Source organism: Coregonus lavaretus (assembly GCF_964263955.1).
Source record: "Coregonus lavaretus genome assembly, contig: HAP1_SCAFFOLD_1887, whole genome shotgun sequence".
Classification (NCBI taxonomy): Eukaryota; Metazoa; Chordata; class Actinopteri; order Salmoniformes; family Salmonidae; genus Coregonus; species Coregonus lavaretus.
In genome coordinates, this window is record NW_028160284.1 from 31,452 (window position 1) to 93,861 (window position 62,410).

Sequence of the window (62,410 nt, forward strand, 5' to 3'; positions counted from 1 at the left end):
ACCCTCTGTAGTATCCTCCACCCTCTGTAGTATCCTGAAACTCTGTAGTATCCTGAACCCTCTGTAGTATCCTGAACCCTCTGTAGTATCCTGAACCCTCTGTAGTATCCTGAACCCTCTGTAGTATCCTGAACCCTCTGTAGTATCCTCCACCCTCTGTAGTATCCTCCACCCTCTGTAGTATCCTCCACCCTCTGTAGTATCCTCCACCCTCTGTAGTATCCTCCACCCTCTGTAGTATCCTGAACCCTCTGTAGTATCCTGAACCCTCTGTAGTATCCTGAACCCTCTGTAGTATCCTCCACCCTCTGTAGTATCCTGAACCCTCTGTAGTATCCTCCACCCTCTGTAGTATCCTGAACCCTCTGTAGTATCCTGAACCCTCTGTAGTATCCTGAACCCTCTGTAGTATCCTCCACCCTCTGTAGTATCCTCCACCCTCTGTAGTATCCTGAACCCTCTGTAGTATCCTGAACCCTCTGTAGTATCCTCCACCCTCTGTAGTATCCTGAACCCTCTGTAGTATCCTGAACCCTCTGTAGTATCCTCCACCCTCTGTAGTATCCTGAACCCTCTGTAGTATCCTGAACCCTCTGTAGTATCCTCCACCCTCTGTAGTATCCTGAACCCTCTGTAGTATCCTCCACCCTCTGTAGTATCCTGAACCCTCTGCAGTATCCTGAACCCTCTGCAGTATCCTCAACCCTCTGCAGTATCCTCCACCCTCTGTAGTATCCTCCACCCTCTGTAGTATCCTCCACCCTCTGTAGTATCCTGAACCCTCTGTAGTATCCTGAACCCTCTGTAGTATCCTGAACCCTCTGTAGTATCCTCCACCCTCTGTAGTATCCTCCACCCTCTGTAGTATCCTGAACCCTCTGTAGTATCCTGAACCCTCTGTAGTATCCTGAACCCTCTGTAGTATCCTCCACCCTCTGTAGTATCCTCCACCCTCTGTAGTATCCTCCACCCTCTGTAGTATCCTGAACCCTCTGTAGTATCCTGAACCCTCTGTAGTATTCTAACCTTGAGCTTCATCTGACAGAATGTGTTATTCATAAATCAAGCGGCTGTCTCAAGTCAAGGTCACACCAAGTTAATCAAAGATTAAATAATCATAAGATATTCAGTCTAGCTCAACATTACACATTATATTCTAGATTTGATTGAAATTATGTGTATTTCATTAAGCGCTCTTAAAATCCATCCTTTTACCCTCGGGATAAAAGTATCTGCTAAATGGCAAATGGCAAAACCAATGCATACCAAGTTTGGCAGTGGCAAGTGCCTCTCCTATTTCCCCTATATGTTGGCATACACATTGACGTCAACTACGTCTTTCCCAGAGGTCATGTTTTAGCGGTTTCCGTTTTTTTATGACGCCGATGACAGGAAAATATTGCTCAATCAGAACTTCCTTAAATGATATATTACGATTGGGCTTAAAACCAAAGAAGTCAAACCACTGAGGTTTGTGTGCTGCCTGCCTGCAAGTGTGTGTGCTGATTATTTAACATTTGGAAGTAAACTAATGGCGTCTATATTTCCAGAGTCCCCATTCATCACACTCCAACCTGTTTGACCCGGAGCAGAAAAAACAGAAAGACCGGTAAGCTCATCAACGTGCCTGGGCATTGCATTCCAATGGTAATCCAAAGTCAACACTGATGTCACACAGATATACCTAAATATCCTCATCACTTCATTGGTATTCAGTAACTGTTTTTAGTAATCTTGTGCTCCATACATTTCCTCCGCTGTGGGATATAGCCTGGGGACAAGGTTTTTTTCTAAGAGGAAGATGTTGTCTAAGGCAGAGTCCCAGGCCAAATGCCACCCGATTCCCTACGTAGCCCAAATGGCTCTTGTCGAAATTAGTGCACTATATAGGGAATAGGATGTAATTTCCCTGGTCAAAAGTAATGCACAACACAAGGAATAGGGTGCCATTTGGGACGTACCCTAAGAACCCCAAATGTTCAGTTTGATAGGATGCCACAACAAAAGAATACCCATCTGGACGTCATCCACCCTTGAGGTTGTAATGATACTGAGCCAACCAGTTGTCGAAATGAGGGTTGTGTCATCATGAAATCAGATCCAACCACACCAAAACGTACTTGTCATCTCCCTTTCTCCCTTTCCCTGTCTCTGCTCTCTCCTTACCCCTCCTCTCTCTTCGTCTCTCTCTCTCTCCCTGTCTCTCTCTCCCTCTCTCTCTATCCCTGTCTCTCTCTCTCTCTCCCTGTCTCTCTCTCTCTCCATGTCTCTCTCTCTCTACCTCTCTCTCTCTCCCTGTCTCTCTCTCCCTGTCTCCACTCTCTCCTTACCCCCCCCCTCTCTCTCTCTCTCTCTCTCTCTCTCCCTGTCTCTCTCTCCCTCTCTTTCTCTTCGTCTCTCTCTCTCTCTCTCTCTCTCTCTCTCTGTCTCTCTCTCTCTCTCTGTCTCTCTCTCTCTCTCTTTCTCTTCGTCTCTCTCTCTCTCTCCCTCTCTGTCTCTCCCTCTCTCCCTTCCTCTCCTCCCTAACAGTGCTAAAGAGCAGCAGTCTCGCCTCCTGTTCCTTCGCCAATGGAGTCAGGTGGGCCACATCAAGGCCAAGTTCAGCCGGGAGGAACTGGAGAAGTGGGCTGAGTCGCTGGACGCCCTCCTGGTTAGTCGGAGTAAGTAGACTAGGAAACCCTCCTGGCCAGTAGACTAGGAAACCCTCCTGGCCAGTAGACTAGGACACCCTCCTGGCCAGTAGACTAGGAAACCCTCCTGGCCAGTAGACTAGGAAACCCTCCTGGCCAGTAGACTAGGAAACCCTCCTGGCCAGTAGACTAGGACACCCTCCTGACCAGTAGACTAGGAAACCCTCCTGGCCAGTAGACTAGGAAACCCTCCTGGCCAGTAGACTAGGAAACCCTCCTGGCCAGTAGACTAGGAAACCCTCCTGGCCAGTAGACTAGGAAACCCTCCTGGCCAGTAGACTAGGAAACCCTCCTGGCCAGTAGACTAGGACACCCTCCTGGCCAGTAGACTAGGACACCCTCCTGGCCAGTAGACTAGGAAACCCTCCTGGCCAGTAGACTAGGAAACCCTCCTGGCCAGTAGACTAGGAAACCCTCCTGGCCAGTAGACTAGGAAACCCTCCTGGCCAGTAGACTAGGAAACCCTCCTGGCCAGTAGACTAGGACACCCTCCTGGCCAGTAGACTAGGACACCCTCCTGGCCAGTAGACTAGGAAACCCTCCTGGCCAGTAGACTAGGACACCCTCCTGGCCAGTAGACTAGGACACCCTCCTGGCCAGTAGACTAGGACACCCTCCTGGCCAGTAGACTAGGACACCCTCCTGGCCAGTAGACTAGGACACCCTCCTGGCCAGTAGACTAGGAAACCCTCCTGGCCAGTAGACTAGGACACCCTCCTGGCCAGTAGACTAGGACACCCTCCTGGCCAGTAGACTAGGAAACCCTCCTGGCCAGTAGACTAGGACACCCTCCTGGCCAGTAGACTAGGACACCCTCCTGGCCAGTAGACTAGGACACCCTACTGGCCAGTAGACTAGGACACCCTCCTGACCAGTAGACTAGGACACCCTACTGGCCAGTAGACTAGGACACCCTCCTGGCCAGTCGGAATAAGTAGACTAGGGCCCTATTCATTACTAAACACCGTAGCAAATGTTTTTTCGACGGAAAACTAAAACAAGTATTATAGTCAGACTGAGTAGTACAGCCAGTCCCAAACCGCTCCCTACCCTTCCTCCTTGGCCCTTACCCTTCCTCCTTGGCCCTTACCCTTCCATGTTTGATGATCTGAAGGGCTTTATTCAGGTATAATCAGAGTAGTGGTGAAGTTTCCACCATAATGCTTCCACCGTACAGATCTACAAACATGGAAGGGTTATGGCAAAGGTAATCTCGGCATCCCAGAAGGAAACTCTGGCGCCAGCTACTTGATTGGGTTGTAGGGGGGGAGAGGTATGAGAAAAGATACTGGAATGAGGAGAGGAAGCAGGGAGGTAGCTCCACCCCCCCCTCTCTCTGCAAGTTTTGGTCAAGTCTATGAGCCAAATGTCTCCTTCCCCAATTTAAAACATGTGCACACCTGCCAAATTGTAATTTCTCCAAATGACCAGTGCCCCCCCCAAAAAAAAAAGATTTGACGGTATTTTATGTTTTTAAATAATAAATGTTCTAAATGTTCTTTATGAGTTGTGCATGACCGTAGCTAGGGTGCCAACACATACGCTACCAGTCAAAAGTTTGGAAACACCTACTCATTCAAGGGTTTTCTTTATTTTTACTATTTTTTACATTGTAGAATAATAGAGAAGACCTAAACTATGAAATAACACATATGGAATCATGTAGTAACCAAAAAAGTGTTAAACAAATCAAAATCTATTTTATATTTGAGAATCTTCAAATAGCCACCCTTTGCCTTGATGACAGCTTTGCACACTCTTGGCATTTTCTCAACCAGCTTCACCTGGAATGCTTTTTCAACAGTCTTGAAGGAGTTCCCACATATTCTGAGCACTTGTTGGCTGCTTTTCCTTCACTCTGCGGTCCGACTCATCCCAAACTATCTCAATTGGGTTGAGGTCGGGGGATTGTGGAGGCCTGGTCATCTAATGCAGCACTCAATCACTCTCCTTCTTGGTAAAATAGCCCTTACACAGCCTGGAGGTGTTTTGGGTCATTGTCCTGTTGAAAAACAAATGATAGTCCCACTAAGCTGAAATTAGCTCGCCCAACTACCTCATCCCTATATTGTTATTTATTTTGATCATTTGTACCCCAGTATCTCTATTTGCACATCATCTCTTGCACATCTATCATTCCAGTGTTAATACTAATTGTAATTATTTTGCACTATAGCCTATTTTATTGCCTTACCTCCATAACTTGCTAAATTTGCACACACTGTATATATATGTATTTCTGTTGTATTTTTTGACTTTGTTTTGTTTTACCCCATATGTAACTCTGTGTTGTTGTTTTTATCGCACTGCTTTGCTTTATCTTGGCCAGGTCGCAGTTGTAAATGAGAACTTGTTCTCAACTGGTTTACCTGGTTAAATAAAGGTGAAATAAAAAATTAAAAAATAAAAATAAATAAGCCCAAACCAGATGTGATGGCGTATCGCTGCAGAAAGCTGTGGTAGCTATGCTGGTTAAGTGTGCCTTGAATTCTAAATAAATCACAGACAGTGTCACCAGCAAAGCACCCCCACACCATAACATCTCCTCCTCCATGCTTTACGGTGGGAAATACATATGCAGAGATCATCCGTTCACCCACACCGTGTCTAACAAAGACACAGCGGTTGGAACCAAAAATCTCCAATTTGGACTCATCAGACCAAAGGACACATTTCCACCGGTCTAATGTCCATTGCTCGTGTTTCTTGGCCCAAGCAGGTCTCTTCTTCTTATTGGTGTCCTTTAGCAGTGGTTTCTTTTCAGCAATTCGACCATGAAGGCCTGATTCACACAGTCCCCTCTGAACAGTTGATGTTGAGATGTGTCTGTTACTTGAACTGTGTGAAGCATTTATTTGGGCTGCAATTTCTGAGGCTGGTAACTCTAATGAACTTATCCTCTGCAGCAGAGTTAACTCTGGGTCTTCCATTCCTGTCTCAGTCCTCATGAGAGCCAGTTTCATCATAGAGCTTGATGGTTTTTGCGACTGCACTTGAACAAACTTTCAAAGTTCTTGAAATGTTCCGTATTGACTGACCTTCATGTCTTAAAGTAATGATGGACTGTCGTTTCTGTTTGCTTATTTGAGCTGTTCTTGCCATAATATGGATTTGGTATTTTACCAAATAGGGCTATCTTCTGTATACCCCTCCTACCTTGTCACAACACAACTGATTGGCTCAAACGCATTAAGAAGGAAATAAATTCCACAAATTAACTTTTAAGAAGGCACACCTGTTAATTGAAATACATTCCAGGTGACTACCTCAAGAAGCTGGTTGAGAGAATTCCAAGAGTGTGCAAAGCTGTCATCAAGGCAAAGGGTGGCTATTTGAAGAATCTCAAATATAAAATATATTTTGATTTATTTAACACTTTTTTTGGTTACTACATGATTCCATATGTGTTATTTCATAGTTTTGATGTCTTCACTATTATTCTACAATGTCGAAAATTGTAAAAAAAATAAAGAAAAACCCGGGAATGAGTAGGTGTGTCCAAACTTTTGACTGGTACTGTACATTCTAAGTGATTTCAATTAGGCTTTTTTCCATTCTGATTTGTTTAGTACTGTTCAATCAAAATTAAACCGAAAGTTGATCTCATAAATTTCCACACTGCCACGTAGGGCTGCACGATATTTTTAACCAAATGTTGCAGCCTTGCGAGGGTTAACACGCTTAACTGTCTTACTCCCGTCAGCCACGGAGGACGAGAGCCCACTGTCCTTGGTAGCGGGCCGCGTCAGTGGCACTGTGTTATCCTCAAAGCGGGCGAAGAAGGTGTTTAGCTTGTCTGGAAGTGAGACGTCGGTGTCGGCGACGTGGCTGGTTTTCTTTTTGTAGTCCGTGATTGTCTGTAGACCCTGCCACATACGTCTCGTGTCTGAGCCGTTTGATTGCGACTCCACTTTGTCACTATACTGACGTTTTGCCTGTTTGATTGCCTTACGCAGAGAATAACTACACCGTTTGTATTCGGCCATATTCCCAATCACCTTGCCATGGATAAATGCAGTGGTTCGTGCTGCACTGTTGGAGCTAGAAACACAAGCATTTCGCTATAACCCGCAATAACATCTGCTAAACACGTGTATGTGACAAATAACGCTTTGATTTGATTTAAATGTCATATAGATCCATTTCTCTCACTGAAGGTAGTTTCGGTTTTATTATTCGATTTACAAACTAATATAATCTGGATACATGATCCGAGTACACAATCTTGAATACATGGAGTGTATACACATTGCTCAAACACTTAGTTAAAGGTCAATAGCTAGAGCTTTTGGAAAGCATGCAGTGACTGTGGTAGCCAAGCTTAGTCTGATAGTCTGCACAACTTGAACACATACAGGCTGTTTACAAGGATAACTTTAACACGACATACAGGCTGTTTACAAGGTATTGTTGATATGCTGCAGTGTCCACACTTGTTCTCTTTGTGTGTGTCACATACAAATGTACATACGTATTAATGTGTTTCACAATGTTGTAACCACTGTGTCCGCTATCTGCTGCCCTCCTTCCTTTCCCCACCCAGTCAGTCTCTTTGCACAAACATATGTTGCAACCCAGTGTCTAAGCAAAAAACAGAAGTGTATGAGAGAAGGGGGAGAGAGAGAGAAGGGGGAGAGGGAGAGAAGGGGGAGAGGGAGAGAAGGGGGAGAGGGAGAGAAGGGGGAGAGGGAGGGAGGGGGAGAGGGAGAGAAGGGGGAGAGGGAGAGAAGGGGGAGAGGGAGAGAAGGGAGAGAAGGGGGAGAGGGAGGGAGGGGGAGAGGGAGAGAAGGGGGAGAGGGAGGGAGCGAGACAGTATGGAGGGTGTGACTGATTTAGAAAGCAATAAAGTTAGATGGCAATAATGAAAATGCACTGGAAAAAAATCCTAGGATTGATTTTAGTACTTTTACAGTCTGTGTGTATGTCCTGTATCTGTGCAAATGTGTGTACATGTGTGTTTGCATGTCACTGTATTGGCCAGTGGTGTGTACGTGTGTGTATGTGTACGTGTGTGTTTGCATGTCAGCGTATTGGCCAGTGGTGTGTAAGTGTGTGTATGTGTACGTGTGTGTTTGCATGTCACTGTATTGGCCAGTGTGTCTTTGAACCCATCTGTCTCCCCTTCCTAATCTTCCCCTCTAGTGACATCCTAAATGTGGTGTACTTTTATAAAGCCTAATACTCTTCCCCCCCTCTCTCTTCCTCCTCCCTCTCCCCATCACTCTCTCTAATCCCCCCTCCCCCCTTCCTCCTCCCTCTCCCCATCACTCTCTCTCATCCCCCCTCCCCCCTTCCTCCTCCCTCTCCCCATCACTCTCTCTCATCCCCCCTCCCCCCTTCCTCCTCCCTCTCCTCATCACTCTCTCTCATCCCCCCTTCCTCCTCCCTCTCCCCATCACTCTCTCTAACCCCCCCCCCCTCTCCAGCGGGCTTGTCTGTGTTTGGAGCATTCCTTCGCTCAGAGTTTAGTGAGGAGAATCTGCAGTTCTATCTGGCTTGTGAGCAGTACAGAAACTCCTCCAACAACTTCAGCCTGCACAGACGGGCCAAGGAGATCACGGTCACCTATATCGAGGCGGGAGCACCACGAGAGGTATACAGACTTTGTCTATACATTGACCGGGCTGGCTTGTTTCTGATTGTCTGTCTATGGTCCTCCCTGCCTGTCCGGCTGTCTGTCTGTCTATCTGTGGTCCGGCTGGCCTTTCTATCTATCATCTACCATCTACCATCTATCATCTATCATCTATATCTATCATCTATTATCTACCATCTACCATCTATCATCTATCATCTATCATCTATTATCTACCATCTATCATCTATCATCTACCATCTATTATCTACCATCTATCATCTACCATCTACCATCTATCATCTATAAATACCATCTATATCTACCATCTATCATCTATCATCTACCATCTATCATCTATCATCTACCATCTACATTTACATTACATTTTAGTCATTTAGCAGACGCTCTTATCCAGAGCGACTTACAGTTAGCACATACATTATTTTATCAAACCCACAACCCTGGCGTTGCAAACGCCATGCTCTACCAACTGAGCTACATCCCCTGCCGGCCATTCCCTCCCCTACCCTGGACGACGCTGGGCCAATTGTGTGCCGCCCCATGGGTCTCCCGGTCGCGGCCGGCTATGACAGAGCCTGGATTCGAACCAGGATCTCTAGTGGCACAGCTAGCACTGCGATGCAGTGCCTTAGACCACTGTGCCATCTATCATATACCATCTATCATCTATATCTACCATCTATCATCTATTATCTACCATCTATCATCTACCATCTATCATCTACCATCTATCATCTATATCTACCATCTACCATCTATTATCTACCATCTATTATCTACCATCTATTATCTACCATCTATCATCTATCATCTATCATCTACCATCTATCATCTACCATCTATCATCTACCATCTATCATCTACCATCTATCATCTATATCTACCATCTATCATCTATATCTATCATCTATTATCTATCATCTATCATCTATTATCTACCATCTACCATCTACCATCTATCATCTATCATCTATTATCTACCATCTATCATCTACCATCTACCATCTATCATCTATATCTACCATCTATCATCTATTATCTACCATCTATCATCTATATCTACCATCTATTATCTACCATCTATCATCTACCATCTATCATCTATATCTACCATCTATCATCTACCATCTATCATCTACCATCTATCATCTATCATCTATCATCTATATCTACCATCTACCATCTATCATCTACCATCTATCTATTATCATCTACCATCTACCATCTATCATCTATATCTGCCATCTACCATCTACCATCTATCGTCTATATCTACCATCTATCATCTATATCTATCATCTATCATCTACCATCTATCATCTACCATCTATCATATATCATCTACCATCTACCATCTACCATCTATCATCTATATCTATCATCTATATCTACCATCTACCATCTATCATCTATATCTACCATCTATCATCTACCATCTACCATCTATCATCTATCATCTACCATCTATCATCTATATCTATCATCTATTATCTACCATCTATTATCTACCATCTATCATCTACCATCTACCATCTATCATCTACCATCTATCATCTATCATCTATATCTACCATCTATCATCTACCATCTATCATCTACCATCTATCATCTATCATCTATATCTACCATCTATCATCTATCATCTACCATCTATCATCTACCATCTATTATCTACCATCTATTATCTACCATATATTATCTATCATCTATATCTACCATCTATCATCTATCATCTACCATCTATCATCTACCATCTACCATCTATCATCTATATCTACCATCTATCATCTATATCTACCATCTATCATCTACAATCTATCATCTATCATCTACCATCTATCATCTACCATCTATCTATTATCATCTATTATCTACCATCTATTATCTACCATCTACCATCTATCATCTACCATCTATCATCTATATCTACCATCTACCATCTATCTATTATATTGCTCTGGTTATCTTTCTTATCTTCTTTGACCTGGAAGTGTACCTGGAAGTGTACCTGGAAGTGTGTTTATTAAACAGTGTCTTCTTAACTGATCTGGAACCACTTCATTCACCCATATTCTCTCTCTTTCCCTCTCAGGTGAACTTGGACAGTAAGACCAGAGAACTAACCACACAGCTCCTACAGGCCCCGTCACGCACCTCCCTGTCCCACGCCCAGAAATGCATCTACTCCCTCCTGGATACAGACTGCTACCCCCGCTTCCTCCAGTCCACCATCTACCTCAGCCTGCTAGGCCAGGCTGACTAGAGACGAAGGGCTCCATTCAATCCATATCGCCGAAGTTCAGCACTATAGCACAAATTGAAATGTAAAGGCAATGTTCCCCGCGTTCACGGAGACTGCATTTCACGTTAAACGCTACTGCATATTTTGGCTCAATACCAATTGAATGGAGGCATTATTCTCCAATCTCCACCCTTTTCCCAAAGTGTACAGTCTCTTGCGTGGATTCAACAATGGTGGAAAGGAAACTCTTTCCATCCAACACTTACACCAATCCAGTGCTTTTGAAATCCATGACAGGGAGGGAGTGTGCAAGTGCACACTTTTTTGAAAAAGGGTGGAGAACTGTTGTAGATATGGGGCAGAAGTGGGGACAGTTGCAGGAGATGCAGTTACAATGTAGAGTTAAATAGGGTTTAGGGGGGGCAGGGTTTTGGGTTTAGTCATTTCAGTAGAGGTGATGAGCAGGCTTGTGTTCATTAGGGCATGGAACAGAAAAAAACGTTTTAAAATGTTTTGCAACGGAAAACAAAATTGAGTGTTTCTTATTGGACAAGTCCAGATAGTCCCTCCCTGTTTCAGTCAGGGTTTTTTCTTTCTTAATTTGATGCCTAATGAACATGACCCAAGTTATGTTCTTCTTTGGGTGTGAAGGGGCTTAGGGAAGTAAAAGCAGAGAAAAGCCATGGGGTTTGGATGAAACCCGAGCGATAAACGGGGGTGACGAGACAGGGGCCTGTTTTTTTTCCTCCATGACTTAGAGGGTGCGACCCGAGGCGGCGGCGTGAAACTATGCAGATCTCATTGTTTGTAATCATTAAACATCCTCTTTTTCACTCGTAGCAGAGCAGCTAAGTAGCCGAATGGTCCCCCATGGTCCAATGAGCACAATTCCACATTTTGTTGTTACAACAATTGACTTCAAAATGGATTAAATAATATTTTCTCATCCATGTACACACAATATCCCACAATCACAAAGTGAAAACACGTTTTTAGATTTTCGTTACACATTTATTGAAAATGAAATACAAAAATATGACATTTACACACCCCTGAGTCAATACTTTGTAGAAGCACCTTTTAGCAGCAGCGATTACAGCTGTGAGTCTTTCTGGGTAAGTTTCTAAGAACTTTCCACACCTGGATTGTGCAACATTTGCCAATTTTATTATTTTCAGAAATTCTTCAAGCTCTGTCAAATTGGTTGTTGATCATTGCTAGACAGCCATTTCCAAGTCTTGCCATAGAGTTTCAAGTAGATTTAAGTCAAAACTGTAACTCGGCCACTCGGGAACATCCACGGTCTTCTTGGTAAGCAACTCCAGTGTAGATTTGGCCTTGTGTTTTAGGTTATTGTCCTGCTGAAAGGTGAATTCATCTCCCAGTGTCTGAACCAGGTTTTCCTCTAGGATTTTGCCTGTGCTTAGCTCGATTCTGTTTCTTTTTTTAATCCTGAGAAACTCCCCAATCCTTAACGATTACAAACATACCCATAACATGATGCAGCCACCACTATGCTTGAAAATATGGAGAGTGGTACTCAGTAATGTGTTGTGTTGGATTTGCCCCAAACATAACACTTTGTATTCAGGACAAAAAGTTATTTTCACTCTGTCAATTAGGTTAGCATTGTGGAGTAACTACAATGTTGTTGATCCATCCTCAGTTTTCTCCTATCACAGCCATTAAACTCTGTAACTGTTTTAAAGTCCCCATTGGCCTCATGGTGAAATCCCTGACCAGTTTCCTTCCTCTCCAGCAACTGAGTAAGGAAGGACACCTGTATCTTTGTAGTGACTGGGTGTATTGATACACCATCCAAAGTGTAATTAATAACTTCACCATGCTCAAAGGGATATTCAATGTCTGAGGTTTTTTATTTTTACACATCTACCAATAGGTGCCGTTTGTGAGGCATTGAAAAACCTCCCTCGTCTTTGTGGTTGAATCTGTGTTTGAAATTCACTGCTCGACTGAGGGACCTGACAGATAATTGTATGTGTGGGGTACAGAGATGAAGTAGTCATTTAAAAATAATGTTAAACAATATTATTGCACACAGTGAGTCAAAATAAATCTTTTAATTTAATCTATTTTTTATTTCAGGCTGTAACACAACAAAATGTGGAAAAAGTCAAGAGGTGTGAATACTTTCTGCAGGTGCTGTTTGCAGTGTAGTGCAGGTGAAGCCCAAAGCCGTTCACACTGGTAGAGGAAGTAACCTTTTTAAAAGATTGCCTCCGGGAACTCTTTCTGAAAAAGCAATTCCCTTCAAAGACGTCACGTTAAAATCCCTCAGATCAGATGGACGGTTTTATTAACACATCAAGACAGATCATTTGTTGCTAGATCATAAATAATTTGGCACTAGATAATTCTAAACCTGTATTGCTTCCATGTAGGCCATCTCATAGTAACTGTGTACCCAAGTAGGGAAATGCCCCATCAGGCCTCGGCAACCAAAGTCATTGTTGGTTTGTTGCTGTTCTTATGTGACTGCAGTGTTCTAAACAGCGTATGAAAACAGCCTCCATTTAACTGGGGGGAAACCGAGAGAGAAACCCTTTTACTTCATGCTCCATTGTAAATATTTTAAACAGAAATCTGAAGAGAATCCAACAGATAAACAAAGGATATATGATTTATTTCAAGTGTATCGTTTGTTTGTTACTGAACCTCATGTTGAATGTTGGTTGTCAGACTATTTTAAAGAAAAATAAATCTAGATTTTTGTACGTGTGACTGTAGTCCTTGGACATTAAGCATGGTAAGGTTGCTCAGTAATGCTTAGGTTGCTCAGTGAGAGCAATAACCTATGGCATAACACGCTGCTCAAATGCCATGTGTTCAATCCAAGGCTGTGTGATCCATTTAGAAATATAATCTTTAGAATGGGACCTCCCCATTCAAGTCAATGGTGGCATAATGGGATGGAGGTTCCTAGCCCTTTCTATGGATTATATTTCTATGGTGTGACCCCCTTTGGCTTGTCGAGGTGTTGCCGGGATACTGAGCCTGTCGTGTACAGTACGTGTCATAAATAGGGGACAGAGCCAGATGGACGGGACGTGCGGTACGCATCATCATGGACCACCACTCCAAGACAAACAAACAGCAAGACAAAAGCCTTGGAAGCTCTGTGTTGTTCTTTCTGTCTGACTGGTTAATGATACAGTCCATCGTGAGCGGTCTGTTGTGCTTTCTGTCTGACTGGTTAATGATACAGTCCATCGTGAGCGGTCTGTTGTGCTTTCTGTCTGACTGGTTAATGATACACGTTGATATACACTGAGTGTACAAAACATTAAGAACACCTGCTCTTTCCATGACATAGACTGACTAGGTGAATCCAGGTGAAAGCTATGATCCCTTATTGATGTCAATTGATTGATGTCACTTATTGATGTCACTTGATTGATGTCACTTGATTGATGTCACTTGTTAAATCCACTTCAATCAGTGTAGATGAAGGGGAGGAGACAGGTTAAAGAAGGATTTTAAACCTTGAGACAATTGGGACATGGATTGTGTATGTGTGCCATTCAGAGTGAGAAAGGGCAAGACAATGCATTATCAGGAAGGTGTTCCTAATGTTTTGTCCATTCAGTGTACGTCTATACCCTCTTCTGTACATTAATGAGTAATGGTCATAATTCTGTCAACCACTCCCACATACATGTACAGTTCATTCGGAATGTATTCAGACCCCTTGGCTTTTTCCACATTTTGTTACGCTACAGCTTTACTCTAAAATTGATTACATTGTTTTATTCCCCCCTCGTCAATCTACACACAATACCCCATAATGACAAAGCAAAAACAGGCTCTCAAGCTCTGTCAGGTTGGATGGGGAGCGTCGTTGCACAGCTATTTTCAGGTCTCTCCAGAGATGTTAGGTCGGCTTCAAGTCCGGTCTCTGGCTGAGCCACTCAAGGACATTCAGAGACTTGTCCCGAAGCCACTCCTGCGTTGTCTTGGCTGTGTGCTTAGGGTCGTTGTACTGTTGGAAGGTGAACCTTCAGCCCAGTCTGAGGTCCTGAGCACTTTGGAGCAGGTTTTCATCAAGGATCTCTTTGTTCATCTTTCCCTCGAGCCTGACTAGTCTCCCTGTCCCTGCCGCTGAAAAGCATCCCCACAGCATGATGCTGCCACCACCATGCTTCAACGTAGGAATTGCGCCATTTAAGAATGATTGAGGCCACTGTGTTCTTGGGGACCTTCAATGCTGCAGACATTTTTTGGTACCCTTCCCCAGATCTGTGCCTCGACACAATCCTGTCTCGGCGCTCTACGGACATTTCCTTCGACCTCATGGCTTGGTTTTTGCTCTGATATGCACTGTAAACTGTTGGACCTTATATAGACAGGTGTGTGCCTTTCCAAATCATGTCCAATCAATTGAAATTACCATAGGTGGACTCCAAGTTGTAGAAACATCTCAAGGATGATCAATGGAAACAGGATGCACCTGAGCTCAATTTCGAGTCTCATAGCAAAGGGTCTGAATACTTAGATTGATGAGGGAAAACACGTAACAGTACTATCTTGTATGGGTATGAAAAAAAAAAAAAATATGTATGCACTCACTAACTGTAAGTCGCTCTGGATAAGAGCGTCTGCTAAATTACTAAATAAAATAAAATAATAAATAAATACATTTGGGAGTGATGAAGTGATACTATATCTCCAAGGCCTGTGTTGACCGGGGTACTGAGTAGTTGATGTTGAACATGTCATCAGGGAGGAGTGCCTGTGTTGACCGGGGTACTGACTAGTTGATGTTGAACATGTCATCAGGGAGGAGTGCCTGTGTTGACCGGGGTACTGACTAGTTGATGTTGAACATGTCATCAGGGAGGAGTGCCTGTGTTGACCGGGGTACTGACTAGTTGATGTTGAACATGTAATCAGGGAGGAGTGCCTGTGTTGACCGGGGTACTGAGTAGTTCATGTTGAACATGTAATCAGGGAGGAGTGCCTGTGTTGACCGGGGTACTGAGTAGTTCATGTTGAACATGTAATCAGGGCACTGATGTTTTGGTGATGATAGTAATCAGTTTACTGTTTGTGTGGAGGAAATAACCGAAGCAGGGTTGTGTTCATTAGGGCACACTGTAGCAAAATATTTGTAAAACAAAACAAAAATTGCCATTTCTTATTGGTCAAATCCAAGTAGTTCTTCCATTTGGTGCCTAATGAACACAACCCTGTATAGCACTGACTGTCTGGTGAGGTTTCGTGGTAGTACTGGACCCAGCCAGTAGAGATCAGTGCAGCTGGTTCAACAGAATATTATCGTAGACGGGATTTGATTTAACATTTTTCATTGATTATGATTTGTACTACATTGGTACATGGCACAGGGCTAACGTTAGTCAGTTTCAGTGTAGGCAATTTATTTCTAGAAAAAAACATAGCATAATACTTTCTCCTCAGATAAAAAAAAAAAAATACATTTGAATGAAATAGTTACAACCAAATTAATTAAAGTGGCATACAATGTGCATAAGATATGTCTGGTAAACTCAAGTCTAATGGAAATTTCGAGCATGGCTCCATTGCCTTTGCTTCAAGCAAATAATAGCTGCTTGTAGAGCAGATTTAGGTCTCTAAAGCTTCAGTTCTCATGACAACACACAAGCCTACTGACTACTATTCAGTATTCACTACTACATGTCTACGCCCCAAATGGCACACTATGCCCTACATACATACTGCATTACCTTTGACCTGGGCACTGGTTAAAAAATAAATAAAGTGCACTAGATAGGGAACAGGGGTTCTGGTCTAAAGTAGTGCACTATATAGGGAATAGGGCTCTGGTCTAAAGTAGTGCACTATATAGGGAATAGGGCTCTGGTCTAAAGTAGTGCACTAGATAGGGAATAGGGTGCCATTTGGGACGTCTGGCTGACTATTGTTGCATACCAACCAAACCCCTCACTTATTCTGTCTTGTAACCATAGCAGCACTAATCAGTGATCAGGAGAGAGGGAGGAAGGGAGAACGGGAGAAAGGGAGGAAGGGAAGTGGGTGAGAATTGGCTATGGCTTTTCTTTCCTTTTCTCTCTATTCTCTTCCCCCTTTTCTCCTCCTCTTTTCACCCCACTCCGCCTGTTTCTCTTGATCCCTGTTCATCTTTTCCTCTCTCTATGTTTCTAATTTGTCTGTCTGTCTGTCTGTGTCTGTCTATCCATGTGCGTCACCAGGGTCTGGTGCTCCTATACTCCTGCCTGACCCACTGGGCTGTGTTACAGCATCTCTCTCCCACCGTCCACGACCACCCTCCTCTACCTCTGTCCCTCTCAGCCCCCGATGGTCCCTTCTCAACCATCTCCAGGGGCCCTCCTGCTACTACCCAGGACCTTCCTCCTCTACCCATGTCCCTCTCAACCACCTCCAGGGGCCCTCCTGCTACTACCCAGGAACTTCCTCCTCTACCTCTGTCCCTCTCAACCATCTCCAGGGGCCCTCCTGCTACTACCCAGGAACTTCCTCCTCTACCTCTGTCCCTCTCAGCCCCCGATGGTCCCTTCTCAACCATCTCCAGGGGCCCTCCTGCTACTACCCAGGAACTTCCTCCTCTACCTCTGTCCCTCTCAGCCTCCGATGGTCCCTTCTCAACCATCTCCAGGGGCCCTCCTGCTACTACCCAGGAACTTCCTCCTCTACCTCTGTCCCTCTCAACCACCTCCAGGGGCCCTCCTGCTACTACCCAGGACCTTCCTCCTCTACCCATGTCCCTCTCAGCCTCCGATGGTCCCTTCTCAACCATCTCCAGGGGCCCTCCTCCTTCTCCTCCACCCCTCCCTGGCCAGGGCTCTCCCCCTACCCCCACCCGGAGCCCCTTCACCAGCACCCTGGTCTCCGTTTCGGCCTGTCTGTCTGGTTCTCTGGTGGTCATCATGGTGGTCTGGGCGCTGTGCGGCGCCTTCCTGGATAGGGGCAGAGGTGGGAGAGACACAGTGAGCTCCAAAAGTATTGGGACAGTGACACATTGTTTGTTGTTTTGGCTCTATACTCCTTTGGATTATAGCGTTGTCTTCCCTCTTTCCTCTCTCCATCACTCCTCCCCTCTCTCCTCCATCATGCCTCTGCTTCTTCTCTACGTCCCTCCCTCTCAACCTGTCCAGGTCCCTGCCTATACAGTGAGCTCCAAAAGTATTGGGACAATGACATTATGTGTTGTTGTTTTGGCTCTGTACTCCAGCCCTTTGGATGACTGAGGTAAAAGTGTAGACTGTCAGCTTCAATTTGAGGGTATTTTCATCCATATCGGGTTAACCGTTTAGAGATTACAGCACTTTTTGTACATAGTCCCGCCATTTTAGGGGACCAAAGGTATTGGGACAAATTCACTTAAGTGTATTAAAGTAGTAAAGTGGAGTATTTGTAGAGTCACAAGCTTGATGTAGTCATTGCGTGCTAAGAAATATGGGACCAAATACTAAACTTTGTACTACTTTAATACACAACAGAATTTGTCCCAATACATTTGGTCCCCTAAAATGGCGGGACTATGTACAAAAAGTGCTGTAATCTCTAAACGGTTAACCCGATATGGATGAAAATACCCTCAAATTGAAGCTGACAGTCTACACTTTTACCTCATAGTCATCCAAAGGGCTGGAGTACAGAGCCAAAACAACAACAAAAAATGTAATTGTCCCAATACTTTTGGAGCTCACTGTATAGGCAGGGACCTGGACAGGTTGAGAGGGAGGGACGTAGAGAAGAAGAGGCATGATGGAGGAGAGAGGGGAGGAGTGATGGAGAGAGGAAAGAGGGAAGACAACTCGTTTGTGTGCCGGAGAGGGAGAAGAAAAGGTCATTGTCAAAACACAGGTCTTCTGTAATTCAAGGTTATACGTCATGTCTGCATTTGTTTCCGACACTATTCAATGCCTTTCCAATCCCCTACATGCATTTATGATGCATACGGTCTCCTGAGAGTGTGTCTATGTGAGTTAGGACTCCTTGGTGGCGTGTGGGGAATGTCAAACCTGTCTGTGTCTCTGTGTCCCAGTGGCTCTGTCTGTCCTCCTATGTCAGTCTCTCTGTCTCGCAACACTGGTCTCAAACCTGAGGAGGCACACAGCACTAACAGGTCAGAGGTCAGACAGGACTACACAGTACATCCATGGGCATGCTGGGTAATGTTGTCTGTCCCAAATGGCATCCTATTCCCTATGTAGTGCACTACTTTTAAGCGGGGTCCATAGGGAATAGGGTGCCATTTGGGACACATCCGTAGTCCTTACAGGTGTGTTGTTACGGTGTACTACACATGTCCCGTAGCCAATCAGATCTGGTTACCTGGCAGTTTTAAGGTGTTCTGCTGTGTCTCCAACAACAGCCCAAAGCCCCGGGTGTTGATGTGGCGGCTGTAGAGGTTGCCCCTGGCAACTAGGCCCTGTTGGCTACCACGGCGATGGAACAAGGAAGGTGGAGAGGATAGGAAGAACAAGGGAATGGGAAAAAAAGACAAGGGGACAGGAGAGAATAGGGCACGGAGAAAGGTAGGGAGAGAGACGGAAACAGTGGCGATAGTATAGGGCCAAGGAAAAGGACCAAGAGAAGAAAAGCAACATAATTCAACATAAGAAAAACACAAAATGAAAACATAATTAGCAAAACAAAAGGTATAAGTGAATGCTTGACAAATCATACAGACAATAACAAAAGAAAATGCCAATAATCATGTGATGCCAAAAGAGAGATCCTTAGAGTCATGGGGGAGGAGTTAGTGGAACTAGTAGGGCCTGATGGGAAAACATGTTCTGGTCAAATTCTAGACAATGTTTCCTATTGGGGTCAAGTATTTTATTTAACAAATATTATTGTGAGAATTTTTTAAAATTAATAAATAAACGTGTTATGCTGTATAATGAATATGACTACAAAAGTCATTATTTTAGTGGCCTCATACACTGTTAATGAGAGTAGTGTAGGTTAAAGGACAAACTATTAGTGAAAAACAAGCTGTAAAATGGTGTACCAGGTGAACAGAAAGCAATCTCACTTTTCTAGTTTTGTTTGGAGATAGTTTTAATGGCTTCGTCTAGAAAACGGCAGGCAAAAGTTACAGGCAGCATCATAATTCCCTCAATGGGACGACCAGCACACTAGGAAAAGTTGAAAAAGTTCTAACCGACATTGGAAGCCATGTTCGTTCTGTTTTGTTCTTCTCAGTTTCGTAGTAAATTAATAATTGAAATAATACTAAACTCCCTGGCCATGACAGACAGACAGGTAGGTTGCTTCCTGATTCTCCGTCCTTCTCTCTAAGTGTGCACTTATACACTTTCTGTTATGGATCCAAAAGCCTTGGATTGGTGTAAACATTGGGTGGGGGGTAGTTTCCACCATTGTTAAATCCATGGCGGGAAGTGTGCAAGTACACACTTCAAGAAAAGGGTGGAGAACTGGGATGCAGCCGTAGGCTAGCTAACAGGCTAAAAACGACAGTCCTTCCTTTTAAAAGGAGGAAACAGTGGTGGGAGGAGTCAAAAGGTGGTCAATTGAAGCTGAGCTGTGATCGGTTAAGGGAACTGTCCTCATGTTAAGAGGGAAGAGCAGGAGTCAGAGCCAGGAGGATGTGAGGAAGGAGGATTAGATTATTGAATTTGTGAGAGTGGAGAAATTAAATAAAAAGGGGGTGGTGAGAGAACGGTAGAGAACAAGAGAAAGAGAGAAACAATGTTTAGAAAGAGAGGCCACAACGAGAGCAGCGCTGGTCACACAGGACAGTTAGGTAGGAGAGAGAGGAGAGAGAGCAGGAGCGAAGGAGGCACTTTACCCAGGGTCTATCCCAAATAGCACCCTATTCCCTATATAATATAAAGGGAAGTGTGAGCCATTTGGGACTCAGCCACAGTGCTCTGAGGCTGGATCTTTGAATGGAACAATAATCTTAATGAGAGGAACGCTGTGTCCCACTGCCAAGCCTTCCAAACCTGGCAGAGACACAGACAGGCCCTCAGCGTAGAGTACACACTGCCATTCAGATTTACTGGTCCTCTGTAGCTCAGCTGGTAGAGCACGGCGCTTGCAACGCCAGGGTAGTGGGTTCGATCCCCGGGACCACCCATATGTAAACATTTATGCACACATGACTGTAAGTCGCTTTGGATAAAAGCGTCTGCTAAATGGTATATTATTATTATTATTATTATTATTATTATATTATTAACACTCTCCCATAATACTGGATTAGGTTAGATAGAGTTTTCAGGAAAGTAGTAGAAGCAGGGTTGCACATTTCACAGAAACGTTCCCAAAATTCCCATGTTGGATGATTCCAAGATGGAGGATTCCCTCTGTTTATTCCCTCCCGAGTCTGGGAGTCAGGAATCACTCCAACCGAGATTCCTGGAAAACCAGGGAATTGTGGGACCTATTCCCGGAATACCATACCTGGTGCGCTTTGCCCTGTAGTTGAGGCTGTTGATGAGTGGGGGGTGGGGGGTCGGGCCCCTGTAGCCCCCAGGGGCAGGGGCCAGGGCCGGGTCGGGGCGCTGGCGGGCCCTGCTTGGGGAGCACGGGGAGGATACCGACAATGGGGGAGAGAGGGGAGGAGCCGCGGGGCGACACAAAGGCCAGGGGAGAGCCTTCTGCTCCTCTCGCACAGCTGGAGGGGGAGAGGGAGGGAGAAACAATACCATGAGGGGGAGACGGGGCCAATACCATGAGGGGGAGGGAGAGATAATACCATGAGGGAGAGGAGAGCGGGAGAGATAATACCATGAGGGAGAGGAGAGAAGGGAGAGATAATACCATAGGGGGAGAGGGGGAGATATTACCAGAGGGGAGAGGGGGAGATATTACCATGAGGGAGAGGGGGTCACACAGAGATGACTGTCAAACAGAGTACCACTGCTACTACATTACTCAGAATCTAACAAGCTGACCTCAGTACAGTGCATCATCACTAGGCTGACTAGTGTCTCTGACAGACATTCATAAACATGGCTAGCTAAAGCAAGATTTGTCTCCTGTAGCTCAGTTGGTAGAGCATGGCGCTTGCAACACCAGGGTTGTGGGTTCGATTCTCACGGGGGGCCAGTATGAAAAAATGTATGCACTCACTAACTGTAAGTCGCTCTGGATAAGAGCGTCTGCTAAATGACGTAAATGTAAAATTTGATTATGGCTAAGAGAATATCATTGCTCTAGATTTGTATTTTTTGAAGGCTTTGAAGTATTCATATACATTGGTTATATACAGTGCCTTGCAAAAGTATTCATCCCCCTTGGCGTTTTTCCTACTTTGTTGCATTACAACCTGTAATTTAAATTGATTTTTATTTGGATTTCATGTAATGGACATACACAAAATAGTCCAAATTGGTGAAGTGAAATTAAAAAAATTGCTTGTTTCCAGAAATTCAAAAAAATAAATAAGGGAAAAGTGGTGCGTGCATATGTATTCACCCCCTTTGCTATGAAGCCCCTAAATAAGATCTGGTGCAACCAATTACCTTCAGAAGTCACATAATTAGTTAAAGTCCACCTGTGTGCAATCTAAATGTCACATGATCTGTCACATGATCTCAGTATATATACACCTGTTCTGAAAGGCCCCAGAGTCTGCAACACCACTAAGCAAGGGGCACCACCAAGCAAGCGGCACCATGAAGACCAAGGAGCTCTCCAAACAGGTCAGGGACAAAGTTGTAGAGAAGTACAGATCAGGGTTTGGTTATAAAAAAATATCAGAAACTTTGAACATCCCACGGAGCACCATTAAATCCATTATTAAAAATGGAAAGAATATGGCACCACAACAAACCTGCCAAGAGAGGGCCGCCCACCAAAACTCACGGCCCAGGCAAGGAGGGCATTAATCAGAGACAATAAAGAGACCGAAGATAACCCTGAAGGAGCTGCAAAGCTCCACAGCGGAGATTGGAGTATCTGTCCATAGGACCACTTTAAGCCGTACACTCCACAGAGCTGGGCTTTATGGAAGATGGCCAGAAAAAAACCATTCCTTAAAGAAAAGAATAAGCAAACACGTTTGGTGTTCGCCAAAAGGCATGTGGGAGACTCCCAAACATATGGAAGAAGGTACTCTGGTCAGATGAGACTAAAATTGAGCTTTTTGACCATCAAGGAAAACGCTATGTCTGGCGCAAACCCAACACCTCTCATCACCCTGAGAACACCATCCCCACAGTGAAGCATGGTGGTGGCAGCATCATGCTGTGGGGATGTTTTTCATCAGCAGGGACTGGAAAACTGGTCAGAATTGAAGGAATGACGGATGTCGCTAAATACAGGGAAATTATTGAGGGAAACCTCTTTCAGGGTGAATAGTTATGCACACTCAAGTTCTGTTTTTTTGTCTTATTTCTTGTTTGTTTCACAAAAAAAAGTATTTTGCATCTTCGAAGTGGTAGGCATGTTGTGTAAATCAAATGATACAAACCCCCCCCAAAAAATCCATTTTAATTCCAGGTTGTAAGGCAACAAAATAGGAAAAATGCCAAGGGGGGGTGAATACTTTCACAAGCCACTGTAAACTCTATCCAACTATGTTAACACTTCACTGAGGCCAGAAGACAAATCAAGCAACTGCAGAGACATGATGAGATCTGACTGGACAGAGGTCCCGTCAGTGGCACATCCCTAATGTTTACAAAGATGTTTTTACATTACATTACATTTTAGTCATTTAGCAGACGCTCTTATCCAGAGCGACTTACAGGAGCAATTAGGGTTAAGTGCCTTGCTCAAGGGCACATTTACGTCATTTAGCAGACGCTCTTATCCAGAGCGACTCACCAATTGGTGCGTTCACCCTATAGCCAGTGGGATGACCACTTTACAATTTTTTTGGGGGGGGGGGGGGGGGTAGAAGGATTACTTTATCCTATCCCAGGTATTCCTTAAAGAGGTGGGGTTTCAAATGCCTCCGGAAGGTGGTGAGTGACTCCGCTGTCCTGGCGTCGTGAGGGAGCTTGTTCCACCATTGGGGTGCCAGAGCAGCGAACAGTTTTGACTGGGCTGAGCAGGAACTATGCTTCCGCAGAGGAAGGGGAGCCAGCAGGCCAGAGGTGGATGAACGCAATGCCCTCGTTTGGGTGTAGGGACTGATCAGAGCCCGAAGGTACAGAGGTGCCGTTCCCCTCACTGCTCCATAGGCAAGCACCATGGTCTTGTAGCGGATGCGAGCTTCAACTGGAAGCCAGTGGAGTGTGCGGAGGAGGGGGGTGACGTGAGAGAACTTGTTCTCAATGCTTACCCTGGTGAATGTCTCAATGGCTTTTCTGACTAAAACGTACCTAACCAGGCAGAATAGATGCCACACAAATGCCGCTGAATGCCAACTGCCTCTGTTTACAATGGCTGCAATGAAGTGGGAAATATCCCTACAACTAATTATGTTTAGTCCAGAGAAAATACAATGTATTCTAATTATGCTGGCATACAATTTCATGACTGTGCATTTTTAGTACAATGTAAATTATGTAACGCTGCTACAGAAAGTATGTGGACACCCCTTCAAATTAGTGCCTATTTTTAGCCACACCCGTTGCTGACAGGTGTATAAAAATCGATCACACAGCCATGCAATCTCCATAGACAAACATTGGCAGTAGAATGGCCTTACTGAAGAGCTCAGTGACTTTCAACGTGGCACCGTCAACGTGACGTAGCGCGTAAAAATCGTCTGTCCTCGGTTGCAATACTCACTACCGAGTTCCAAACTGCCTCCGGAAGCAACATCAGGACAAGAACTGTTCGTCGGGAACTTCATGAAATGGGAATCCGTGGCCGGGCAGCCAGATACAAGCCTAAGATCACCACGCGCAATGCCAAGTGTCGGCTGGAGTGGTGTAAAGCTCACCGCCATTGGACTCTGGAGCAATGGAAATGCGTTCTCTGGAGGGATGAATCACGCTTCACCATCTGGCAGTCCAACAGTCAAATCTGGGTTTGGCGGATGCCAGCAGAGCGTTACCTGCCCGAATGCACAGTACCAACTGTAAAGTTTGGTAGAGAAGGAAAATTGGTCTGGGGCTGTTTTTCATGGTTCAGGCTAGGCACCTTAGCTCCATTGAAGGGAAATCTTAACGGTACAGCATACAATGACATTCTAGATGATTCTGTGCTTCCAACTTTGTGGCAACAGTTTGGGGAAGGCCTTTCCCTGTATCGGCATGACAATGCCCCCGTGCACAAAGCGAAGTCCATACAGAAATGGTTTGTCGAGATCGGTGTAGAAGAACTTGACTGGCTTGCACAGAGCCCTGATCTCAACTCCATCGACCAGCTTTGGGATGAATTGGTACACCGACTGCAAGCAAGGCCTAATCGCCCAACATCAGTGCCCGACCTTACTAATGCTTGTGGCAAGTCCACGCAGCAATGTTCCAACATCTAGTGGAAAGCCTTCCCAGAAGAGTGGAGGCTGTTATAGCAGCAAAGGGGGGGACCAACTCCATATTAATGCGCATGATTTTAGAATGAGATGTTTGGCGAGCAGGTGTCCACATACTTCTAGTCATGTAGTGTATATTCCAGCTACAGTTTATGATGTACAGTCGTGGTCAAAAGTTTTGAGAATGACACAAGTATTGGTCTTCACGAACTTTGCTGCTTCAGTGCTTTTAATTTTTTTTGTCAGATGTTACTATGGTATACTGAAGTATAATTACAAGCATTCCATAAGCGTCAAAGGCTTTTATTGACAATTACATTAAGTTTATGCAAAGAGTCAATATTTGCAGTGTTGACCCTTCTTTTTCAAGACCTCTGCAATCCGCCCTGGTATGTTGTCAATTAACTTCTGGGCCACATCCTGACTGATGGCAGCCCATTCTTGCATAATCAATGCTTGGAGTTTGTCAGAATTTGTGGGTTTTTGTTTGTCCACCCACCTCTTTTTTTTTTTTTTTTTTTTTGTCATTTAGCAGACGCTCTTATCCAGAGCGATTTACAGGAGAAGTTGCTCTCGGAGGATGTGTTGGTACCATTCTTTATTCATGGCTGTGTTCTTAGGCAAAATTGTGAGTGAGCCCACTCCCTTGGCTGAGAAGCAACCCCACACATGAATGGTCTCAGGATGCTTTACTGTTGGCATGACGCAGGACTGATGGTAGTGCTCACCTTTGTCTTCTCCGGACAAGCTTTTTTCCAGATGCCCCAAACAATCGGAAAGGGGATTCATCAGAGAAAATAACATTACCCCAGTCTTCAGCAGTCCAATCCCTGTACCTTTTGCAGAACATCAGTCTGTCCCTGATGTTTTTCCTGGAGAGAATTGGCTTCCTCGCTGCCCTTCTTGACACCAGGCCATCCTCCAAAAGTCTTTGCCTCACTGTGTGTGCAGATGCACTCACACCTGCCTGCTGCCATTCCTGAGCAAGCTCTGCACTGGTGGTGCCCCGATCCCGCAGCTGAATCAACTTTAGGAGACGGTCCTGGCGCTTGCTGGACTTTTATGGGCGCCCTGAAGCCTTCTTCACAACAATTGAACCTCTCTCCTTGAAGTTCTTGATGATCCGATAAATGGTTGATTTAGGTGCAATCTTACTAGCAGCAATATCCTTGCCTGTGAAGCCCTTTTTGTGCAAAGCAATAATGACGGCACGTGTTTCCTTGCAGGTAACCATGGTTAACAGAGGAAGAACAATGATTTCAAGCACCACCCTCCTTTTAAAGCTTCCAGTCTGTTATTCTAACTCAATCAGCATGACAGAGTGATCTCCCGCCTTGTCCTCGTCAACACTCTCACATGTGTTAATGAGAGAATCACTGACATGATGTCAGCTGGTCCTTTTGTGGAAGGGCTGAAATGCAGTGGAAATGTTTTTTTGGGATTAAGTTCATTTTCATGGCAAAGAGGGACTTCGCAATTAATTGCAATTCATCTGATCACTCTTCATAACATTCTGGAGTATATGCAAATTGCCATCATAAAAACTGAGGCAGAAGACTTTGTGAAAATTAATATTTGGGTCATTCTCAAAACCTTTGACCACGACTGTACTGTACATGGGCTGGTTTCCTGGACACAGGTTAAACCTAGTCCTGGACTAAGATTTCAATGAAGAATCTCCATTAAACATGTGTTTAATCCAGGACTACCCTTAATCTGGGTCTGGGAAACTGGCCCATTAGGGGTTAGCCTCTTTTTGTTCTGTCCAAGTTCAACGGTGGCTCACCTTCTCTCTCCGTTAGCGAGTAGGGCTTGATCTCTCCGTCCGGCTTTTTTGGGGGAACCTTTCTCAACTGCGCCACTGTTGAAGAATACAGTCAGCAATGGGGAAAACATTATGGCAACCTTATAGCAACATTATGGCATGCCTGGGTACAAAGTGAGAGGACTTTAACATGCCGTCTTACCTTCATACAAACAAACACACTACTGAGAACACTGCAACCTACTGGATGTACACTATACATACCATATGTCACATAATCCTGAGTAAATGTCTTTGTCCAAGAGCATTATTGTGGACATTTTGATGAGACATTGAATGGTAGTAGATAGAGCCATCTATACAAACAGGTAGAGCCATCTATACAAACAGGTAGAGCCATCTATACAAACAGGTAGAGACATCTATACAAACAGGTAGAGACATCTATACAGTACCAGTCAAAAGTTTGGACACACCTACTCCTTAATTTTTACTAATTTCTACATTATAGAATAATAGTGAAGACATCAAAACTATGAAATAACACATATGGAATCATGTACTAACTAAAAAAAAGTGTTAAACAAATCAAAATATATTTTAGATTTTAGATTCTTCAAAGTAGCCACCCTTTGCCTTGATGACAGCTTTGCACACTCTTGGCATTCTCTCAACCAGGTTCATGAGGAATGCTTTTCCAACAGTCTTGAAGGAGTTCCCACATATGCTGAGCACTTGTTGGCTGCTTTTCCTTCACCCTGCCGTCCGACTCATCCCAAACCATCTCAATTGGTTAGAGGTCGGGTGATTGGGGAGGCCAGGCCATCTGATGCAGCACTCCATCACTCTCCTTGGACAAATAGCCCTTACACAGCCTGGAGGTGTGTTTTGGGTCATTGTCCTGTTGAAAAACAAATGACAATCCCACTAAGCCCAAACCAGATGGGATGGCATATCACTGCAGAATGCTGTAGTAGCCATGATGGTTAAGTGTGCCTTGAATTCAAAATAAATCACAGACAGTGTCACCAGCAAAGCACCCCCACACCATAACATCTCCTCCTCCATGCTTTACGGTGGGAAATACACATGCGGAGATCATCTGTTCACCTACTCTGCGTCTCACAAAGACACGGCGGTTGGAACCAAAAAATCTCAAATTTGGACTCATCAGACCAAATGAAAGATTTCCACCAGTCTAATGTCCATTGCTCATGTTTCTTGGCTCAAGCAAGTCTCTTCTTCTTATTGGTGTCCTTTAGTAGTGGTTTCTTTGCAGCAATTCGACCATGAAGGCCTGATTCACAGTCCCCTCTGAACAGTTGATGTTGAGATGTGTCTGTTACTTGAACACTGTGAAGCATTTATTTGGGCTGCAATTTCTGAGGCCGGTAACTCTAATGAACTTATCATCTGCAGCAGAGGAAACTCTGGGTCTTCATTTCCTGTGGCGGTCTTCATGAGAGCCAGTTTTATCATAGCGCTTGATGGTTTTTGCGACTGCACTTGAACAAACTTGAAAAGTTCTTGAAATGTTCCGGATTGACTGACCACGTCTTAAAGTAATGATGGACTGTCGTTTCCCTTTGCTTATTTGAGCTGTTCTTGCCATAATATGGACTTGATCTTTTACCAAATAGGGCTATCTTCTGTATACCACCCCTATCTTGTCACAACACAACTGATTGGCTCAAACGCATTAAGAAGGAAAGAAATACCACAAATTAACTTTTAAGGAGGCACACCTGTTAATTGAAATGCATTCCAGGTGACCTCATGAAGCTGGTTGAGAGAATGCCAAGAGTGTACAAAGCTGTCATCAAGGCAAAGGGTGGCTACTTTGAAGAATCTCAAATGTAAAATATATTTTGATTTGTTTAACACTTTTTTGGTTACTACATGACGCCATATGTGTTATTTCATAGTTTTGATGTCTTCACTATTATTCTACAATGTAGAAAACAATAAAAAATAAAGAAAAAGCCTGGAATTAGTAGGTGTTTCCAAACTTTTGACTGGTACTGTACAAACATATCTCTACTTGTCTCATATCTGTGTATATGGATCTGGTAGTGGGTGGGACTACAAACAGGTCTATTATTATCAGTGGTGTGAGGAAGGCAGCCTGGGACATTGTTAGGGGTGGTGTATCTATCTGATCTTAGGGTAACCATAGCAGCCTGGTACCTGGGAGACTAGATCCAATATATGAGCATATATCTACAGTATATTGGTCAGATATATTGTAGATTGTGTCATATATTGGACCCAGCTGGGAGAGAAGCAGGGTAATGATACAAAGAAAACAAAGAAGAGAGAGAGAAAAGAAAGAAGAGAGAGAAGAGAGAGAGAGAGAAAAGAGAAAGAGAAAGAGAGAGAAAGAGAAAGCGAGAGAGGAGAAACAGGGGTCCTGAGATCAACAAAGGGACAGAGCAGCTAAACGAGAAAGGAACGGGGGAGTGGATGCGAGGAAAGAGGATGAAAAATAATAAAAAAGAAAGAGATTGAGAGTTCCTTACAAAAAGCCGTACATTCCCTGATCCGTCAGAGAGGGAGGCGAGCCTGTGAAAGTTTGGTGAAACAAAAGCCGCGTTTGGAAACCGGAATAACAGAAAATCAACTCGTGAGTAGTGCACTTCAAAAGAACAGCACTTTCCAGGTTTAGTGACTCTCGAAAAATGTACATTATACTGGAGGAGGGTGCAAATGGGGAATTGGGATTTTATTGGTAGCCTACTTGTGTTCGTTTAATGAAAATTACAATATAGTACTTCCAAAAAGTAGCTTTTTAGCTTATCTCATACTATGGAGTGCAGATTGACATGCTTCTGGGGACTGAACACGGTGCTTGTCTTGGCAATGTGTCTCTACAGACAGTATTATCAAATCACAACAAACATGCCGCTACATATTTGGGTATGGTATGACACCTTTGAGTGGTTTAAGGCCAAATACATGCATTGACAGGATGACGTAACATCGATCGATCCATCTATCTTAGTATCTACAGTATCTATCTTTCCATCTACAGTGCCTTCATAAAGTATTCATATCCCTTGACTTTTTCCACATTTTGTTGTTACAGCCTGAATTCAAAATTGATTAAATATTTTTTTTTTCTCACCCATCTACACACAATACCCCATAATGACAAAGTGAAAACATGTTTTTAGACATTTTAGCAAATGAAATACATAAATATCTAATTTACATAAGTATTCACACCCTGTTGCTATGACACTCCAAATTGAGCTCAGGTGCATCCAATTTCCTTTAATCATCCTTGAGATGTCACTACAACTTGATTGGAGTCCACCTGTGGCCAATTCAATTGTTTGGACATGATTTAGAAAGAAACACGCCTGTCTATATAAAGGTCCCACAGTTGACAGTGCATGTCAGAGCAGAAACTATACCATGAAGTCAAAGGAACTGTCTGTAGATCTCAGATATAGAATTGTGATGAGGCATATGTGGGGAAGGGTATGAAACAATTTCTAGAGTGTTTAAAGTTTCCAGGAGACCAGTGGTCTCCATCACTGGGAAATTGAAAAAAAATATGGAACTACCCAGACTGCCTAGAGCTGGCCGTCCGACCAAACTAAGCAACCGGGCAAGAAGGACCTTGGTCAGGGAGGTGACCAAGAACCCAATGACCACTCTGACAGAACGACAGAGTTCATTGGCTGAGATGGGAGAACCTGCTGGAAGGACAACATTCTCTACAGCACTTCACCAATCTGGGCTTTATGGGAGCCACTACTGAGAAAAAGGCACATGACAGCACGCCTGCAGTTTGCAAAAAAGGCATGTGAAAGACTCGGAGCATAAGGCAAAATATTCTGTGGCCTGATGAGACAAAAATGTAACTTTTTGGCCTGAATGCAAAGTGCTTTGTCTGGAGAAAAACCAGGCAGAGCTCATCACTTGTCTAACACCATCCCTACCGTGAAGCATGGTGGCGGCAGCAACATCCTATGGGGATACTTTTCAGTGCCAGGGACAGGGAGACTGGTAAGGATAGAGGGAACAATGAATGGAGCCAAATACAGGCAAATCCTTGATGAGAACCTGCTAGGGCGAAGATTTACGTTACAACAGGACAATGACCCCAAGCATACAGCCAACGCAATGCTGGAATGGCTTCAGAACAAGAATGTGAAAGTCCTTGAGTGGCCCAGCCAAAGCAGGAAAGACTTGAAAATTGCTGTTCACCGCCACTCCCCATCTAATTTAACAGAGCTTGAGAAAATCTGCCAAGGAAGAATGGGTGATAATGCCCAAATCCAGATGTGCAATGCTGATACAGACATACCCAAGACGACTCAAAGCTGTAATCGCCGCCAAAGGTGCTTCTACAAAGTATTGATTCAGGTGTGTGAATACTTATGTAAAATAGATATTTAAATTTTCTATAAATTTGCTAAAACTTCTAAAAACAAAACTGTTTCACTTGTCATTATGGGGTAGTTATGTAGATGGGTGATTTATTATTATTTTTAATCCATTTTTAATTTAGGCTGTAAAAAGTCAAGGGGGCATAAGGCCTCCACATGCTTCAGTTCGGCTGGCACCTAGCCAAACTCGGCTAGGTGAACCGAACGAGTATAAAATACCTTTGCTTGAAAAACAAGAAAAAATAGGCAATATACTGTTTGTCCATTTTGAGACGCCACGTCCTCAAAATAGTCAGAATTTATCTAAGATAACTCAAGAAATCTGTCATTAATTATGAAATTTTTGCAGAGGAGCTATTAGTTGCGCAATTTTACATCTATCTAATATGTTTGGTGCAGTATTTCTCAATGAACAAATGTGCATGAAAAACGAGTCGTCTCTCGTTGAATGACAGCAAAGACTTTATTGAAGAATCCCTACTGTTGACCAATCACAGACGAAGGGGTGTAGACTTTGGCTTCCGACTTCGGCTTGCCTCCAGAAAATGTTTTGTGTGCCTGAACAGCCGGAAAAAATATGGTACCTTCGGAAAGTATTCAGACCCCTTGACTTTTTCCACATTTTCTTACGTTACAGCCTTATTCTAAAATTGAAAGTTTTTTTCCTGCATCAATTTACACACAATATCCCATAATCACAAAGCAAAAACAGTTTAGACATTTTTGTAAATAAAAAAATAATAAAAAAAAACGGAAATATCACATTTACATAGGTATTCAGACCCTTTACTCAGTACTTTGTTGAAGCACCTTTGGCAGCGATTACAGCATCGAGTCTTCTTGGGTATGACGCTACAAGCTTGGCACACCTGTATTTGGGGAGCTTCTCCCATTCTTCTCTGCAGATCCTCTCAAGCTCTGTCAGGTTGGTTGGGGAGCGTCGCTGCACAGCTATTTTCAGGTCTCTCCAGAGATGTTAGATTGGGTTCAAGTCTGGGCTCTGGCTGGGCCACTCAAGCACATTCAGACACTTGTCCCGAAGCCACTCCTGCGTTGTCTTGGCTATGTGCTTAGGGTCGTTGTCCTGTTGGAAGGTGAACCTTCGCCCCAGTCTGAGGTCCTGAGTGCTCTGGAGCAGGTTTTCATCAAGGATCTCTTTATACTTTGTACTCCGTTCATCTTTGCCTTGATCCCGACTTTCCTCCAGACGTGACGCTTGGCATTAAGGCTAAAAAGTTTCAATCTTAGTTTCATCAGACCAGAGAATCTTGTTTCTCATGGTCTGAGAGTCTAGTTGCCTTTTGGCAAACTCCAAGTGGGCTGTCATGTGCCCTTTACTGAGGAGTGGCTTCTGTCTGGCCTAGCATAAAGGCCTGATTGGTGGAGTGCTGCAGAGATGGTTGTCCTTCTGGAAGGTTCTGCTATCTCCACAAAGAACTCTAGAGCTCTGTCAGAGTGACCATCGGGTTCTTGTTCACCTCCCTGACCAAGGCCCTTCACCCCCGATTGCTCAATTTGGCCGGGCAGCCAGCTCTAGGAAGAGTCTTGGTGGTTACAAACTTCTTCCATGTAAGAATGTTGGAGGCCACTGAGTTCTTGGGGACCTTCAATGCTGCAGAAATGTTTTGGTACCCTTCCTCAGATCTGTGCCTCGACAGAATCCTGTCTCTGAGCTCTACGGACAATTCCTTCCACCTCATGGCTTTGTTTTTGCTCTGACATGCACTGTCAACAGTGGGACCTTATATAGACAGGTGTGTGCCTTTCCAAATCATATCCAAACAATTGAATTTACCACAGGTGGACTCCAATCAAGTTGTAGAAACATCTCAAGGATGATAAATGGAAACAGGATGCACCGGAGCTCAATTTCAAGTCTCCTAGCAAAGGGTCTGAATACTTCTGTGAATAACGTATCCGTTTTCTATTTTTAATAAATGTAAAAAAATTATAAAAACCTGTTTTCGCTTTGTCATTATGAGGTATTGTGTGTAGATTGCTGAAGGGGAAAAAATGTTTTATCCATTTTAGAATAAGGCTGTAACGTAAGAAAATTTGTAAAAAGTAAAGGGTTCTGAATACTTTCCGAAGGCGCTGTATGCACAAACTCTTCCAAACTGTTTTGGCTGGGAAGAATGCGGACGCCTTAAGTCAGCTGCAAACACCAGTGTGTTTTAGTGGGAACAGAGAGAGGCAGCCTACTCTGCATTAGAAGTGACACTAGCAGGTCCCCGTGAGGGTGTGGCCACCCATGCTAGTCCAAACCCTGCTGCTATTACCAGTCACCACACCACCACAGGCATGAAGACACCACTGTTGATGCGTCCAAATGGCACTCTATTCCCTATTTAGTGCACTACTCTTGACCAGGACCCATAGGGCTCTGGTCAAAAGTAGTGCACTATATAGGGGAAAGGGAACCATTTGGGACATAGCCAGTTACACAACACTACTCATCCAAAATTACAGATATAATTAAGAGATATAGGCAGGCACAGAGATGGAATATTACCTGATCTGTTGGCGAAGAAACCGTCAAACACCACAAAGTTATTAACCTAGAGAGAGAGAGGGGTGGGGGGGGGGGGGAACAGGGTCAGAGAGAGAGAGAGAGAGAGAGAGAGAGAGAGAGAGAGAGAGAGAGAGAGATGACACTAAGGAAAATAAATAAATCACCAGGTATATAATAGATACATGACATCCAGGTAATGTATTTAGTCTGTTTAACAGAATCATTAACCTTATGGCCAGCCTGATGAGTAAGGCTGTGGAGGTTATTAACAGAAGCATTAACTTTAGGGCCAGCCTGATGAGTAAGGCTGTGGAGGTTATTAACATAATCATTAACCTTAGGGCCAGCCTGATGAGTAAGGCTGTGGAGGTTATTAACATAATCATTAACTTTAGGGCCAGCCTGATGAGTAAGGCTGTGGAGGTTATTAACATAATCATTAACCTTAGGGCCAGCCTGATGAGTAAGGCTGTGGAGGTTATTAACATAATCATTAACCTTAGGGCCAGCCTGATGAGTAAGGCTTTGGAGGTTATTAACATAATCATTAACTTTAGGGCCAGCCTGATGAGTAAGGCTGTGGAGGTTATTAACAGAATCATTAACCTTAGGGCCAGCCTGATGAGTAAGGCTGTGGAGGTTATTAACATAATCATTAACCTTAGGGCCAGCCTGATGAGTAAGGCTGTGGAGGTTATTAACATAATCATTAACCTTAGGGCCAGCCTGATGAGTAAGGCTGTGGAGGTTATTAACAGAATCATTAACCTTAGGGCCAGCCTGATGAGTAAGGCTGTGGAGGTTATTAACAGAATCATTAACCTTAGGGCCAGCCTGATGAGTAAGGCTGTGGAGGTTATTAACATAATCATTAACCTTAGGGCCAGCCTGATGAGTAAGGCTGTGGAGGTTATTAACAGAATCATTAACCTTAGGGCCAGCCTGATGAGTAAGGCTGTGGAGGTTATTAACATAATCATTAACCTTAGGGCCAGCCTGATGAGTAAGGCTGTGGAGGTTATTAACAGAATCATTAACCTTAGGGCCAGCCTGATGAGTAAGGCTGTGGAGGTTATTAACAGAATCATTAACCTTAGGGCCAGCCTGATGAGTAAGGCTGTGGAGGTTATTAACAGAATCATTAACCTTAGGGCCAGCCTGATGAGTAAGGCTGTGGAGGTTATTAACAGAATCATTAACCTTAGGGCCAGCCTGATGAGTAAGGCTGTGGAGGTTATTAACATAATCATTAACCTTAGGGCCAGCCTGATGAGTAAGGCTGTGGAGGTTATTAACATAATAATTAACCTTAGGGCCAGCCTGATGAGTAAGGCTGTGGAGGTTATTAACAGAATCATTAACCTTAGGGCCAGCCTGATGAGTAAGGCTGTGGAGGTTATTAACATAATCATTAACCTTAGGGCCAGCCTGATGAGTAAGGCTGTGGAGGTTATTAACAGAATCATTAACCTTAGGGCCAGCCTGATGAGTAAGGCTGTGGAGGTTATTAACATAATCATTAACCTTAGGGCCAGCCTGATGAGTAAGGCTGTGGAGGTTATTAACATAATCATTAACCTTAGGGCCAGCCTGATGGGTAAGGCTGTGGAGGTTATTAACAAAAGCATTAACTTTAGGGCCAGCCTGATGAGTAAGGCTGTGGAGGTTATTAACAGAAGCATTAACTTTAGGGCCAGCCTGATGAGTAAGGCTGTGGAGGTTATTAACAGAAGCATTAACTTTAGGGCCAGCCTGATGAGTAAGGCTGTGGAGGTTATTAACAGAAGCATTAACTTTAGGGCCAGCCTGATGAGTAAGGCTGTGGAGGTTATTAACAGAAGCATTAACTTTAGGGCCAGCCTGATGAGTAAGGCTGTGGAGGTTATTAACAGAATCATTAACCTTAGGGCCAGCCTGATGAGTAAGGCTGTGGAGGTTATTAACATAATCATTAACTTTAGGGCCAGCCTGATGAGTAAGGCTGTGGAGGTTATTAACAGAAGCATTAACTTTAGGGCCAGCCTGATGAGTAAGGCTGTGGAGGTTATTAACAGAATCATTAACCTTAGGGCCAGCCTGATGAGTAAGGCTGTGGAGGTTATTAACATAATCATTAACCTTAGGGCCAGCCTGATGAGTAAGGCTGTGGAGGTTATTAACATAATCATTAACCTTAGGGCCAGCCTGATGAGTAAGGCTGTGGAGGTTATTAACAGAATCATTAACTTTAGGGCCAGCCTGATGAGTAAGGCTGTGGAGGTTATTAACAGAATCATTAACTTTAGGGCCAGCCTGATGAGTAAGGCTGTGGAGGTTATTAACAGAAGCATTAACTTTAGGGCCAGCCTGATGAGTAAGGCTGTGGAGGTTATTAACAGAAGCATTAACTTTAGGGCCAGCCTGATGAGTAAGGCTGTGGAGGTTATTAACAGAAGCATTAACTTTAGGGCCAGCCTGATGAGTAAGGCTGTGGAGGTTATTAACAGAAGCATTAACTTTAGGGCCAGCCTGATGAGTAAGGCTGTGGAGGTTATTAACAGAAGCATTAACTTTAGGGCCAGCCTGATGAGTAAGGCTGTGGAGGTTATTAACAGAATCATTAACCTTATGGCCAGCCTGATGAGTAAGGCTGTGGAGGTTATTAACAGAAGCATTAACTTTAGGGCCAGCCTGATGAGTAAGGCTGTGGAGGTTATTAACATAATCATTAACCTTAGGGCCAGCCTGATGAGTAAGGCTGTGGAGGTTATTAACATAATCATTAACTTTAGGGCCAGCCTGATGAGTAAGGCTGTGGAGGTTATTAACATAATCATTAACCTTAGGGCCAGCCTGATGAGTAAGGCTGTGGAGGTTATTAACATAATCATTAACCTTAGGGCCAGCCTGATGAGTAAGGCTTTGGAGGTTATTAACATAATCATTAACTTTAGGGCCAGCCTGATGAGTAAGGCTGTGGAGGTTATTAACAGAATCATTAACCTTAGGGCCAGCCTGATGAGTAAGGCTGTGGAGGTTATTAACATAATCATTAACCTTAGGGCCAGCCTGATGAGTAAGGCTGTGGAGGTTATTAACATAATCATTAACCTTAGGGCCAGCCTGATGAGTAAGGCTGTGGAGGTTATTAACAGAATCATTAACCTTAGGGCCAGCCTGATGAGTAAGGCTGTGGAGGTTATTAACAGAATAATTAACCTTAGGGCCAGCCTGATGAGTAAGGCTGTGGAGGTTATTAACATAATCATTAACCTTAGGGCCAGCCTGATGAGTAAGGCTGTGGAGGTTATTAACAGAATCATTAACCTTAGGGCCAGCCTGATGAGTAAGGCTGTGGAGGTTATTAACATAATCATTAACTTTAGGGCCAGCCTGATGAGTAAGGCTGTGGAGGTTATTAACAGAAGCATTAACTTTAGGGCCAGCCTGATGAGTAAGGCTGTGGAGGTTATTAACAGAATCATTAACCTTAGGGCCAGCCTGATGAGTAAGGCTGTGGAGGTTATTAACATAATCATTAACCTTAGGGCCAGCCTGATGAGTAAGGCTGTGGAGGTTATTAACATAATCATTAACCTTAGGGCCAGCCTGATGAGTAAGGCTGTGGAGGTTATTAACAGAATCATTAACTTTAGGGCCAGCCTGATGAGTAAGGCTGTGGAGGTTATTAACAGAATCATTAACTTTAGGGCCAGCCTGATGAGTAAGGCTGTGGAGGTTATTAACAGAAGCATTAACTTTAGGGCCAGCCTGATGAGTAAGGCTGTGGAGGTTATTAACAGAAGCATTAACTTTAGGGCCAGCCTGATGAGTAAGGCTGTGGAGGTTATTAACAGAAGCATTAACTTTAGGGCCAGCCTGATGAGTAAGGCTGTGGAGGTTATTAACAGAAGCATTAACTTTAGGGCCAGCCTGATGAGTAAGGCTGTGGAGGTTATTAACATAATCATTAACTTTAGGGCCAGCCTGATGAGTAAGGCTGTGGAGGTTATTAACATAATCATTAACTTTAGGGCCAGCCTGATGAGTAAGGCTGTGGAGGTTATTAACATAATCATTAACCTTAGGGCCAGCCTGATGAGTAAGGCTGTGGAGGTTATTAACATAATCATTAACTTTAGGGCCAGCCTGATGAGTAAGGCTGTGGAGGTTATTAACATAATCATTAACCTTAGGGCCAGCCTGATGAGTAAGGCTGTGGAGGTTATTAACATAATCATTAACCTTAGGGCCAGCCTGATGAGTAAGGCTTTCGAGGTTATTAACATAATCATTAACTTTAGGGCCAGCCTGATGAGTAAGGCTGTGGAGGTTATTAACAGAATCATTAACCTTAGGGCCAGCCTGATGAGTAAGGCTGTGGAGGTTATTAACATAATCATTAACCTTAGGGCCAGCCTGATGAGTAAGGCTGTGGAGGTTATTAACATAATCATTAACCTTAGGGCCAGCCTGATGAGTAAGGCTGTGGAGGTTATTAACAGAATCATTAACCTTAGGGCCAGCCTGATGAGTAAGGCTGTGGAGGTTATTAACAGAATAATTAACCTTAGGGCCAGCCTGATGAGTAAGGCTGTGGAGGTTATTAACATAATCATTAACCTTAGGGCCAGCCTGATGAGTAAGGCTGTGGAGGTTATTAACAGAATCATTAACCTTAGGGCCAGCCTGATGAGTAAGGCTGTGGAGGTTATTAACATAATCATTAACCTTAGGGCCAGCCTGATGAGTAAGGCTGTGGAGGTTATTAACAGAATCATTAACCTTAGGGCCAGCCTGATGAGTAAGGCTGTGGAGGTTATTAACAGAAGCATTAACTTTAGGGCCAGCCTGATGAGTAAGGCTGTGGAGGTTATTAACAGAAGCATTAACTTTAGGGCCAGCCTGATGAGTAAGGCTGTGGAGGTTATTAACAGAATCATTAACCTTAGGGCCAGCCTGATGAGTAAGGCTGTGGAGGTTATTAACATAATCATTAACTTTAGGGCCAGCCTGATGAGTAAGGCTGTGGTGGTTATTAACAGAAGCATTAACTTTAGGGCCAGCCTGATGAGTAAGGCTGTGGAGGTTATTAACAGAATCATTAACCTTAGGGCCAGCCTGATGAGTAAGGCTGTGGAGGTTATTAACATAATCATTAACCTTAGGGCCAGCCTGATGAGTAAGGCTGTGGAGGTTATTAACATAATCATTAACCTTAGGGCCAGCCTGATGAGTAAGGCTGTGGAGGTTATTAACAGAATCATTAACTTTAGGGCCAGCCTGATGAGTAAGGCTGTGGAGGTTATTAACAGAATCATTAACTTTAGGGCCAGCCTGATGAGTAAGGCTGTGGAGGTTATTAACAGAAGCATTAACTTTAGGGCCAGCCTGATGAGTAAGGCTGTGGAGGTTATTAACAGAAGCATTAACTTTAGGGCCAGCCTGATGAGTAAGGCTGTGGAGGTTATTAACAGAAGCATTAACTTTAGGGCCAGCCTGATGAGTAAGGCTGTGGAGGTTATTAACAGAAGCATTAACTTTAGGGCCAGCCTGATGAGTAAGGCTGTGGAGGTTATTAACAGAAGCATTAACTTTAGGGCCAGCCTGATGAGTAAGGCTGTGGAGGTTATTAACAGAATCATTAACCTTAGGGCCAGCCTGATGAGTAAGGCTGTGGAGGTTATTAACATAATCATTAACTTTAGGGCCAGCCTGATGAGTAAGGCTGTGGAGGTTATTAACAGAAGCATTAACTTTAGGGCCAGCCTGATGAGTAAGGCTGTGGAGGTTATTAACAGAATCATTAACGTTAGGGCCAGCCTGATGAGTAAGGCTGTGGAGGTTATTAACATAATCATTAACCTTAGGGCCAGCCTGATGAGTAAGGCTGTGGAGGTTATTAACATAATCATTAACCTTAGGGCCAGCCTGATGAGTAAGGCTGTGGAGGTTATTAACAGAATCATTAACTTTAGGGCCAGCCTGATGAGTAAGGCTGTGGAGGTTATTAACAGAATCATTAACTTTAGGGCCAGCCTGATGAGTAAGGCTGTGGAGGTTATTAACAGAAGCATTAACTTTAGGGCCAGCCTGATGAGTAAGGCTGTGGAGGTTATTAACAGAATCATTAACTTTAGGGCCAGCCTGATGAGTAAGGCTGTGGAGGTTATTAACAGAAGCATTAACTTTAGGGCCAGCCTGATGAGTAAGGCTGTGGAGGTTATTAACAGAAGCATTAACTTTAGGGCCAGCCTGATGAGTAAGGCTGTGGAGGTTATTAACATAATCATTAACTTTAGGGCCAGCCTGATGAGTAAGGCTGTGGAGGTTATTAACATAATCATTAACTTTAGGGCCAGCCTGATGAGTAAGGCTGTGGAGGTTATTAACATAATCATTAACTTTAGGGCCAGCCTGATGAGTAAGGCTGTGGAGGTTATTAACAGAATCATTAACTTTAGGGCCAGCCTGATGAGTAAGGCTGTGGAGGTTATTAACATAATCATTAACTTTAGGGCCAGCCTGATGAGTAAGGCTGTGGAGGTTATTAACATAATCATTAACTTTAGGGCCAGCCTGATGAATAAGGCTTTGGAGGTTATCTCAGTCTGGAGGACACACTGTGGTGTAATGACAAACAGAAGGTGACTCATAGGTTCATCCCAACTGGCACCCTATTCCCTTTATAGTGCACTACTTTTGACCAGGGCCCCATAGGGACAGGCTCTTGTCTATCCTCACCTTTCTTTAACAACACCCTTATAACAACCTGAGGTAGTATTTTGATCTCAAGTGAAATATTGTCTCATCAGATAAAACGTGAGGCTAAAACTTTGAACTTTCATCATTATAAGAAATTATACATGTTTATAAACGGGTTTAAATGCGTTGAACTGATTTATTGATTGAATACTCCTAAAAAATGTTGTTGTTTCTGTATAATTCCATCTCTGCTTACAAAAAGGTTTTTAAATAGGACTATTTAATTTACCTATTTTTGCTTTAGTCGTCTGGAGATGACTGGAGTCACATGACTGATGATGGCTGGCTGTATCTCAGTTTGATAGCTGACTGTTTCTCAGTTTGATAGCTGACTGTATCTCAGTTTGATAGCTGACTGTATCTCAGTTTGATAGCTGACTGTATCTCAGTTTGTTATGCCCAGGGGACTAATGGAAAATTACATCTACTTTTATCTAATAGTACCATCCTGCCTGCGTCATATTAATATAAAATCATATCTTAATTGCACCAGTCATTCTATTTTTAGCCCATCCCCCTTCACCTCCTGTCTTATCTCAGTCAGAAACAGTTCGTTTATGATATTTTCATATCTATTTTCATTATATCAGGCTGTTGGTGTCAGACCTGTATAGTCATTTACCAGAGTGACGACACGGTGTTGGGAAATTAAAAGCAGTGGCGGTGCAATCACAGGAGAGACCGCCCTCAAATCATACCTGAGGTACACTGTTTTTCAGACAGTAATGCTTCTCCAGAAAAGAGATGAACTTAGGGGAGGGCCTGTCGTAAGCCATCAGCACTGGCTCCACCTTTTTGTGCTGAACATGGGGGAAGAAAACAAACTGAGCAATTACCACACGTCTCAGCGAGAAAACAGACATTTGGAGAACACCCTCTTGGCAACACTGTAATCTCTAGCAACACAATTTCTAATCCAGTGACTCTGCCCCCGCCTCCACCACATTACAGTCTGTGTGCTCTAGTTTTCATAGCCTGGGGTGTATTCATTACACTGATTCTATTGCAAAACATTTCATCTGTTGCAAAATGCATGGCAACAGAAACTGTTTACTCCAAACGCTCTTCAACGTGACATAAAAGCTGTTGGGTTCTTAAACAGAAGTTGTAGTTCATTTTAATTGTATGGTTTCCACGCGTTGCCATTCCAATCTGAATAGTCTACGAAGTGTTTTGGCCAGGGACGGCTTGTTCAATAGGGCGATATGGGCGACGCACTGCCAAACGGGAAAAGGAAGGGATTTTTTTTCTAATCAATTATATCACGGCAACAGCAGTTATCAGTGTTCACGTCTGATCTGCCAGCCACTAAATGTCAAATCAGGCTAAAGTCGTGCTTCAAATGGCCCCGCCCGTTTTTGGGGCGATTTCAGTCAAGTTGAAAATCGCCCAGAAGTCTCTCATAGCCTGTCATGTAAAATCTATTTTTTTCACATTTCAAAGCTTTCAATACATTCTCTATGGGTGTCTGTGGGCTTGCACTTACGCGCTTTCGTCATACGTGACGTAACGTTGAACGTAACTAAGACAATGGCGGCTAGAAGCGTCTCTGTTGCGACCTGCAGTGCGGCGTTATTTTATGTTTTTAATTTGTAGACTTAGTTTACAAACATTCTGCCAACCATGGATTTCCAGTGGTTGGTTTTGGACTGATCTTGTTGATCGTGTACATACCCGCTACGAACGGACTAAATAATGAAAACGCTGCTGGCAGCTGAATCCCAATACAGCTGGGAGACTTGGCTGGATGAGTCCCGGACAGAGAAGTGGAGCCGGCCACCTTCACCCTGGTCAGAGCGGACCGCGATCCTGGTAAGAGAGCGACTCTGTACCCCGACATTGAACTGCTTTCTGTGTCATTGCGACCTTACTATCAATTCAATTCAATTTAAGGGCTTTATTGGCATGGGAAACGTGTGTTAACATTGCCAAAGCAAGGGAAGTAGATAGTAAACAAAAGTGAAATAAACAATAAATATTAACAGTAAACATTACACTCAGAAGTTTCAAAAGAATAAAGACATTTCAAATGTCATATTATGTATATATACAGTGTTGTTACAATGTGCAAATAGTTAAAGTACAAATGGGAAAATAAATAAACATAAATATGGGTTGTATTTACAATGGTGTTTGTTCTTCACTGGTTGCCCTTTTCTTGTGGCAACAGGTCACAAATCTTGCAGCTGTGATGGCACACTGTGGTTTTTCACCCAGTAGATAAGGGAGTTTATCAAAATTGGGTTTGTTTTCGAATTCTTTGTGGATCGCTGTAATCTGAGGGAAATATGTGTCTCTAATATGGTCATACATTTGGCAGGAGGTTAGGAAGTGCAGCTCAGTTTCCACCTCATTTTGTGGGCAGTGTGCACATAGCCTGTCTTCTCTTGAGAGCCAGGTCTGCCTACGGCGGCCTTTCTCAATAGCAAGGCTATGGTCACTGAGTCTGTACATAGTCAAAGCTTTCATTAAGTTTGGGTCAGTCACAGTGGTCAGGTATTCTGCCACTGTGTACTCTCTGTTTAGGGCCAAATAGCATTCTAGTTTGCTCTGTTTTTTTGTTTGTTCTTTCCAATGTGTCAAGTAATTCTCTTTTTGTTTTCTCATGATTTGGTTGGGTCTAATTGTGTTGTTGTTGTTGTTGTTGTCCTGGGGCTGTGTGGGGTCTGTTTGTGTTTGTGAACAGAGGCCCAGGACAAGCTTACTTAGGGGACTCTTCTCCAAGTTAATCTCTCTGTAGGTGATGGCTTTGTTATGGAAGGTTTGGGAATCGCTTCCTTTTAAGTGGTTACTATCTGCCCCGTGAGTTCCCCCAATTGTTTGTTACCGTTGTGTACTGTTGATAATCACAAGTTTACTGGAGAACTGAGACCAAGTAGAGACTTTGGACAGGGTGGATATGGTATAATAAAGGCAGTTTATTCAGAGGTAAAGATATCTGGAATCGCGTGCACGGACTCGTGCACGTGTGTAGGTCACCTAAATCATCAGAAAAATTGCCCCTCCTGAGAATTTTTTCAGGAGCCGCCACTGGTTTTGGCACAAGCTGCACATCTATAAATGATCGATTCTTCCATGCTCTAAAGTGGAGGGAAGTCCGCGGGGTCCCTTCCAACTTCTTCCAGACCCTTCTTTTTTTAAGAGAGACACTACTGAACTACAACTTCCGTTTAAGAACAAAATGGAACTCAACAGCTTTGGGGTAAAAGGTTTCTGTTGCAAAACGTTTTGCAACAGAAGTGGCGTAATGAATCCACCCCCGGGTCAAACCAAACAGAACGCTGTGCTCAACAATGATGAGAGCAGGGGTGTATTCATTAGTGCAAACTTTAGCAAAACGTTTAGTAACAAAAAAACTTTAATGAAACGAGAGTTTCTTATCGGACAAATATATTTAAAAATAAATATCTCCTTTACAGTTTATTGAGAAATCATTACTAATAAATGAAATGTTTTAAATAATTGAATTGGATTTCAATTTACAATTTACAACCCTGCATCCATCCCAGATAAACCCCAACCCTGCAACCGTACAAGGGAAACCCCAACCCTGCTTCCATCCCAGGTAAACCCCAACCCTGCATTCATCCCAGGTAAACCCCAACCCTGCTTCCATCCCAGGTAAACCCCAACCCTGCATCCATCCCAGGTAAACCCCAACCCTGCATCCATCCCAGGTAAACCCCAACCCTGCATCTGTCCCAGGTAAACCCCAACCCTGCATCTGTCCCAGGTAAACCCCAACCCTGCATCCGTCCCAGGTAAACCCCAACCCTGGATCCATCCCAGGTAAACCCCAACCGTGCATCCATCCCAGGTAAACCCCAACCGTGCATCCATCCCAAGTAAACCCCAACCCTGCTTCCGTCCCAGGTAAACCCCAACCCTGGATCCGTCCCAGGTAAAGGCTTGGTGTCTGTCTCACCTGCAGCATGAAGCTAAACAGCTCCAGTCCGTAGCCGTGTCGCTGAAGGTTCTCTGTCACAAAGAAATCCAAGACGCACAGAGGCTCTGTCTCGACATGCGCCCCTCGCTGGTCCTAGGGAGACATTACAATGAATTTGATTCAATGCAAAGTAATGCAATTCAATTCACAATTCAAGTAAATTCTCAACTGAATCCAATTCAACTTGATTAATCCCTTCAGGGGAAATTACGAGTAATCAAAAGCATCATACTTAGGGAAACCAGTACATCTGAATAGGCCTGGTACTATTACTGTATAACCGTGTAACCGACGGTTATGGATGAAGACTGTCATGAAAATATATATATATTTTTTTTTTTTGTCAAACAAACAGCTGACTGAATGACCACAATGCAGCAGCACTCATAGAAATAGAATGAATAGATCGGTCTTGGAACCTCTAGCGCTGGCCATTTGACTGGTCAACTCATGGGTACACTCGCAATAGATGCGGTAAAGAGGTCAATGAAAACGCAGAAGGATGCCGGACTGGCGCACATTCAACAAATCTGATCTAACAAAGTGGATATCAGTCAAATACGTCATGATTTATATATTGTAACAGGCCCCATAATGTGGTTACTAAAGTCCGATTTGAATATACAGTGCATTCGGAAAGTATTCAGACCCCTTCCTCTTTTTCCACATTTTGTTACGTTACAGCCTTATTCTAAAATGGATTAAATAAATAAAAACTCTCATCAATCTTTTATCCTAAAAAAAAAAAAAACTCCCTAGTCTTGTCAATGACAAGCATACCCATAACATGATGCAGAGTGGTACTCAGTGATGTGTTGTGTTGGATTTGCCACAAACATAATGCTTTGTATTCAGGACATAAAGTTTATTTGTGTGCCACATTTTCTGCAGTTTTACTTTAGTGCCTTATTGCAAAACAGGATGTATGTTTTGGAATATTTGTATTCTGTACAGGATTCCTTCCTTTCACTCTGTCATTTAGGTTAGTATTGTGGGGTAACTACAATGTTGTTGATCCATCCTCAGTTTTCTCCTATCACAGCCATTAAACTAACTATTTAAAAGTCACAATTGGCCTCATGGTGAAATCCCTTAGCGGTTTCCTTCCTCTCCCGCAACTGAGTTAAGAAGGACGCCTGTATAGATAGTGACTGAGTAGTGGTGAGCAATTAACCAACATTTTATTTTATTTTAATTAAAACAACTAATTGAGCGACATCGGTTCAATTACTTGAATTCCATTTAGTTCGTTTTTTTTTGTGAGCCCCAACGCGCCGTTTCTCTAGAGAGAAATAAAATAATTCAAGAGAAAAATCGATTTAAGAACTATGTGGGATGCTGGGCTGAAGCGAGTTGTAGTGTTCACTGAGCAAATATTCAAAATCTAGTTCAGCGTAGAAACGTGGTAATTAACTACAATGACCATAATCCATGGATGCATAAAATGGATACACTTTTACGCCTGCTACGTTAGGTTAGATACACACAGACCACATAGACCGCATGAGAGAGGAATGTACACTACACAAAGACGAGAGAAAGGGATAGAGACATTTGGTGAAAGTAGACCTTATCTACTAGTCAAATGATTTAGTCAGACAGCTCTACAGCATATGCTTAGGCAGGCGAGCCTAGCTAAATAGGATGACTAAAGACAGTACAGTATGGGGAGCTCAGAGATAACGTTGTCTGGCTGTTTGGCTGCCACTGCCTGAGCAGAAATGAGATGATGACGTTAAGGAATTAAACATAATTAAGTAATCAAATAAAAACGACTGATATTTTATTATTTCATAGTAATTTTCAACATTTCTATTGAGGTCTACCCAATGTGGACCTGACAGAGACCAAGGAATATTTTCAATATTTTGGCAATTGAATGTTCAACATTTTTGGATTTGGAATTTCCATTAACAAGCTCAAAGTATTTATGTCATTATTTCATAATGCACTGAATGTAAAAATAGAAATGAATCTCATCCAAAATCGAAAAATGTGATTATTTTTAAATAAATCGAACCGAAACCGAACCGACCTAGAAAAGCACTAATCGCTAAGAACTATGACTGGGTGTATTGATACACCATCCAAAGTGTAATTAATAACTTCTCCATGCTCAAAGGGATTTTCAATGTCTGCTTTTTTATTTAATTTTTTACCCATATAGCAATAGGTACCCTTCTTTTCGAGGCATTGGAAAACCTCCCTGGTCTTTGTGGTTGAATCTGTGTTTGAAATTCACTGCTCGACTGAGGGACCTTACAGGAAATTGTGTGTGGTACAGAGATGAGGTAGTCAAGACATTTCAGCTTTTCATTTGTAATTAATTTGTAAAAAGAAAATTTAAAAAATAATAATAATTCCACTTTAACATTATGGGGCCATTGTGTGTAGGCCAGTGACACGCAATCTCTATTTAATCCATTTTAAATTCAGGCTGTAACACAACAAAATGTGGATAAAGCTAAGGTGTGTGAATACTTTCTGAAGGCATTGATGGAATTGTGGGTGAAATTATTATCTGATGTAGTAGATGAGCTAATAGATGAGAAATGCTGATGAAAACATTAGCTATATCTGCCGGCTCTTGAACGACACGGCCATTTAGGATTATTTGCTGAATAGGTTGATTATTTGACTTATTTAAAAGTTATTTGTGTATTTCCAGAACTGATGTGGATAAACAATTTTTTTTACATTATTTGTAAGACTATCCATATAGAACGAGGCTTGTGCATTTCTAGTTTTACTGGCGTTTCATCATTTTCAATAGAACTCCCAATCATTTGGATCTTTGGTTCTACAGTGCTTAGCCCAGTCTGTATGTATCCCTTTATCTCAACAGAGCTAACCCAGGGCAGGTCCCTTAACATTCACTGTTCTCCAAGGTGCATGTTTAATCACATACCTTTGTGAATTCATTGAGAAAGTGACCCCATGCATTTTGGGCTGTTGGGATAAGTTCGAATCTTTGCCAGTTTATGGATATCAAGTCATCAATGAAATCACCATATTTACATTTTTACATTGTCTTAAATTAATCAATAATTTGGGTGGTGCTTTAGGTATGTTCATTTTCCAAACCCAGTAGATGATGGAATGATCACTGAAACATTCTGGAAGAACACCTGAATTTATAATCCTGTCAGGACGTGTCACCAAGAGCCAACCCAGCAAAGTCCCCTTATAAATGTGTGGGTTGATTCTCGTTCGTTGTTTAATTCATTGAATAAAATACTTATTTTCAGTAGTTTTTCTATCCTTAGCAGAGGATTTATCTAGCCAATTCTTATTAAGTCACCTAAAATAACGCATTCATTTGACCAATGCATTGCATTAACAGTGGCGATAACATTGTTTACGGAGGCTATAGTTAAGCTATGTGTTCGCTGAGTATTTAGCTACAATTCACTATGATTGTGCTTGTTTTTCATTTTGAAGGCAAACTTTCTGTGCTGCTACAATTCACGCCATCATTCCAAATGCGTAAACTTGTCCCTTGTAGTGACGTGCAGTTCCTTTGACCTCCAGAGACGCGCTTCGACCACCAGCTGTCAAATGCGCGCACAAAAATAGGTCATCAGGAAAATAGGTCAGGCGCATAGAGAATAAAAATACATTATTAGAACTCATCATATTAATTGCATGGTGAAAGAATTAATGCAATTAATTGATTATTGAATGTTATGATGGATACAGCTTTGTAGAACCAAAACGACATCGTGCTTTTCACCCTCACGGCAGTCAAGCAATGCATTCCGCCAAGAATCATTCACAATCTAGTCCGGTTGCGGACACAACTAGACCTCGTTTCAAATGTATCAAGAAATAATCTTATTTGTATGCCTGGCAATCAACAAATGGACATTGTTTAAAGCACACGTTCACAAGTCTCAGTCACAAATGAGAGCTACAATAAGCCCCCTATGGAGAACGACACGTGAATGAGAGGCTTGTAGAATCATGACTCTGTCGAGTTTCAGTTCATCGTTCGCCGGTAGGGGTCCTGCGTGCTCTGAGCATTACTGACTCAAATGACAGCCTCAAATAAACGAAACGAGTCGAAAGATTCGTTCTTTTGACTGAAAGACTCGAAAAGATCAGAGTCAGTAAAAAGAGACAAACTTCCCATCACTAGTCCCTTGTTGAATAGTGGCACAAAGGGTTATGGAATATTAGAATCCTCGTCTTAACCTGTACACTTTGAACCTAGATCTATTGCTGCCTGGTATTGTGATGCAATCATTTCCATGGTAATGTAGAATGTTCATTTAAATGATGTTAAATGATGTGCCTCATGCAATGGAATGTATTTCAGTTGAGTTTAATCAACAAATCACAACGCATATTTTACTTCCTGCTTTGCTCCTATGTGTACACTTGCAATGACTGCCAGTCCACCCATTATGCCATCATTGACTTGAATGGGGACACCCGTTCTATTCATTCCATTTCTATGGCAGCACATGCACTCAGGAGTGGAGGACATATGCTTTTTGTTTTTGCTATTCAAACAGTTATTACAGTGACTGTGGTCATTTGGCTGGCCAATTACCATCATCCAGAATTCCAAGACTGTCACAGCCCTACACTGGAATGAGCTGAACCCCCCCTTACTAAAGAGACGTTGCAAACAGGGAACACACTATTGCATTAATAGAAACAAACTTTTGCATATGTCGCATCAAATACATTGGGGAAAAACCCAAGTAAATAAAGTGGGACTCACAAGCAGAAATAACTTCTTATAGCCAACCTTCAGAAACCCCACAGCAAGTCCCCTTCCTCTGTGTGCGTGGGGGGAGGGGAGAGAGAGAGAGAGAGAGAAAGGAGAGAGAGAGAGAAAGGAGAGAGAGAGAGTCAAGCTGCTACATTGGAAGCAAGAGGAGAGCAGAAGTCACAAAATGATTAACCTACAGTCTCAGTCAAAAGTTTGGACACACCTACTCATTCAAGTGTTTTTCTTTATTTTAACAATTTTTTACATTGTAAAATAATAGTGAAGACATTAAAACTATGAAATAACACATATGGAATCATGTAGTAACCAAATAAGTATTAAATAAATCAAAATATATTTTATATTTGAGATTCTTCAAATAGCCACCCTTTGCCTTGATGACAGCTTTGCACACTCTTGGCATTCTCTCAACCAGCTTCATGAGGTAGTCGCCTGGAATGTATTTCAATTAACAGGTGTGCCTTTTTAAAAGTTAATTTGTGGAATTGATTTCCTTCTTAATGCGTTTGAGCCAATCAGTTGTGTTGTGACAAGGTAGGGGGGTATACAGAAGATAGCCCTATTTGGTAAAAGACCAAGTCCATATTATGGCAAGAACAGCTCAAATAAGCAAAGAGAAACGACAGTCCATCATTACTTTTAGACATGAAGGTCAGTCAATACTGAACATTTCAAGAACTTTGAAAGTTTCTTCAAGTGCAGACGCAAAAAACCATCAAGAGCTATGATGAAACTGGCTCTCATGAGGACCGCCACAGGAATGGAAGACCCAGAGTTACCTCTGCTGCAGAGGATAAGTTCATTAAAGTTACCAGCCTCAGAAATTGCAGCCCAAATAAATGCTTCACAGAGTTCATGTAACAGACATCTCAACATCAACTGTTCAGAGGGGACAGTGTGAATCAGGCCTTCATGGTCGAATTGTTGCAAAGAAACCACTACTAAAGACACCAATAAGAAGAAGAGACTTGCTTGAGCCAAGAAACACGAGTAATGGACATTAGACCGGTGGAAATGTGTCCATTGGTCTGGAGTTCAAATTGGAGATTTTTTGTTCAAACCGCTGTGTCTTTGTGAGACGCGGTGTGGGTGAACGGATGATCTCCGCATGTGTAGTTCCCACCGTAAAGCATGGAGGAGGAGATGTTATGGTGTTCGGGTGCTTTGCTGGTGACACTGTCTGTGATTTATTTAGAATTCAAGGCACACTTAACCAGCATGGCTACCACAGCATTCTGCAACAATACGCCATCCCATCTGGTTTGGGATTAGTGGGATTGTCATTTGTTTTTCAACAGGACAATGACCCAACACACCTCCAGGCTGTGTAAGGGCTATTTTACCAAGAAGGAGAGTGGTGGAGTGCTGCATCAGATGGCCTGGCCTCCACAATCCCCCAATCTCAACCCAATTGAGATGGTTTGGAATGAGTCGGATGGCAGAGTGAAGAAAAGCAGCCAACAAGTGCTAAGCATATGTGGGAACTCCTTCAAGACTGTTGGAAAAGCATTTCAGGTGAAGCTGGTTGAGAGAATGCCAAGAGTGTGCAAAGCTGTCATCAAGGCAAAGGGTGGCTATTTGAAGAATCTCAAATATAAAACATATTTTGATTTGTTTAACACTTTTTTGGTTACTACATGATTCCATATGTGTTGTTTCATAGTTTTGATGTCTTCACTATTATTCTACAATGTAAAAAATAGTAAAAATAAAGAAAAACCCTTGAATGACTGGTAGTGTAGTTTTCCATTGGTGTGAATTCCACTGAGAGAAACCAGAACTAGTATACAGTAGTGTTGGTTTCAGAACCATACTGTTTATCCACTAACACTGCACCCCCTTCGAAAGAAAGAAAGAAAGAAAGAAAGAAAGAAAGAAAGAAAGAAAGAAAGAAAGAAAGAAAGAAAGAAAGAAAGAAAGAAAGAAAGAAAGAAAGAAAGAAAGAAAGCATTCTGTGACAGTAGTGGACAGTAGTGGACAGTAGTGGACAGTAGTACAGTAGTGGACAGTAGTGGACAGTAGTGGACAGTAGTGGACAGTAGTGGACAGTAGTACAGTAGTGGACAGTAGTGGACAGTAGTGGACAGTAGTACAGTAGTGGACAGTAGTGGACAGTAGTACAGTAGTGGACAGTAGTGGACAGTAGTACAGTAGTGGACAGTAGTGGACAGTAGTACAGTAGTGGACAGTAGTGGACAGTAGTACAGTAGTACAGTAGTGGACAGTAGTGGACAGTAGTGGACAGTAGTACAGTAGTGGACAGTAGGACAGTAGTGGACAGTAGTGGACAGTAGTGGACAGTAGTACAGTAGTGGACAGTAGTACAGTAGTGGACAGTAGAGGACAGTAGTACAGTAGTGGACAGTAGAGGACAGTAGTGGACAGTAGTGGACAGTAGTACAGCAGTGGACAGTAGTGGACAGTAGTGGACAGTAGTACAGTAGTGGACAGTAGTGGACAGTAGGACAGTATTGGACAGTAGTGGACAGTAGTGGACAGTAGTGGACAGTAGGACAGTAGTGGACAGTAGTACAGTAGTGGACAGTAGTGGACAGTAGGACAGTAGTGGACAGTAGTACAGTAGTGGACAGTAGTACAGTAGTACAGTAGTGGACAGTAGTGGACAGTAGTGGACAGTAGTGGACAGTAGGACAGTAGTGGACAGTAGTGGACAGTAGTGGACAGTAGTGGACAGTAGGACAGTAGTGGACAGTAGTGGACAGTAGTGGACAGTAGTGGCAGTAGTGGACAGTAGTGGACAGTAGTGGACAGTAGTACAGTAGTGGACAGTAGTGGACAGTAGTGGACAGTAGTACAGTAGTGGACAGTAGTACAGTAGTGGACAGTAGAGGACAGTAGTACAGTAGTGGACAGTAGAGGACAGTAGTGGACAGTAGTGGACAGTAGTACAGCAGTGGACAGTAGTGGACAGTAGTGGACAGTAGTACAGTAGTGGACAGTAGTGGACAGTAGGACAGTATTGGACAGTAGTGGACAGTAGTGGACAGTAGTGGACAGTAGGACAGTAGTGGACAGTAGTACAGTAGTGGACAGTAGGACAGTAGTGGACAGTAGTACAGTAGTGGACAGTAGTACAGTAGTACAGTAGTGGACAGTAGTGGACAGTAGTGGACAGTAGTGGACAGTAGTACAGTAGTGGACAGTAGTGGACAGTAGTACAGTAGTGGACAGTAGTGGACAGTAGTGGACAGTAGTGGACAGTAGTACAGTAGTGGACAGTAGTGGACAGTAGTACAGTAGTACAGTAGTGGACAGTAGTGGACAGTAGTGGACAGTAGTACAGTAGTGGACAGTAGGACAGTAGTGGACAGTAGTGGACAGTAGTGGACAGTAGTACAGTAGTGGACAGTAGTACAGTAGTGGACAGTAGAGGACAGTAGTACAGTAGTGGACAGTAGAGGACAGTAGTGGACAGTAGTGGACAGTAGTACAGCAGTGGACAGTAGTGGACAGTAGTGGACAGTAGTACAGTAGTGGACAGTAGTGGACAGTAGGACAGTATTGGACAGTAGTGGACAGTAGTGGACAGTAGTGGACAGTAGGACAGTAGTGGACAGTAGTACAGTAGTGGACAGTAGTGGACAGTAGGACAGTAGTGGACAGTAGTACAGTAGTGGACAGTAGTACAGTAGTACAGTAGTGGACAGTAGTGGACAGTAGTGGACAGTAGTGGACAGTAGGACAGTAGTGGACAGTAGTGGACAGTAGTGGACAGTAGTGGACAGTAGTGGACAGTAGGACAGTAGTGGACAGTAGTGGACAGTAGTGGACAGTAGTGGCAGTAGTGGACAGTAGTGGACAGTAGTGGACAGTAGTACAGTAGTGGACAGTAGTGGACAGTAGTGGACAGTAGTACAGTAGTGGACAGTAGTACAGTAGTGGACAGTAGAGGACAGTAGTACAGTAGTGGACAGTAGTGGACAGTAGTACAGCAGTGGACAGTAGTGGACAGTAGTGGACAGTAGTACAGTAGTGGACAGTAGTGGACAGTAGGACAGTAGTGGACAGTAGTGGACAGTAGTGGACAGTAGTGGACAGTAGGACAGTAGTGGACAGTAGTACAGTAGTGGACAGTAGGACAGTAGTGGACAGTAGTACAGTAGTGGACAGTAGTACAGTAGTACAGTAGTGGACAGTAGTGGACAGTAGTGGACAGTAGTGGACAGTAGTGGACAGTAGGACAGTAGTGGACAGTAGTGGACAGTAGTGGACAGTAGGACAGTAGTGGACAGTAGTGGACAGTAGTGTACAGTAGTGGACAGTAGTACAGTAGGACAGTAGTGGACAGTAGTGGACAGTAGTACAGTAGTGGACAGTAGTACAGTAGTGGACAGTAGTGGACAGTAGTACAGTAGTGGACAGTAGTGGACAGTAGGACAGTAGAGGACAGTAGTGGACAGTAGTGGACAGTAGGACAGTAGTGGACAGTAGTGGACAGTAGTGGACAGTAGTGGACAGTAGGACAGTAGTGGACAGTAGTGGACAGTAGTGGACAGTAGTACAGTAGTGGACAGTAGTGGACAGTAGTGGACAGTAGGACAGTAGTGGACAGTAGTGGACAGTAGTGGACAGTAGTACAGTAGTGGACAGTAGTGTACAGTAGTGGACAGTAGTGGACAGTAGGACAGTAGTGGACAGTAGTGGACAGTAGGACAGTAGTGGACAGTAGTACAGTAGTGGACAGTAGTACAGTAGTGGACAGTAGTGGACAGTAGTGTACAGTAGTGGACAGTAGTGGACAGTAGTGGACAGTAGTACAGTAGTGGACAGTAGTACAGTAGTGGACAGTAGTGGACAGTAGTGGACAGTAGTGGACAGTAGTACAGTAGTGGACAGTAGTACAGTAGTGGACAGTAGTGGACAGTAGTGGACAGTAGTACAGTAGTGGACAGTAGTGGACAGTAGTGGACAGTAGTACAGTAGTGGACAGTAGTGGACAGTAGTACAGTAGTGGACAGTAGTGGACAGTAGTACAGTAGTGGACAGTAGTACAGTAGTGGACAGTAGTGGACAGTAGTACAGTAGTGGACAGTAGTACAGTAGTGGACAGTAGTGGACAGTAGTACAGTAGTGGACAGTAGTGGACAGTAGTACAGTAGTGGACAGTAGTGGACAGTAGTACAGTAGTGGACAGTAGTACAGTAGTGGACAGTAGTGGACAGTAGTACAGTAGTGGACAGTAGTACAGTAGTGTACAGTAGTGGACAGTAGTGGACAGTAGTGGACAGTAGTACAGTAGTGGACAGTAGTACAGTAGTGGACAGTAGTGGACAGTAGTACAGTAGTGGACAGTAGTACAGTAGTGGACAGTAGTACAGTAGTGGACAGTAGGACAGTAGTGGACAGTAGGACAGTAGTACAGTAGTGGACAGTAGTGGACAGTAGTACAGTAGTGGACAGTAGTGGACAGTAGTGGACAGTAGGACAGTAGTGGACAGTAGTACAGTAGTGGACAGTAGTACAGTAGTGGACAGTAGGACAGTAGTGGACAGTAGTGGACAGTAGTGGACAGTAGTACAGTAGTGGACAGTAGTGGACAGTAGTGGACAGTAGTGGACAGTAGTACAGTAGTGGACAATAGTACAGTAGTGGACAGTAGTACAGTAGTGGACAGTAGTACAGTAGTGGACAGTAGTGGACAGTAGTGGACAGTAGTGGACAGTAGTGGACAGTAGTACAGTAGTGGACAGTAGTGGACAGTAGTGGACAGTAGTGGACAGTAGTACAGTAGTACAGTAGTGGACAGTAGTACAGTAGTGGACAGTAGTACAGTAGTGGACAGTAGTGGACAGTAGTGGACAGTAGTACAGTAGTGGACAGTAGTGGACAGTAGTACAGTAGTGGACAGTAGTGGACAGTAGTACAGTAGTGGACAGTAGTGGACAGTAGTACAGTAGTGGACAGTAGTGGACAGTAGTACAGTAGTGGACAGTAGTGGACAGTAGTGGACAGTAGTACAGTAGTGGACAGTAGTGGACAGTAGTGGACAGTAGTACAGTAGTGGAGTAGTGGACAGTAGTACAGTAGTGGACAGTAGTGGACAGTAGTACAGTAGTGGACAGTAGTGGACAGTAGTACAGTAGTGGACAGTAGTGGACAGTAGTACAGTAGTGGACAGTAGTGGACAGTAGTACAGTAGTGGACAGTAGTACAGTAGTGGACAGTAGTGGACAGTAGTGGACAGTAGTACAGTAGTGGACAGTAGTGGACAGTAGTACAGTAGTGGACAGTAGTACAGTAGTGGACAGTAGTGGACAGTAGGACAGTAGTGGACAGTAGTGGACAGTAGGACAGTAGTGGACAGTAGTGGACAGTAGTACAGTAGTGGACAGTAGTACAGTAGTGGACAGTAGTACAGTAGTGGACAGTAGTGGACAGTAGTGGACAGTAGTACAGTAGTGGACAGTAGTGGACAGTAGTACAGTAGTGGACAGTAGTGGACAGTAGTACAGTAGTGGACAGTAGTGGACAGTAGTACAGTAGTGGACAGTAGTACAGTAGTGGACAGTAGTGGACAGTAGTACAGTAGTGGACAGTAGTACAGTAGTGGACAGTAGTACAGTAGTGGACAGTAGTGGACAGTAGTGGACAGTAGTACAGTAGTGGACAGTAGTACAGTAGTGGACAGTAGTGGACAGTAGTACAGTAGTGGACAGTAGTACAGTAGTGGACAGTAGTGGACAGTAGTGGACAGTAGTACAGTAGTGGACAGTAGTGGACAGTAGTGGACAGTAGTACAGTAGTACAGTAGTGGACAGTAGTACAGTAGTGGACAGTAGAGGACAGTAGTGGACAGTAGTACAGTAGTGGACAGTAGTGGACAGTAGTACAGTAGTACAGTAGTGGACAGTAGTACAGTAGTGGACAGTAGTACAGTAGTGGACAGTAGTGGACAGTAGTGGACAGTAGTACAGTAGTGGACAGTAGTGGACAGTAGTGGACAGTAGTACAGTAGTGGACAGTAGTGGACAGTAGTACAGTAGTGGACAGTAGTGGACAGTAGTACAGTAGTGGACAGTAGGACAGTAGTGGACAGTAGGACAGTAGGACAGTAGTGGACAGTAGTGGACAGTAGTGGACAGTAGGACAGTAGTGGACAGTAGTACAGTAGTGGACAGTAGTGGACAGTAGTACAGTAGTACAGTAGTGGACAGTAGTACAGTAGTGGACAGTAGAGGACAGTAGTGGACAGTAGTGGACAGTAGTGGACAGTAGTACAGTAGTGGACAGTAGGACAGTAGTGGACAGTAGTGGACAGTAGTGGACAGTAGGACAGTAGTGGACAGTAGTACAGTAGTGGACAGTAGTGGCAGTAGTGGACAGTAGTACAGTAGTGGACAGTAGGACAGTAGTGGACTGTAGTGGACAGTAGTGGACAGTAGTACAGTAGTGGACAGTAGGACAGTAGTGGACAGTAGGACAGTAGTGGACAGTAGTGGACAGTAGGACAGTAGTGGACAGTAGGACAGTAGTGGACAGTAGTACAGTAGTGGACAGTAGTGGACAGTAGTACAGTAGTGGACAGTAGTGGACAGTAGGACAGTAGTGGACAGTAGTGGACAGTAGGACAGTAGTGGACAGTAGGACAGTAGTGGACAGTAGGACAGTAGTGGACAGTAGTGGACAGTAGTGTACAGTAGTGGACAGTAGTGGACAGTAGTGGACAGTAGTGGACAGTAGTACAGTAGTGGACAGTAGGACAGTAGTGGACAGTAGTACAGTAGTGGACAGTAGTGGACAGTAGTACAGTAGTGGACAGTAGTGGACAGTAGTGGACAGTAGTACAGTAGTGGACAGTAGTGGACAGTAGTGGACAGTAGTACAGTAGTGGACAGTAGGACAGTAGTGGACAGTAGTGGACAGTAGTGGACAGTAGTACAGTAGTGGACAGTAGGACAGTAGTGGACAGTAGTGGACAGTAGTGGACAGTAGTACAGTAGTGGACAGTAGAGGACAGTAGTACAGTAGTGGACAGTAGTGGACAGTAGTACAGTAGTGGACAGTAGGACAGTAGTGGACAGTAGTGGACAGTAGTACAGTAGTGGACAGTAGTGGACAGTAGTACAGTAGTGGACAGTAGTGGACAGTAGTACAGTAGTGGACAGTAGTACAGTAGTGGACAGTAGTGGACAGTAGGACAGTAGTGGACAGTAGTGGACAGTAGTACAGTAGTGGACAGTAGTACAGTAGTGGACAGTAGTGGACAATAGTGGACAGTAGTACAGTAGTGGACAGTAGTACAGTAGTGGACAGTAGTACAGTAGTGGACAGTAGTGGACAGTAGTGGACAGTAGTACAGTAGTGGACAGTAGTACAGTAGTGGACAGTAGTGGACAGTAGGACAGTAGTGGACAGTAGTACAGTAGTGGACAGTAGTGGACAGTAGGACAGTAGTGGACAGTAGTACAGTAGTGGACAGTAGTGGACAGTAGTGGACAGTAGTACAGTAGTGGACAGTAGTACAGTAGTGGACAGTAGGACAGTAGTGGACAGTAGTGGACAGTAGTACAGTAGTGGACAGTAGTACAGTAGTGGACAGTAGTGGACAGTAGTACAGTAGTGGACAGTAGTACAGTAGTGGACAGTAGTACAGTAGTGGACAATAGGACAGTAGTGGACAGTAGTACAGTAGTGGACAGTAGTGGACAGTAGTACAGTAGTGGACAGTAGTACAGTAGTGGACAGTAGGACAGTAGTGGACAGTAGTACAGTAGTGGACAGTAGTGGACAGTAGTGGACAGTAGTACAGTAGTGGACAGTAGTGGACAGTAGTGGACAGTAGTACAGTAGTGGACAGTAGTACAGTAGTGGACAGTAGTGGACAGTAGTGGACAGTAGGACAGTAGTGGACAGTAGTGGACAGTAGTACAGTAGTGGACAGTAGTGGACAGTAATGGACAGTAGTGGACAGTAGTGGACAGTAGTGGACAGTAGTACAGTAGTGGACAGTAGTGGACAGTAGTGGACAGTAGTGGACAGTAGTACAGTAGTGGACAGTAGTACAGTAGTGGACAGTAGGACAGTAGTGGACAGTAGTGGACAGTAGTACAGTAGTGGACAGTAGTGGACAGTAGTGGACAGTAGTGGACAGTAGTGGACAGTAGTGGACAGTAGTACAGTAGTGGACAGTAGTGGACAGTAGTGGACAGTAGTGGACAGTAGTACAGTAGTACAGTAGTGGACAGTAGTACAGTAGTGGACAGTAGTGGACAGTAGTACAGTAGTGGACAGTAGGACAGTAGTGGACAGTAGTGGACAGTAGGACAGTAGTGGACAGTAGTGGACAGTAGGACAGTAGTGGACAGTAGTACAGTAGTGGACAGTAGTACAGTAGTGGACAGTAGTGGACAGTAGTGGACAGTAGGACAGTAGTGGACAGTAGGACAGTAGTGGACAGTAGTACAGTAGTGGACAGTAGTGGACAGTAGTGGACAGTAGGACAGTAGTGGACAGTAGTACAGTAGTGGACAGTAGTGGACAGTAGTACAGTAGTGGACAGTAGTACAGTAGTGGACAGTAGTGGACAGTAGTACAGTAGTGGACAGTAGTACAGTAGTGGACAGTAGTGGACAGTAGTGGACAGTAGTGGACAGTAGTACAGTAGTGGACAGTAGTGGACAGTAGTACAGTAGTGGACAGTAGTGGACAGTAGTACAGTAGTGGACAGTAGGACAGTAGTGGACAGTAGTACAGTAGTGGACAAGAGTGGACAGTAGTGGACAGTAGTACAGTAGTGGACAGTAGTGGACAGTAGTACAGTAGTGGACAGTAGTACAGTAGTGGACAGTAGTGGACAGTAGTGGACAGTAGTACAGTAGTGGACAGTAGTACAGTAGTGGACAGTAGTGGACAGTAGTGGACAGTAGTGGACAGTAGTGGACAGTAGGACAGTAGTGGACAGTAGTACAGTAGTGGACAGTAGTACAGTAGTGGACAGTAGTGGACAGTAGTGGACAGTAGTGGACAGTAGTACAGTAGTGGACAGTAGTGGACAGTAGTGGACAGTAGTACAGTAGTGGACAGTAGTGGACAGTAGTGGACAGTAGTACAGTAGTACAGTAGTGGACAGTAGTACAGTAGTGGACAGTAGTGGACAGTAGGACAGTAGTGGACAGTAGGACAGTAGTGGACAGTAGTGGACAGTAGGACAGTAGTGGACAGTAGTGGACAGTAGGACAGTAGTGGACAGTAGTACAGTAGTGGACAGTAGTACAGTAGTGGACAGTAGTGGACAGTAGTGGACAGTAGGACAGTAGTGGACAGTAGGACAGTAGTGGACAGTAGTGGACAGTAGTGGACAGTAGGACAGTAGTGGACAGTAGTACAGTAGTGGACAGTAGTGGACAGTAGTACAGTAGTGGACAGTAGTACAGTAGTGGACAGTAGTGGACAGTAGTACAGTAGTGGACAGTAGTACAGTAGTGGACAGTAGTGGACAGTAGTACAGTAGTGGACAGTAGTACAGTAGTGGACAGTAGTGGACAGTAGTGGACAGTAGTACAGTAGTGGACAGTAGTGGACAGTAGTACAGTAGTGGACAGTAGGACAGTAGTGGACAGTAGTACAGTAGTGGACAGTAGTGGACAGTAGTACAGTAGTGGACAGTAGTACAGTAGTGGACAGTAGTGGACAGTAGTGGACAGTAGTACAGTAGTGGACAGTAGTACAGTAGTGGACAGTAGTACAGTAGTGGACAGTAGTACAGTAGTGGACAGTAGGACAGTAGTGGACAGTAGTACAGTAGTGGACAGTAGGACAGTAGTGGACAGTAGTGGACAGTAGGACAGTAGTGGACAGTAGTGGACAGTAGTACAGTAGTGGACAGTAGTACAGTAGTGGACAGTAGTGGACAGTAGTGACAGTAGTGGACAGTAGTGGACAGTAGTACAGTAGTGGACAGTAGTACAGTAGTGGACAGTAGTGGACAGTAGGACAGTAGTGGACAGTAGTACAGTAGTGGACAGTAGTGGACAGTAGTACAGTAGTGGACAGTAGTACAGTAGTGGACAGTAGTGGACAGTAGTACAGTAGTGGACAGTAGTACAGTAGTGGACAGTAGTGGACAGTAGTGGACAGTAGTACAGTAGTGGACAGTAGTGGACAGTAGTGGACAGTAGTGGACAGTAGGGACAGTAGTGGACAGTAGGACAGTAGTGGACAGTAGTGGACAGTAGTACAGTAGTGGACAGTAGTGGACAGTAGTGGACAGTAGTACAGTAGTGGACAGTAGGACAGTAGTGGACAGTAGGACAGTAGTGGACAGTAGTGGACAGTAGTACAGTAGTGGACAGTAGTACAGTAGTGGGCAGAACAGTAGTGGACAGTAGTACAGTAGTGGACAGTAGGACAGTAGTGGACAGTAGTGGACAGTAGTGGACAGTAGGACAGTAGTGGACAGTAGTACAGTAGTGGACAGTAGTACAGTAGTGGACAGTAGTGGACAGTAGTACAGTAGTGGACAGTAGTGGACAGTAGTGGACAGTAGTACAGTAGTGGACAGTAGGACAGTAGTGGACAGTAGTGACAGTAGTGGACAGTAGTACAGTAGTGGACAGTAGAGGACAGTAGTACAGTAGTGGACAGTAGAGGACAGTAGTGGACAGTAGTGGACAGTAGTACAGCAGTGGACAGTAGTGGACAGTAGTGGACAGTAGTACAGTAGTGGACAGTAGTGGACAGTAGGACAGTAGTGGACAGTAGTGGACAGTAGTGGACAGTAGTGGACAGTAGTACAGTAGTGGACAGTAGTGGACAGTAGGACAGTAGTGGACAGTAGTACAGTAGTGGACAGTAGTACAGTAGTACAGTAGTGGACAGTAGTGGACAGTAGTGGACAGTAGTGGACAGTAGGACAGTAGTGGACAGTAGTGGACAGTAGTGGACAGTAGTGGACAGTAGTGGACAGTAGTACAGTAGTGGACAGTAGTGGACAGTAGTGGACAGTAGTGACAGTAGTGGACAGTAGTGGACAGTAGTGGACAGTAGTACAGTAGTGGACAGTAGTGGACAGTAGTGGACAGATAGTACAGTAGTGGACAGTAGTGACAGTAGTGGACTTGACAGTAGGGACAGTAGGACAGTAGTGGACAGTAGTGGACAGTAGTGACAGTAGTGGACAGTAAGTGGACAGTAAGTGGACAGTAGTGGACAGTAGTAACATTAGTGGTAGTGGACAGTAGTGGACAGTAGTGGACAGTAGTGGACAGTAGTGGACAGTAGTGGACAGTAGTGGACAGTAGGACAGTAGTGGACAGTAGTACAGTAGTGGACAGTAGTGGACAGTAGTGGACAGTAGTGGACAGTAGTGGACAGTAGTGGACAGTAGTACAGTAGTGGACAGTAGTGGACAGTAGTGGACAGTAGTGGACAGTAGTGGACAGTAGTGGACTTATGGACAGTAGTGGACAGTAGTGGACAGTAGTGACAGTAGGGACAGTAGTGGACAGTAGGACGTTGGACAGTAGTGGACAGTAGTGGACAGTAGTGGACAGTAGGGACAGTAGTGGACAGTAGTGGACAGTAGGACAGTAGTGGACAGTAGTGGACAGTAGTGGACAGTAGTGGACAGTAGTGACAGTAGTGGACAGTAGTGGACAGTAGGCGTGTGGACAGTAGTGGACAGTAGTGGACAGTAGTGGACAGTAGGAGACAGTAGTGGACAGTAGTGGACAGTAGTGGACAGTAGTGGACAGTAGGACAGTAGTGGACAGTAGTGGACAGTAGTGGACAGTAGTACAGTAGTGGACAGTAGTGGACAGTAGTGGACAGTAGTAGGACAGTAGTGGACAGTAGTGGACAGTAGTGGACAGTAGTGGACAGTAGTGGACAGTAGTGGACAGTAGTGACAGTAGTGGACAGTAGTGGACAGTAGTGGACAGTAGTGACAGTAGTGGACAGTAGTACAGTAGTGGACAGTAGTACAGTAGTGGACAGTAGTGGACAGTAGTGGACAGTAGTGGACAGTAGTGGACAGTAGTGGACAGTAGTGACAGTAGTGGACAGTAGTGGACAGTAGTGGACAGTAGTGGACAGTAGTGGACAGTAGTGGACAGTAGTACAGTACGTGGACAGTAGTGGACAGTAGTGGACAGTAGTGGACAGTAGTGGACAGTAGGACAGTAGTGGACAGTAGTACAGTAGTGGACAGTAGTGGACAGTAGTGGACAGTAGTGGACAGTAGTGGACAGTAGTGGACAGTAGTGGACAGTAGTGACAGTAGTGGACAGTAGTACAGTAGTGGACAGTAGTGGACAGTAGTGGACAGTAGTGGACAGTAGTACAGTAGTGGACAGTAGTGGACAGTAGTACAGTAGTGGACAGTAGTGGACAGTAGTACAGTAGTGGACAGTAGTGGACAGTAGTACAGT

At 43.9% G+C, this 62,410-nt stretch overlaps 2 protein-coding genes across 2 annotated transcripts in view; one reads left to right on the plus strand and one right to left on the minus strand.

The window, feature by feature from the left end:
* Window positions 1–10,552, plus strand: part of LOC311121950 (uncharacterized protein) — a gene marked incomplete at its 3' end in the record, with an annotated part of 14,565 nt that extends 4,013 nt beyond the window's left edge. The window contains exons 3-6 of the mRNA XM_084196379.1: window positions 1,551–1,609; window positions 2,530–2,660; window positions 8,117–8,283; window positions 10,382–10,552. Of these exons, the coding sequence (XP_084052505.1) occupies window positions 1,551–1,609; window positions 2,530–2,660; window positions 8,117–8,283; window positions 10,382–10,552 (528 nt within the window). The remainder of the gene's footprint in view (window positions 1–1,550; window positions 1,610–2,529; window positions 2,661–8,116; window positions 8,284–10,381) is intronic.
* Window positions 10,553–15,849: 5,297 nt separating this feature from the next.
* On the minus strand, window positions 15,850–49,073 carry LOC311121949 (uncharacterized protein; the record flags this gene model as incomplete). Its single annotated transcript, XM_084196378.1, has 9 exons — window positions 15,850–17,466; window positions 18,535–18,613; window positions 18,848–18,951; window positions 20,948–21,161; window positions 26,704–26,778; window positions 33,592–33,637; window positions 41,034–41,135; window positions 44,261–44,374; window positions 49,011–49,073. Coding segments are annotated over 9 exons (1,530 nt in total), but the record flags the coding sequence as incomplete, so codon positions are not given.
* Between the last annotated feature and the right edge of the window lie 13,337 nt (window positions 49,074–62,410).